At 44.0% G+C, this 67,514-nt stretch overlaps 5 protein-coding genes across 22 annotated transcripts; all 5 read right to left on the bottom strand.

Annotated features, from left to right (window-relative positions):
- Positions 1–8,390: 8,390 nt before the first annotated feature.
- abi2b (abl-interactor 2b) lies at positions 8,391–23,612 on the bottom strand. Of its 11 annotated transcripts, none has more exons than XM_063877661.1 (11): positions 23,424–23,612; positions 19,589–19,756; positions 19,291–19,467; positions 18,677–18,694; positions 17,991–18,094; positions 15,991–16,137; positions 13,081–13,202; positions 11,942–12,106; positions 11,466–11,552; positions 10,633–10,824; positions 8,391–10,535 (listed from the first exon to the last, which is right to left on the bottom strand). In XM_063877661.1, exons 1-11 carry the CDS (start codon positions 23,538–23,540, stop codon positions 10,360–10,362), a joined length of 1,473 nt encoding a protein of 490 aa, XP_063733731.1. In that variant the 5' UTR covers positions 23,541–23,612; the 3' UTR covers positions 8,391–10,359. The 11 variants fall into 11 exon arrangements, with proteins under 11 accessions (XP_063733731.1, XP_063733730.1, XP_063733737.1 ...); XM_063877660.1 differs by having other exon boundaries at positions 13,081–13,205; positions 23,424–23,611; XM_063877667.1 differs by lacking the exon at positions 15,991–16,137 and having other exon boundaries at positions 13,081–13,205; positions 23,424–23,611.
- Positions 23,613–24,401: 789 nt separating this feature from the next.
- Positions 24,402–33,983, bottom strand: LOC134861008 (cytochrome P450 20A1). Its single transcript, XM_063877964.1, has 13 exons — positions 33,703–33,983; positions 33,121–33,170; positions 32,810–32,976; positions 32,505–32,650; positions 32,148–32,315; positions 31,939–32,017; positions 30,866–30,978; positions 30,706–30,760; positions 30,146–30,266; positions 29,894–30,005; positions 26,100–26,164; positions 25,777–25,866; positions 24,402–25,097 (listed from the first exon to the last, which is right to left on the bottom strand). The coding sequence occupies exons 1-13, from the start codon at positions 33,772–33,774 to the stop codon at positions 24,947–24,949; spliced, it is 1,389 nt and encodes a 462-aa protein (XP_063734034.1). The 5' UTR covers positions 33,775–33,983; the 3' UTR covers positions 24,402–24,946.
- A 258-nt stretch (positions 33,984–34,241) lies between these two features.
- Positions 34,242–39,116, bottom strand: LOC134861009 (transmembrane protein 237B-like). 2 transcript variants are annotated; one of them, XM_063877966.1, is made up of 14 exons: positions 38,873–39,116; positions 38,383–38,418; positions 37,559–37,590; positions 37,434–37,447; positions 37,240–37,314; positions 36,688–36,816; positions 36,451–36,544; positions 35,920–36,077; positions 35,714–35,846; positions 35,316–35,507; positions 35,077–35,150; positions 34,842–34,929; positions 34,634–34,755; positions 34,242–34,546 (listed from the first exon to the last, which is right to left on the bottom strand). In XM_063877966.1, exons 2-14 carry the CDS (start codon positions 38,413–38,415, stop codon positions 34,482–34,484), a joined length of 1,209 nt encoding a protein of 402 aa, XP_063734036.1. In that variant the 5' UTR covers positions 38,416–38,418; positions 38,873–39,116; the 3' UTR covers positions 34,242–34,481. The 2 variants fall into 2 exon arrangements, with proteins under 2 accessions (XP_063734036.1, XP_063734035.1); XM_063877965.1 differs by having other exon boundaries at positions 38,697–39,095.
- A 396-nt stretch (positions 39,117–39,512) lies between these two features.
- Positions 39,513–48,400, bottom strand: mpp4b (MAGUK p55 scaffold protein 4b). Of its 3 annotated transcripts, XM_063877382.1 has the most exons (20): positions 48,110–48,296; positions 47,217–47,339; positions 46,812–46,930; positions 46,296–46,373; positions 46,122–46,205; positions 45,889–46,020; positions 43,563–43,644; positions 43,115–43,200; positions 42,938–43,012; positions 42,673–42,869; positions 42,534–42,592; positions 42,425–42,442; positions 42,306–42,347; positions 41,864–41,905; positions 41,601–41,774; positions 41,082–41,162; positions 40,905–40,998; positions 40,592–40,700; positions 40,388–40,522; positions 39,513–40,207 (listed from the first exon to the last, which is right to left on the bottom strand). In XM_063877382.1, the coding sequence occupies exons 2-20, from the start codon at positions 47,272–47,274 to the stop codon at positions 40,019–40,021; spliced, it is 1,854 nt and encodes a 617-aa protein (XP_063733452.1). In that variant the 5' UTR covers positions 47,275–47,339; positions 48,110–48,296; the 3' UTR covers positions 39,513–40,018. The 3 variants fall into 3 exon arrangements, 2 of the variants coding, with proteins under 2 accessions (XP_063733452.1, XP_063733453.1); XM_063877383.1 differs by lacking the exons at positions 46,812–46,930; positions 47,217–47,339; positions 48,110–48,296 and adding an exon at positions 46,560–46,800; XR_010165259.1 differs by lacking the exons at positions 39,513–40,207; positions 40,388–40,522; positions 40,592–40,700; ... (7 more) ...; positions 42,673–42,869; positions 42,938–43,012 and adding exons at positions 44,073–44,955; positions 45,089–45,470 and having other exon boundaries at positions 48,110–48,400.
- A 1,038-nt stretch (positions 48,401–49,438) lies between these two features.
- Positions 49,439–67,297, bottom strand: als2b (alsin Rho guanine nucleotide exchange factor ALS2 b). 5 transcript variants are annotated; one of them, XM_063877833.1, is made up of 35 exons: positions 67,180–67,297; positions 66,761–66,809; positions 65,892–66,037; positions 64,762–65,675; positions 64,210–64,570; positions 62,290–62,464; positions 62,085–62,181; positions 61,841–61,918; positions 61,524–61,754; positions 61,162–61,333; positions 60,809–60,998; positions 60,382–60,447; positions 60,125–60,287; positions 59,797–59,928; positions 59,581–59,709; positions 59,439–59,462; positions 57,812–57,882; positions 57,601–57,667; positions 57,259–57,461; positions 56,640–56,705; positions 56,451–56,549; positions 56,130–56,294; positions 55,748–55,859; positions 55,474–55,551; positions 54,271–54,404; positions 54,029–54,193; positions 53,814–53,931; positions 53,501–53,658; positions 53,158–53,274; positions 52,893–53,069; positions 52,759–52,816; positions 52,620–52,681; positions 52,391–52,540; positions 52,067–52,163; positions 49,439–51,894 (listed from the first exon to the last, which is right to left on the bottom strand). In XM_063877833.1, exons 2-35 carry the CDS (start codon positions 66,772–66,774, stop codon positions 51,856–51,858), a joined length of 5,028 nt encoding a protein of 1,675 aa, XP_063733903.1. In that variant the 5' UTR covers positions 66,775–66,809; positions 67,180–67,297; the 3' UTR covers positions 49,439–51,855. The 5 variants fall into 5 exon arrangements, 4 of the variants coding, with proteins under 4 accessions (XP_063733903.1, XP_063733905.1, XP_063733904.1 ...); XM_063877835.1 differs by having other exon boundaries at positions 64,255–64,570; XM_063877834.1 differs by lacking the exon at positions 59,439–59,462.
- Positions 67,298–67,514: the final 217 nt, after the last annotated feature.

The following is a 67,514-nucleotide window of genomic DNA, read 5'->3' as shown; positions in this document are numbered from 1 at the left end:
TCATCCCTTTTCAGCCCCTGGAAGCCAGCATTCTGCAGCTGGGAAAACATCACATTCCCTGTTAACAGCGGAAAGGTCCCGTTCAGATGGCAGATTGTTTGGGAAGATGGAAAGCAAAACATCCTCTATGGGATCATACACGCGAACACTTCCACTGTCAACCTTACAGAGGCAGGTAGAGGCTTAGTGGAAAATAAACACAACTTACAATATATTTTTATCCAAAATCAAAGACAACATCTCAAAGCACTATATCTATATATTGCCTTATGTATTTGAACCTGTGGTATTTCTACTTTTACACAAGTATTACGTCTCGAGACCAAACAGAAAGTCTTCCCTACAGCACACCATGACGTACAGTAATAACCTGCTTTGTTTTTACCCAAATAAATATCTGTTGTGCCACCAATCGGTCTTACAAAACAGTGATTCAAATAAGATCTGGCTAATGATCAACAGCCAATTGTGGGAAAACCAGCAGTTGTGCAGGAAATAGGGCTATCATGTTATAAGTTAGTGTATAAAAGCTCTGAAGTTATTTTGTTCAACAAACAATGCAAAACTCAAACATGTTACATTTCTAATTCTGATACAGAAAAGGCAGTTTTGAGAGGCACACAATCATTGGGTGGATTGTTCTTTTAAAGGATCAATTTGGTCGTCTTGTACTAAATGATTGATCTACACGGTTTTTAAATGCTAGTTTAATAACTGTGTGCCAAACATGCTTCTTTATAAATAAAATGCCGTCTTTTCTAATACAAATAAATACAGACGAGTGAGAAATGTCTCATTAATGGAAATCGGCCTCAAGTTCAGACAGACTGAACCAGATGTGCATCCAGGAGAGAAATAGTCATTATCGGATGTAATTATCCCCTGTATTACAATCCTTTGACATCCTGTATCACACCATGCAGGTATGGGAACAGAGTCTAATTCTGTACATAGGTTTCGTTAACATTTGTCGTCTGTTCTGATAAAGCATAGCGTCATATATCAGGGACCACCCAGGGGGACCGTCTACTGCCTGTTCCAGCATACTTTGGTTAGTGCTTACATGTGATGTAAACACAGTAAATCTGAGTTAAATCTGCTTAGCATGGAGAAAGAAAACAAAGACGCTGTTGTAAACTCAGATTTGAGGCTTCTAGGAGAAATAAATCACCGTAAATGATCTTTATGAAGCTCAGTGAGGCTATTTCCACTTTCTCACAACCAAGTTCATATTCTTCTACTTCACTCATTCATTTCCTACAATTCCCAGAAAACCAGATGCAGTTATGCTTATATCGGATGGAACAATCACTGAAATAGCTTCTACTTCTGCACAGTAAATATCCTACACACGTCAAGTTGTAAAAATGGTAATAAATATACAATAAGAGCCATTTACATAAACCCAAGAGGGATTAGTACTTTTCATTTTTCACACAAGCCTGAATTCTTGTGTGAAGTGTGTCAGAGTTCCTGCTCTGTGTCTCTACATGAATGAGTGGGCATGCCCGAATGTCAGTGTAATGTGTGTGTGTGTGTGTGTGTGTGTGTGTGTGTGTGTGTGTGTGTGTGTGTGTGTGTGTGTGTGTGTGTGTGTGTGTGTGAGTGTGAAATTATGATATGAAGATGAAGTGTGTCTGTTTCTCTGCGAGTGACTGAAGAGCCCTGAAGGAGGGAAAATCTGAAAAAACCGCAAATTACCCCCCCTCTACACACATACACACACACACACACACACACACACACACACACACACACACACACACACACACACACACACACACACACACACACACACACTTAGTGTACTGTACTGCAACACAATGGAAAGACATTCCTCCCCTGTTAGAGCTGTAGTTCTTAACTCTTTGACTAGATCTAGCTCCAGGGGGTTCTTGGGCCAAAGCCTGTTGAGTATTAACATTTCTGGCTGAAAAGTTAAGTCATTTCGGAACACAACTCAACACAAAAGCAGTTAAAAAAAAGACCAGAAAGAGTGTCAAGCTACAAAAAAAACAATGAAAGACTTTCCAAATGCCAAAAGAGACACAAATGAATGAATAACAAAAGGCAGATAAATCAACAATTGACCCAAACACAAAATGAAAACAGATGCAAAATAACCAAAAAAGACACAAAATGACAAAGAGGCACGCAAGAATGAACAGAAAGTCACACAAAATATCCCAAAATAACCACAAAGACGCACAAAACAGCATAGAAACACACTAATTATGTGCACAACTACAAAAAAGAAGCCCAAACAACCACAAAAAGATGACAATCAACCTCTTAAATGTGCATTATTGGCAGACTGGCTATAGAGAAGATAAGGTGGCCTTCAAATGTCTGTGCCCAGGGGCCCATTGACTCATAATCTTCATGCTCAAATGGTGCAAAAGCTAACAGGCTTAGCAAAAGAATCCTGAAGCTCAGCAGAATAAAATCAACTAATACAAAAAACCGAATACAAAATCACCAAATCCGAAATAGTCCCTGTTAGAGGAGAGGCGCAGGTCTGTGCATGATGTGATGAATGAGAGGTTAAATCCTTGACTCTACACAAACCAAACAAAGGCTACTGACAGTGAGGCACATTGGAGGAGATGCTATTCATAAATCCCCAAAAGAGACAAGTCCAGACAATCTCATCAACCACAACCTCATTCCTGCCTGAGAGGAGACCAAGCTTTCAGTGTCAGCACACAGCCATGCTCGTTCTTCACAGAAAGGCAGCAGGATTGAAGGATAATCTCTGAAATGAATTACAAATGAGAAAGTATGGAGGTTTTCTCTGTTGTGGAGTAAAACGTTTTTTGCACTTTTTCAACAATATTCTAGTATTTGTCAAATCTTTGCCGAGTTAATACAGGTATATCGACATTCATAAGAAAAACAGTACATTACAGCAGGACTTTACCTGTTCGCTGAGCTTGTATCTCTCTGACCAGCAGCAGCAGGAGGAGGATGCAGATCTGGAAAGTCCACATCCAGCACCTGTCCCCTGAACGCATCCTTTAAGTGGTTTTATTGTTTAGTTTTTTTGACAACAATAAAATGAAATTCTTTCAGAGGTTCATTTCCAGCAACTCGTAGGGGAAAGTAAATCTCTGAGAGTTTCACAGCCTCTTGTCTACCTATGGAGGCTGCGCGTGCACCTTGACGCACAGCAGCGGGAAAATGAGCTCAGCGTCAAACTGGAGGGCACTTCCTGGGTGGACTTTTCAAAATAAAAGCTCCTCTAATGGACGTTTTCTACAGCAACAGATTGGACAGGGTGATTGTGGCTTGTTCAGTAGTCAGCAAGGATAAAATTGTCTCAACAAAGCTATAAAAAATAAAAATGACATGATATCTAATCTAATCGTATGTAATCTAATTTATAATATTTAATAGACAATGTGCAATAATGTGTTAAACTGGAGGGAACTTCCTGCATGGGTTTTCTTATAAAGTAAAAGCACTAGAGATCAGCACAGAGTTGACATTGGATAAAGAAAGTAACAACAAAAATATCAGATTGCATCGATTATCAATGGCATTTCCCTTTACAGTATGTTTAATTAAAAAAGATATAAAATATAATAGGAAATACTAAATCAGTCCAGATTTTCCCACTGATTTTATTCAAAAGAAGACTCCTCCTGTGACTTGGGAACTTTATCTGCCATTACAGTTTGCAGTGAACCTTTTAATGCCTCAAAATCAACTGACTTTATGGAGTTTTAAAAACTTTCCCTGAGGCTCTAAAGCTGCTAAACTCACCAGTGAGCAACATAGCTGCAGCTGACAGAAATATAAAGTAGAGTTTTCTCTCGAGTTTAACATTGGTGCTTCAATTACATTTGGGTGAGCAGTGAAGAGTCTTAAATGAACCTCTCACTGACCTGATCAACTTTAGAAAATATGAGTGCACTTTGTTGATTTTACATAAATAAAGCAGCATTTTCAAAGCAGGGTTTGATGGTGTTTACTGCTTGGTATTAATACACTTACTTAAATGAAATAAACCTGCTTAAGAAATCTCACATAATCCAGCCCTGCAAACAGCTACTAAATGCACATGTGGTGAGATATTCAAAACTTATCTGAAGTACAAATTGAGCATTGCTCCATGCATCACAGAGCGAGGCTGATGTAAGTTTTCTATGAGTTTAATTCTCTGTTCAGACATGTTGGCCTGCAGTGTGGCACCTGTCTGTGGCCTGGACTGAAAAATACATTCCTTAAAGAGAGAAAGGCTTCTCATGATGACAGACGCTGCGAAACTACCCTCCTCCAACACTCACACACACACAAATCCACTTTTTCATAAAGAGCAGCATGACATTTCTGCGGTTTATGCAACAAACGTTTGAGTTTTAGTCGTGGGACTATGTGACGATAGGCCGCTGGGCACAGACATTCAGAAGGCCCCACCACTCCTCACACACAGGAGCAAGATGCACTTTATTATTTGTAATCCTCTCTCAGTGCTGATTTGTGTCTCTTTTAAGCTATTTTGACCCTTTTCATAGTCATTGTGAGTATATTAAAGGTTGTTTTGCTTCTCTTTGCAGCTGTTTCAAATCTCTGCAGTCTCTACTTGTCTCTTGGTGTCTGGTCCTTTTGTGTCTCTCTGTTGTTGTTTTTGGTCTTTTTGGTCACTTTGTGAGTCTTTGTTACTGTTTTGGATCTTTCTGTAGTCATCAAGAGCCTGTTTGTGGTAGTTTGTGTCTCTTTTTGACAAAATAAGACAAGCCTTCTGTAATCCCTGTAGGGAAATAAGGTGTCATTGCAGCAACAGCAATTAGACGGTTGTGGTTAAGTGTCTCTTCATAATGATCTTTTGTAGTTATTTTTGGTCTTCTCTACCCCTATTTGTGGTTGTTTTGCATCTTTCATTGTCTTTTTTGGTCATTTTCTGTCTCTTGAAGCTTTTTTGCATCGTTTCATAAATCTTTTTGTATTCATTTTGAGTCTCTTTCTGCTCGTCTCTGAGTTATATCATGTCGGTGAAGGTTGAGGTGGCCCCTGATGCTTTGGGCCCTTCTCTTCATCCATGGTTTTATGCATAAGGACTCCCACTCAATAACAAGAAGCAGCTTTTTCTTTGTGTCTCATCGCTCAGTAGGCATGAGGAGAGTGTGATAGGGGTTGTCAGAACATGCCCTCCCCAACACTTGAACCAAACATTGGAACAGCAAAAAATACCTTTGACACTTCTGGATCCCCGGCTCTTCTTCTCACTGTTAATCCTGTGTGCACACGTAAAAGATAAGTCCACTTTTCGCCACCGGCATGTGTCCTCACACTTCAAATTTAAATTCCATTCATCTTGACTCTTTGCTCTCAGCTGTCAGCGCTCAGGAAGAAACATCCTGAACGCAGCACTTAGGTTGTAATAAAGGCAGCAATCACAAAAGCCTGTCGGGTTTTTTTTTGACAGTGGATATTGTTCTGTCAGGTGAAGTAAACTTTTCCATTTGTAAGCAGGAAGGTGAGTTAGAAATGTCACAAACATCCTGATCCATCAAGAAAGGCTGTGACTACTCAAGCTATACAAAACCACAGGAAGTAACCTCCTTATGGATGTAAACCACAATGAAGATGCTCTTTGTCTTCTTTTAAATCATAAAATGTCCAACTTACCCGTTCTGCATGTTGTGGACAGCCCACTAGATTGACGAAAACATTCATTTAGTAATATGTGTGATCTTTAAAAGCACTTACAACAAAGACAGTGCAGATCTGAGAAAATGGGGGACTAACATTGTTTAAAACAGCCTCTGAATCGGACATTTTAAAAGATGCATTTTCGAAACAGAGACTTTAAAACATCTGAAATTAATTCTGGAGATATTTCCTACACAATGAAGTTTGAATATAGAAGGTAGAACTTGAGAAAAGACCCTCTATTTTAACCAGCTGCTTCAAAGAACATACATGATGGTATGACATGATAAAAGGGGCTTTCACAGTATGCCAGTGTGAACAGACACTATTGTTATCCATGGCCGTGCTGTCATCTGATATTCTACTGAGTGACGCGGTGACAATGGGCCGTGAAGCACCTGTAGTGAAGGTGGGGTCACTTTGTCAAACCCACCTGGGAGTATGGTTTTATTCCTGTTAACCCTTAGATGCATAAGTGGGTCAAAAATGACCCGGTGAGGTTGTTTTCTTGAAATATCTTCGTAATGAAAAATTGTTATCATTTCATATTCCAGGTATTCCTCAAAAAACATGTTTTTGATATAATTACATTTACATTTTTAACTTTCCTTTAATACATTTTAAGAAATTGTAATTTTTGTATTGCTACCCCAAGCTTCCATAAGTGGGTCAAAAATGACCCGCATGCATTTTCTATGGAATCCAATGGGAACCTTTGATTCTTATCAACTGTGGCTGTCAGGAATACATTAACTGTGGACCACACAGACTATATCAGAAGTGTCACCCCTCAGGAAGATTATTTTACACAGCAAGAGCTGATACGTGTAAGTATTATCTTCATATAATATTGTGTGTGTGTTTCATGACTGTTGTTATTATTATGTATCAACAAATTAGCCTACTTTATAACTAGCTAACACTAGCTAGCTAACTAAGATAGCTAACATTACTATATGTATTGTGTTTGCATGTGTGTGTGTGTGTGTGTGTGTGTGTGTGTGTGTGTGAGTGTATTCATTTATATAGCTACATATTGATCTATTGAAAACATTACTCTTATGTTTCCTCATCCAAGGTGTCATGGCTGCTAGATACACAGCTGAAATGGTCCTACAGATGCTGGATGATGGAGAGGCAGTAACAGGGGTTGGACTCCGAGTCTGAAATTTCTGATGATGAGGACCCAGACTATTGTCCAGGTGGCAGTGGCAGTCGTCCACCTGGAAATCCAACTGAACAGGATCAATCTGACTCAGAAGATTCCTCTTCTGTGTCTTCTGAAGAAGAAAGTGTCCAAATCATGTCCAACAGAATGAGTCGGAAGGGCTCTTACTGGAGCGAGTTACCTCCCACCCAGGGCAGAACACAGAGCCACAATATACTCAGAAGTCGGTCAGGGCCTGCACAAGGGCTTAGCACCACTGTCTCACCAAAAGATGCATGGGAGCTCTTTATCACTGATGATATAATACAAGAGGTGATGAAGTGCACAAACTTGGAAGGACGGAGAGTAGCAACAGCTAGAGGAAAAGAATGGAAAAATGTCACCAAAGATGAATTCATGGCCTTCATTGGATTGACCCTGCTTGCAGGGAGTGAGAAGAACTGGGATGTATCAGTCCGTGAGCTGTTTGGGAGTCCTCTACATAATCCCATGTACAAGGCCACTATGGCTGTTGGAAGATTTGAAGACATTCGCCGTACCTTGCGCTTCGATGATAAGAGGACCAGCACCCAGAATTCAAGAGCGGAATCACCAATGCACGACGGCTCTTCCTCAAAGAGCTGTCAAAGGAGCTTGTCCCACCACACATGAGGAGTCGACTGGAAGGCTGCCCCCAACGGCAAACCCCGATTATTGAAACAATGGAAAGGTGTGGGGTGACAAAACCACAACCCAGCCACAGGAAAGATGCAGACAGGGCCAACCAAAGAGAAAGAGGTGTCAGATCTGCCCAAGTAACAAAGATCGCAAAATCAACAATAGGTGTGGGAAATGCAATGTACCTGTGTGCAATGATCACAGCCAGAAACAGGTAGTTTGTCTGAACTGCATACAGTGATGAGATAAGAAGGCAAAACAGGGAAAAGAGAGAGGAACTGTCAATGACTGGACAGTTACACACATACATACACACAAACACACACACATACATACACACAAACAAACACACACACACACACACACAGAAACACACACACACACACACACACACACACAAACACACACAATGGATGTTGACATTTTTCTATTGCTGTTCTGGGTAATATTGTTTTTCAAAAATGTTAAAAAGTGAAAAATAAAGATATTTCAAACATGAAATCATTCTTGTGTGGTCCTAAATATAATACTAAATATTATACAAGTGATTATTCTTAACCAAATTGACAAAAAAGGCATAAAAACACATTGATTCTAATATGGGTCATTTTTGACCCACTTATGGAAGAGTGTAGGGTCCAGTCACTCGTGCATCTAAGGGTTAATAAAGGAATGCAACATGTTTAAAGACAGTCAGCTTGTTGTCAATGCACACATGAAGTTAACTCACATGTTGACAGCAGCTGGACGAGGCCCTCTGGTGGACATAAGGAATTAAACATGGGATAACCAAATTGATATCATAAATAACCTGATGTTGTCAAATGAATGGAGTGATGGAGTAATGTTGCCCAAAAGCCAGACCTTCTAATAGATAAATAAAAACAAGAACCAAGCATTACTACAGCGATAAATCTCAATAACTTTATTGTCTTTGTTCTCATGATTTTACAAATATGATACTTCTGCAATTCAACTTTTAACTGTGCAACACAATGGCATTATGGACTGTTAAACCGGACATCCCGGGGGGTGACTCCAGGGAGCTGTGAATCCTGCAGACCCACCGCCGTGGTATTTCTTTATCTGAATGTTTTTAGTGTCAGGGAGAGTTACAGGAGTCGATCCGGAGTGTTACATTAGCGTTGTCCGCAGGATTCACTAGCAGCTTAAAAACAAGATTTTTCACCAGTCAGAGGGTGGGGGGAGGAAGTCGCGTCCCTCCACTCCCCTCCCTCCCGCTTCAGCATGATTTTAGTTGTACAGTCTCTTTGGATGAGGCTGGTGTTTCCGGGTCTGAGATGCTTGTCTTTTTAAACAATGGGTGATCTCGCCACGTAGGTTTTTGGGACACCAGTACAGATACAATGGCATGCAAGACTCACATACAGACCCACTTGTTATTATTTGTTGTTTTTTTAATAGAAAATAAAGATTCTGACATAAGTACAAGCACTGAGCCCTCGCAAACACCCAACTTTACGCATAAACTGACGGCGTAGAGGGGGCTTAAAACCATTTCAACACAACGGCTGGCATCTTTTCATATTCAATAAGTCCTGTTTTTGAGGACGCAATACATCTCACATATATATTATTTCTTCTGCTATACCTGTTCACTACAAATGTATGTGCTTTTGATTTAAAACAACTCGGAGGGGAAAACGGAAGAGAGAAAATAAGATTTGTAGTTCCACCCTAGCTGGCCAAGTTTATTGCGAATGAAGTGATGAACAGCGACACGCACTTCAATATGGCACAAGCATCTGAGAAATGACCTAAATGCATCGTGGGTGAAATATCAAAAAACCAAACCACACCATATCTAAAAATATTAAGACATTAATCAGAGCAGAAAAGAAAGGACTTTTTTTTCCTCCTCGTGGAAACATGCAGTCTGCCGCTCTGCAAGCAAAGTCTGGACCCCGGTAAAAACGGCTAAAAGAATGGCTTCCTCTCAAATGCACATGAACACTGCAAATGACTAGCCTCGTCCGTCGCTGATAAACGTTTTCACAACTGGAGCTGCAGAGTAAGACTTCTAAATTCAGGACGTCGTGCAAATCTCATCTGAGGGCCGGATGACCGTTCCTTCTCTTAGAAAATGCACGCGGGCCGACCTCGGAGCTAAACCTCGCAGTCATTTGACGCAGAATATCCAAATTAGGGTTAAAAAAAAGGGTTTAAAGCACTCTTGGGGCTTCCCGACGTCTTTTTTTCACTTTAATCTCAAGACATATGATGTGCTTTTCCTAATGAATGTCAGCTTTGGCACGCTCTGCGTAGAGGTACCTCAAGAACAGAAACTACAGTTCTCCCCCCACCGAGGATATCGTTGTTGCGTTATACCTATCTATAGAGTATAGATCCTAAAAAGGTCTCTGGAGTGTTAAGGAGAAAAATCTACACATGAAGGCATTCTCCTCCAGCCCTTAGTCTGAGGCTGCGGCGCCCCACTAAACCCCTCTCTACCTGCTCACCGTATATCCCACTACAAAATCCAAATAAATATACTTTAAAATAAGGGCAAAATGGTAAACGGAGAAAAAAGAGAAGCAAAATCAATGTTGTGAGTGGCTTCGTAATGTAAAGCAAAACTCTCACGGCGTCCAGTCGTTATTTAGTGAAGTAAAATAAAGTAATATGACGGGGAGGGTATCTCTAGAGTTGTTTTACAATGCGCCTATGAGAATGACGGTCAGTTCGTCATGTTCTTTAAAAAACGCGTCTCGGTTCCTCTTCTCGTCCGGAGGTGATCATGCTCTGTCTGTTCAAAGTCTTTGACCTTTAACCCACGTCTCCCCTCCCTCCCCCTTCCCTTCCCATTCCCACGCTCTACCCGCTCCTCCTCTTGCACCTTGATAGAGGGGGGGGACTGTTCAGTCGGCGTAGTGCATGATGGACTCGACGTAGTTGCCGGGGAAGAGGCCCGTGGTGCCGTTCATCACGCCCTCGTACCAGCCGTCGTCGTTCTTCTTGATCACGTAGATGATGGCGCCCTCCTGGAACGACAGCTCATCTTCTTTGTCTCGGGCGTAGTCGTAGATGGCCACCACTGCGGGGGAAATCAGAGGGGGGGAATTCATATTAAAACATCATGGTGTAGGTGTGAATGCCGATTTCTCTCTTGGTATTGGGTGGTGTTCGCAGACCTTTCTCCTGGTAGGTGCGCGGGGCCCATGGCGGGTCCTCCTCGGCGTACGGGTCGCTGTACTCCACCACCGCCGACTCCTCCTCATCCTCCTCCTCGTCGTCTTCGTATTCCTCCGGAGGTGGAGGAGGAGGAGTGGGCTCTTCAAACACCGGCTCCTCTGCAGGTGGAGGTGGAGGCGGCACGTCTGCGACTAGAAATCGTTTTCAGGCAGGTGGGGAGAATAAAAAGGGAGAGTTAGAGGGGGGGAAGCACACAGGAAGTCAGGGATCATCCACAGGCCATGCTCGATGCAGCTTTTACAGGAGGGAGTGTTTACTTGTACTGAATGTCAGGAGCAAACACACACTGGATCAACGTGCACATGAAGGAAATCAAAAAGGGATTCCCACGAGAAATCAGAGACAAGGCGCACACAACATATGCACTGAAGTTCAATCATGCTCATGAACCAGCTTCACATCTGTGGCTAACCACCAACATCGACTGCCAAAGACACAGGAAGTTACCCCTGTGTCTTTGTATAAGTCCATTTCAACATCTTTATCAAAAAACTTCCTAAAAACTAGATCTTTTTATCTAATTATTAAAATCAATCGAATAGAATCATAAACAGGAGGTGGCCAGGTGTCCAATATCCCAAAAGGAGAAACATGGACACCTACATGTAGTGGCAGCAGATGATGTTGGAGGTTGATCACTGCTTTACATTTATAAGAAAACTTCCCTCCCCCCCAAAAAAGGACAAACCATTGACTGACTTTTTAGGACACGATTTAAACTAAATGGTGGTCATGCAAGGGGGGGCGGGTTGAGAGACTCAGAGCCACTTACTGGTCTCCTGTACACGGGCCACAAAGCCCATCAGAGGCAGCTGGGGGGTGATCTGCATGGAGGGGGGAGGGGGTGCGAGTGGGCCTGCTATCACCAGACAGTGTCAGTACACAGAGAAGAAGAAGAGGAAGACAGACAGAAGCAAAGACATGAGGAGCACAGAAGAGGAACAGGAACAAATGCAACATGTATGGTGATTTTTAGAGTTGAGTAATCCATCATTATTTATGTTTCTTCCCACCTGTGGAAGTATTAAAAAACAGAGAGGCAGAGTGACGACTGGAGGACAACAGACAGAGACAAAGAGAAGAGTGTGGAGGTGCGTGTTGTAATGAGCTATTATTTCAAAATGCTTTGGAAAATATTCCTCATGTAGGAGATTTAAAGGTCTTTTATTTTGAAAACCCTACATCAGAACGTCCTGTTATTGTTGGATGTATAACCTCTCTTCTTGTGCACACTCATGTAAGCGGTACCTTGGTTCTGGGCGAAGTGTGGCCCTCCGTTGAGCTGGCTCTGGAACATGTTGGGCTGCCCGGTGACGGAGGAAGGGCGGCGGTATGGCAGAGACCCCCCCACCTGTGAGTTCTGCTGCTGGGGGGGCTGCACAGGGCGGTTCATGCTGTAGAACTGAGGAGCACCTGAGAGGAGGAGAGGTTTCAGGAGAGATCCAAAAAATTAATAATTATAAATATTAGGAAAAATATATTTTTGAAAATATTAAAAAATGAAATGAAAATAATATTGACCAAATCAGATGGGAAGGAATGAGGAATGAATACATCAAATTAGCCATTTCTGCATGATTTGCTTCCCTGTACAGCAGCACTGCACAATGATGGATCACAACAACATCCAGCCACACATGAACAACAAAAGAGGAAATGAAAACACGGACGAAGAGTCGAGGCGTCTCAGCACACAGCTCATGCGTCATGGATGTGGGGTGGGAAGCAGCAGACCCGAGGTAACACTCACCTGGTGCGGGGTTGCCGAAAGTAGCAGGGCCCGTGTTGGGGGGCGCCGCAGAGGCAGGGAGCTGGGGAGGGGGCGGGGGGACAGGCGGGGTCTCTACAGGTGGGTTAGGGGCCTGTGGGGGGCCGTCTAGGGCGGTAGTGGGGGGTCCGGGGGTGGTGGCAGTGTTGGGGGGAGGTTTGGCCGGGTTAGATTGGACGGGGGCTGAAGCGAGAGGTTGAAGGAAGGAGAGAAGAGAGGTGGGGCGGGTCAACAGCAGATCAGAGTGAGAAGGGAGGAAAGGAGTCCTACAGATCCTCATGTTATCATAGTCGTCACACACCAGAGTGATGCAGGGACGGGGGGGTTTCAGGACCACCCGGAAGTTCCCTCCACAAAAATGAACGGGATTCCTTCTTTTAAAAGGTTGGAATATTGCAACCACGTTTAAGGACTCATTCCTGCACCACTCTATCCTGGACACACACACACACACACACACACACACACACACACACACACACACACACACACACACACACACACACACACACACACACACACACACACACACACACACACACACACACACACACACACACACACACACACACACACACACACACACACACACACAGTGGAGACGGGACGTGTGCGTTACCTGGGAAGGCATTGGGCGGGGCTGGGGTCGGCACGGCGATGGGCAGGCCCACGCTGCCGCTGCCACTGTTCTCCCGGCTGCTGCTGCGGCTGCTGCTGGGGTGGCTGCCTCCACTGCTCCCACTGCTGTGTGGGGGGGGGGGGCACAACAAACACTCTGAAACACCGTCACACACTCACACTGCCGTGAACGCTCCGTGAGCAGATTGTGCTCACCCATTCTTTTGGAAAAGTTCCTAATGGTAACGTGCAGACTCTGTTGAAATGCAGCTGTGTGAAATGTTACTCTACATCTGTGAATCCCCGATAAAAACCTCTATATTGTTCATGTTTTCCCTTGTACCAGGTTGAAACCTTCCCAATAACGCACATTATTAATGTGGCACCCTCAAGAGCATCGATGCGTTAGTACAAGCTGTAATGCCTTTGAAATGGCTATGTCACAGTGATAAAAAAAGAAGCCTCGCCAAGGACACAAGACACAGAGAGCGACACGAGACAGAAGATATGACACGCTGAGAGAGGAGGAAGCGTGGAGACACACAGGAATGATTCTTTGTGGCTGACGGATGAAGAAAAGGAGCAGGGCGGATAAAGAGGACAGCTGGGGAAATGTAGCTACCAACAGAAGGGGCGCAAATGACGTACGTTTCCATGTTGATTTTAAATCCAAACTCATGAGTTGTGACTTGGGTTTTGGGTTGAAAGAGTCTTGGGAGATGAGCTGACATTGGTTTGACAGGACTGTGGGGGCGACGCTGCCTATTTAACGACTATACTATTAGCCACGCTAACATTTTTTAATACTGCATAAAATAAAATCTGTAGCTAACAGGTTTACTTTGCACTTACCTAAATGTCTTTTTACATACAGTGGGGCAAAAAAGTATTTAGTCTGCCACCAATTGTGCAAGTTCTCCCATTTCAAAAGATGAGAGAGGCCTGTAATTTTCATCATAGGTACACTTCAACTATGAGAGACAGAATGGGGGAAACAATCCAGGAAATCACATTGTAGGATTTTTAAAGAATTCATTATAAATTCCTCTGTAAAATAAGTATTGGGTCACCTACAAACAAGCAAGATTTCTGGCTCTCACAGACCTGTAACTTCTTCTTTAAGAGGCTCCTCTGTCCTCCACTCGTTACCTGTATTAATGGCACCTTTTTGAACTGGTTATCAGTATAAAAGACACCTGTCCACAACCTCAAACAGTCATACTCCAAACTCCACTATGGCCAAGACCAAAGAGCTGTCAAAGGAGACCAGAGACTAAATTGTAGACCTGCACCAGGCTGGGAAAACTGAATGTGCAATAGGTAAGCAGCTTGGTGTGAAGAAATCAACTGTGGGAGCAATTATTAGAAACTGGAAGACATAGAAGACCAATGCTAATCTCCCTCCATCTGGGGCTCCACGCAAGATCTCACCCCGTGGGGTCAACATGATCACAAGAACCGTGAGCAAAAATCCCAGAACCACACGGGGGGACCTAGTGAATGACCTGCAGAGAGCTGGGACCAAAGTAACAGAGGCTACCATCAGTAACACACTACGCCGCCAGGGACTTCAATCCTGCAGTTCCAGACGTGTCCCCCTGCTTAAGCCAGTACATGTCCAGGCCCGTCTGAAGTTTGCTAGAGGGCATTTGGATGATCCAGAAGAGGATTGGGAGAATGTCATATGGTCAGATGAAACCAAAATAGAACTTTTTGGTAAAAACTCAACTGGTCGTGTTTGGAGGAGAAAGAGTGCAGAGTTGCCTCCAAAGAACACCATACCTACTGTGAAGCATGGGGGTGGAAACATCATGCTTTGGGGCTGTTCTTCTGCAAAGGGACCAGGACGACTGATCCGTGTAAAGGAAAGAATGAATGGGGCCATGTATCGTGAGATTTTGAGTGAAAACCTCCTTCCATCAGCAAGGGCACTGAAGATGAAGCGTGGCTGGGTCTTTCAGCATGACAGTGATCCCAAACACACCGCCAGGGCAACGAAGGAGTGGCTTCGTAAGAAACATTTCAAGGTCCTGGAGTGGCCTAGCCAGTCTCCAGATCTCAACCCCATAGAAAATCTTTGGAGGGAGTTGAAAGTCTGTGTTGCCCAGCGACAGCCCCAAAGCATCACTGCTTTAGAGGAGATCTGCATGGAGGAATGGGCCAAAACACCAGCACCAGTGTGGAAACCTTGTGAAGACTTACAGAAAACCTTTGACCTCTGTCATTGCCAACAAAGGGTATATAACAAAGTATTGAGATGAACTTTTGTTATTGACCAAATACTTATTTTCCACAATTATTTAAAATAAATTCATTAAAATCCTACAATGTGATTTCCTGGATTGTTTCCCCCATTCTGTCTCTCATAGTTGAAGTGTACCTATGATGAAAATTACAGGCCTCTCTCATCTTTTTAAATGGGAGAACTTGCACAATTGGTGGCTGACTAAATACTTTTTTGCCCCACTGTATGTATATATATATTATCACCACTTTCTGAAGCGTAAATGTAGAAGAAGTAAAAAAGCTCAGTTAGGGCTATGAATGAGTCACATGGCTACGTCGCTAAGCTAAAGGCTAATGTTAGTCTTAGTAGTCTTATTGAGTCGCTTGTTATCTACTGTCTTTATGACACAGTGGTAGGGGGTAAATTCTAACTCATTTCCACATTTAAGGACTCATTCCTGCACCACTCTGTGTGGGCCATCCCTTGCAGCAGTAGTTCTTGTGGAAAAAGTTGGTAAAACTTTGTAAAATAAAGAAGGGAGTAGAAGTGATTTGAGATTACGAGAAGGGGAAGGCTGGCACTTTGAGTGTAGCAGAGGAGAGAAGGAAAAGGGGAGGAGTTAGAGGAAAACTGGGTGTGTTTAAGAAGTGTAGAGAGGCATGCTGGCAAGTGGGAGGGGGGTACCTGTACGTGCGGTTCCTCTGATTAACGGATGCAGTGCGTGCAGGGCTCTGCAGGGGGGGCGCCATGTTGCGCGTCGGGCTTGAGACGTAGTCGTTAGGGACAACGGGTGGACGCACCGGCTCGAGCGTCCTATAGGGCGAGTGGCGCCTGCGAGAGGGTCAGGAGGACAGGAGGCGAGGGAGAGGGGGGGGCGTCCACAGAGAAATGTGGGGGAGGAGGAGGAGGGGGGAGGAGAGCAAGAAAAAAAAAAAAGTGCAAACTTAAAAAACGGGGTATGACAGGTGATCATCGGAGCGGTGGGGGTGAATCCAGAAGTGGAGCAGGGGGGAGGAAACACTGGCACTGCTGTCGGATCAAATCTGTCATAGAAATTGAATAATAGATTATTGTGCTACAAAATCGCACCTGGAACTATTTCAAGAAGTGCATAAAAAGCATTTGGTTACTTTAAATTTGGACTGAGTTGATTTGTTTTGGCAAACTTCAGCGAGATCACATTTAAGGGATTTAACTGGCTTTAAGGGCGTGGTGTTATAAGAAGGGTTAACACCTCACTGCTGTTTTTAAATGTGATAATAATTGTAGTTTTATCGTCACAATTATGGGTTGAAGTGCTGTCCTCTTCTCATGCAATACCTATACCCAAAATAAATTCTGAAGTATTTGTGTAGAGCTTATGTAGTCCTAACTTCAGTAATTTTGATGACTTCGAACCCCTGCCTATGTTCTGAGCAGACAAATGAAATAAAAACACAGAAAGTGTTTTAACCCGACAGCAGCGATGTCTGAGGAAGTCCTCAGCCCCACAGGGTGAGACAAAAACACAACCCTGAGAGCTATTGATCTGGATCTTGCCATGTCGACCGGTGACCCATCTCTGAACACTGTTGCTATGGCAAAAACGCTGCTATGAGGAATATGGGGCAGCACAGAGTGGGCGGGCTGGGTCACACACAGAAAGTCAATTTGAAAAATAAACAAAAGTAAGATGTCTGCATCATGGAGCTGTGGTGGATCGGCATGCCTCTTGAAGGGATGGACACACACACCTCTCTGAAGGTGAACAGCAAGAGTTGGACACACTCAAACACCCAAAAGATAGACAGACAGAAACACAAACAGCACCCAGGAAGGTCCTGAGGGTGATGCCAACACAACATGTATGTGCGGCGTGATCAGAGGCCCTGAGGGACATGAGACACCTTCAACAGTCAGACACAGAAAGAGACTCCTGGACCATGAGCTTTCACACACATTATTCATACTTATTTGTGTCTTGGTCTAAAACAGTGTTTGATTGTATACAAATATTGCTTTAAAAGTCCTTTTAGCCGGAAAGAACGACTAAAGCTAAACTGTTAGCATAGCTGCATTGTCTCTGAACGGCAGGGTCTATACATTCCTAAAAATAAGGTGAACATTTGTTGTTTTGTTGTGCAAAAACAGCCATCATTTAGAAGATTGAAACAACAACTAGAAATTCTCTTCAACTCTCTTTCCTTTGTCTTGGAATCTTAAGCTTTTTTAATCTTTGGTTTTTTAGAGGCTAGCATTGAGCAAACACATCTTCCCTTTCCAGCCGTCTGCTGCTCCAAAAGTAAAGCATAAAGTAAATAAGTCCGATCTATGGTGGCTTTCTATGCTTCAAGGGTTAGGGTTAGGGATTTTTGCATGCAGGAAACCCTAAAAGATCAAAATAAGCATGCTGTCTGATGTGAATATCCATCCTTTATGTGGAGAGAAAGGGAGAACAAATTAGGCTGAGACGCTTCTTAAAAAGAGAGACCTTCTTTACCAGCAGAGGAAAAACTGGAATAAAGAAAACCACTGCGCTGAGATCAACCACTGGTGTTTCAAACCACCCAAAAGACACTAATTAAACAAGAAGTGGTCTAATGATGAAACTGGGAGCAACCCGGCCTGGTGAGGGTGGGGGTTAACTTCCGGAGGCTACAGCCGGACACAACTCTCTACGTACGTCCATCGCCAGCGTTACATACCCGAGGGTCCCTTTCCCCGACAGTGGCGGACTGGGGGGCTTCTGTGTGGGGGGGTTTGTGCGAGGGAGTACCCCGCCTCCTGCCTTCATGTTCTGAGCACTGGCCTAAAGGAGGGGAACAGAGTGGAAGGTTAACCCCAGCGGACTTCAGGGACAGGGCACGATTAAAACAGACAAAGAAAAACCATCACAACATCTTCCAAAGAGAGTTTGACTTTTTCAGATTTAAATTTATTTAGAGGAGAATATTTGAAACCATGCTTGTAAATGTTAGCTTATCATAAAGACTGTTAAAAGTGCTAAGATCCACCAATTAGCAACTCTAAAACTCACCAATTAACACTATTTTCTTTTTTAATGAATAAAAACAAATCTGTTGAATTCAACCTGTCGCCACAGTATTATATCAAATGGTACAGATAAAAAGATATCTTAGTTAGCGAGCTTTAGAGGTGCTACCTTTTGAAAGACCCAGGCTAGCTGTTTCGAGTCTGTATGCTTAAATATCTCCCTCTCAACAAAAAAGCATCTCAGCATATTCCCAAAATATCAAAGTTATCCCTTAATAGCAAACAAACTCTTTGAAAAACCAAAATAAAAAGGAAAAACTGCCACAGCAATTCAATAAGAAGCAAACATATCAAGCAAAGTCTCCTGCGTTTGAGGCTCTCACTTTGAAAGTCTTACCTTAAACCTTTGCAACCACTACAGTTGATTAAAAGAAAAATTAGGCAAGCAGGAAGAGAGAGAGAGAAGAAGAAATCAGAGGATTAGTGAGTGCAGCAGGAGGGGAAACAAGTATTCATGCATGTGGCACATAAAGCCAGGCTGGTAGACCCAGGCAACAATGGATCAGTGTGAGAATCTGAGGAATTTCTTCTTCTTTAGACCTTTGTAGGGTCCAAGCTGAGGGTTTGATTTTCTGGAAGACAAACTTGTCTTTGTTCAGAAAGTCAGTGGCTTTCCAAAGTCAGCCAACATTATCAAATAAAAAGATCAGCAGTGGCAGGTGACAGATTTGCAGTTGATTTAGCTGAATTCATGTCCTCCCCGACGTGCATTTCCAGCCCTGATGAAAGGTTTGTCTAACATTACTTGGCTCCAAAACCCAATCGTGTTTGCTGGCCTTTAAAAGTCCTCTGTTAGATTTCCAGCTGTAAATAACCCCAGTTATCGCACAACACAAACATAACCCCGTTTCTGAATCCACAACAGAGCTTAATTAAGACCTTTCCATTCCATTAGCAGCAATTCATTCACACAATTACGTCTATTTGATCAAATTGGTGGAAAATAAGCACCTTGACTCCATGGCCCATGTCGTCCAGGAAGCTGTAGTCGATGGGCTTGCGGATATAGCGTACGGGTCTCTCGGGGTTGGCGGGGGCGATGATCTTGTGGGTGCGGGACGTGTTCTTGTTGGTGGTGAGGATGCCGATCTCTCGTCGGGCCACCTTCTCTTTGTGGATGTCCACCGTCTGAGTGGCAGAGGAAGGGAGACTAATGTTTAAACATATAAGGCCTAGTGCCTCACCTCAAAGCCTAAATGTGGAGTCGTCTTTTGTGCTGGCCGGTGCGATGATGCTATCAGTGACGTACCTGTGAGATGTGGTTGATGGAGGACTCCATGCGGCGCAGCTGCGAGGCCTGGATGTCTAGCATCTGCAGCACATTGTTGGCCAGCGTGTTGATCAGGTAGGCGACGCTGGCCAGAGACTGGGTGGTGTAGTTCTTGGTTTCCTCCAGCGCCCTCTGCTTGTCTGGAGACTGAAGGAGAGAAAGGAGAGAGGCATTTTATAATATGCAAAAGACACCGATACATCACAGGGTTTAATTTGATTTAGAATACCTAAAATAACTTTGTAGCACAGACTCGGAGCAGATACAGTTAAATAGCTGGCAGATGAAAACACGGGAACCACGATGCAATTTGTGGCAACGGGAAGGGAACAGCGAGTAAAGGAGCTGCAGTCAGTGCGGAGAGACTTCTGAGGCAGCGTGGGCACACCAACAGGAGCATCAAAGTGCCGAGCGATACTCTAATGTGGCTGTAGCGCAGCAAGGAAGGCTGAGAATACAGAATAGTACTTACTACTATTTTCTATGGATTGCAAAAAAGTAGGTGGATGGTTCACGCCTTGGAAATGGGAGGATTCTGCAGCATTCATTTGTTTTATAGTTATCTTTTTTCTTATCTTATTTTATAGCCAAAATGATAAATCCATCATTTATTTATTTAAACAACTTGTTTAGGAATTGAATGGTATACTGACCTTCATAGTTTTACAAATTAAACCATTTTAAATTATCTTAGAAATAAGTTAAGAGCAAATCATTTCATTTGATAAATACTTTCTCAAGATAAACGTTGTCATTATTTCTGACGTCTTAATTGTTTATTCCAAACAACAGCTTAATTGATGATGAAAATCAGAAGGGGACAGGTCATTTCTAAACCTGTGTGCACAGAACAGCAGTCGATTGATTACAACTCAATACGCCAGGTCACAGCGGCCTCTGTGATTGGATATTGATGTATTGATTGATTTTAGTGTGTGTTTTTCAATTTATAATTACAAATTTACTGCGAGTGACATCTCTCAGGAAATGGGAAGGATCTGTTCACGTCTGTCAATCACAGTAGAGGCAATCCAGTAAGAAAAATGGGCGATTAAATCGTTATGAAACTGAATAAAGAGGCAGCAGAATAAATCCAAGCTGAGCCGTCGCTTCTCTTTCATGTGTGCAATATACATTTGCAATCGAATCCAACCAATCATCAGTGTGCATACAAACAGATCTATAGGAATGTGCAGGGCGCAGCGCAGTATGAAGACAAACGGGTTATGTGGCAAAAGTCAGGAGCGTAGCCGCCGCTGCTACCTGTGAGCACAGAAGGTAAACTGATAAACTGGCCACACACGCTAATAGACTGCTGATAGGATTCCTGGAAGGAGAGGAGGGATGCATGCACCAGCACCCTGCTAGCCACAGTGGAAGTGTAAATGCCTGAGGTTAGTGGTGGAAGCTAAAGGAAGATTAACCCCTCTCACAGTGTCATCTGTGATTAATTGCATTTCTGGGGGCCATTTTTCTCTTCATTGCAATACATCCAACTAGGGCCATTGCGAATTAACGATCCTATAAAAAGGGCAGTCTTTTTCAATGATTTAAACTGTGCATCACACGATGGAACTCCCTTATGAAAGGGATTGCTGTGACACATAAAACTGAAATCCTGAGTGATATCCAATCGAAGAAAATCCATCAGGGTATTTCATGTCACTTGGTCACCTCTGGCTGATAACAGACACTCCTAATAGGATCCACTGATCATGTCATTCTCATTACATTTATTTTTTGGATTAAAGGCCAGGGTTTTTTGAAAAAAAGGATAAATAAATAAAGACAACAAAACCAAATGAATACATAAAGTAAATGTAGCTAAACATATGTGATAGCTGTTTAAAAAGGACTCAAATCCACGATTGAGGAGGAATATATGCATTATTATGTATTTCAACAAAAGGGGAGCATCTCTCTTACTGTATCGTAGAAGTCAAATTCAGTTTATTTTCCCAAAATGTGTGTGTAATTAACAAACAAGTATGATATAATATCATATTAATGCCACTGTCGAAAGTGACCGGGAACTAAGCCACAGACCGAGATCCTTTTAAGGTGATGTGTGTTTGTTGTGACTCACCGCTGGTCTGTTTTTTATTCTGTTATTCCGTGAGCCTGAGACAGATTTCCAGCCTGTCTGACAATAAACATGTATTGTATTGCATATGGATGCTCCGAGGGGGTTTGTGATGACTTTGGGAGGAAATCCAGCCACAGATGTGTTGTCTCCCAGTGGTTGAAAATGGTCCAGGGTGCAATGCATCCTAACAACCTTTCTCACATGATTACTGTCCCTATACACATCCCAAATCTGTATCAAACGTCACCGTCCTGCTCAGGCGGCTGTTAAAAATGCAACATGACATCTTTGTATCCTGGCCACAACGCTTTTTATTATGAAAACCAACAACAAATGCAACAAGTATCCATTACAACCTGACCTCTGAGCATCACGTTCATTTGAATACTGTCAGTCCTGCACAACCCTCTGAATTCTGCACATAGTACACAAAGCAACCTCTTTCAATATCTGCACAGCTTTCCACTTTTCATACCAATACCCCCCATATTTTATTTTATAATATCTTTACGAGTATTTTGTCACCTTATGCTGTACGTAGTTTTTTGTTATATTTATATTTCATGTAAATATGGCTCTACTAAAATTGTAGGGACAGTGTTTAACTGAGTTTATGTAGGCACCATCAGGCACATTCCTCTTAACCTACTTTTCTGATTGCAAGAAACCTGGTTCTACAAACATGTCAGGACCAAGATGGGAATTAGAAGTGAATTATTCCCTGAATTATCCCTCGGACAAATACTTCTGTGCATCTACAAGTGGTAATTCCCATCTGACAGCCGAGGTGAGATAAATCCAGGGCAGACTGCCAGACAGCAGGCTGCCAGCATCCTAGGGCCTTCACAGGTCAACCTGTCAGACCTGATCAGCCCTGTTCATCAAGGATGTCAAATTCAGTATCACACCTTGTCAACACCTCTCCCTGCTAACACTGTGGTCCCAAATATCACTCCCTGTGATCACACGCCTGTTAAGTATGGGATGACTCAAAGCTCAGGTGACCAAAACTGCACCCACCTGCAGGATACTACACATCCAAAAGCTGTGAATGGGAGTGATCACACTCACAAGCCAAAATACAACATTACACTGTGTTCCCAAAGTGAAGACGAGACATAATAGCAGTGTAGGCTTTGGATTCAGCATTTCCAGGCGTTGAAAGCCATACATTATGCATCTGTAAGAGCAACTCACAGCCCAACATCATAAATCAGTGGTTGTTGGTAATATTGTCACGGCGGTTAATCTTCTGTCAAACCACAGCTCATGTCACATTAATCTAGCTTGATATCACGTCCTGCATCTCCCATTATATCTCTGATCAGCTGGCACCTGTTGTGGCACTAACTGACCCCGCATTGAGCGGATACTTTGATTTTCACGGTGCCTGTTTGGTTATATAGACCATTGTGATGCCGAGCAGCTGCTAGCAAGCTATGGCTAACGGGATAGCACACGATGGATGTTCAAGCCATACACACAGTAATATTGAAATAAATATTATCCTATAATTAACAATAAAGCTACTTGACGTGGATCTAGCAAGGGGGAGAAACAATGACGTTTTAAAATGCCTTGACATAAGGGTTGTTTTTGCTTTAGCAGAGGCTATGGAGCTAACATCATATCGGCAGCGTTAGCAACAGCTAGCCTAGCAGCAGTTCGCCCCATGGTGATGGACGCTAAACTACATAATAAAACAGCACCTTTTCTTCCTCAGCTCACCTGGACATAGTTGCTTTCGCAGTACTCCGCGACTCTTTCCAAATTGGTGAAACTGTCTAGTAGTGCGCTTCGTCCTGCTGGAATCTCCTCTTCCAGAAGCATTTGTAGCTCCGCCATTTTCACATCTTTAGCGGAGCAGTGTGTGTGTATGTGGCCGGCTCTCTGGCGCCTCCCTCGGCGGCTGTGCAGGGCTCTCCCCGCAGCCGGTGGAGACTCGAGCAGGGGGTCCCGAAATGAATAATGTCATTAATAATGTCTAAATATGAAATGCATTAAAGCAGACTCCTTAGTGCCAAATATACTTATGTAGTTTTCAAAATAGGTTTAATTATGTCATATTTTGTATTAGCTTACAGTTGAGTCAATATATATTTGTTTTAACCTAAACTGTGCAATAATGGAACTCTTCAAATGAATGACATTTGAGATCATTATTTTGTATTATATTATTGTTACTTAAACTGTACATTTGGAGCAATAACCTGTTTTATTACCTTTAAACCACTGTATCTATTATACACATTTACATACAGTATTCTCGTATTGTTATTCTATTTTATTTGTATGTCTTTATAGCACATTTTATATAAAGCATATTTATGTTTATATAGATATTTTTATTCTATTTAGTTTCCTTTAATTTCATGCATAATAGAGCAATAGCCATGAAAACTGTTTCCCCCCAGGATAACTAAAGTATTCTGATTATGAATTTGGTTGGATTGAATAATTGTTATTTCCCCAGTGATCCTTTTTTTATTCCTTTTTCACTCCCTCTCCATATAATTGGTTTCAGAGCAGCAGGACTGTATCGTGTGAGGAAACACACTCTTGCCAGAAACGGCGTCTGAAATAATTCATCCATTAAAACATTTCCATATGCAGCCTGAAACCGATTTATAATGAGTGACACTCCCATTCTTCACTGGTGCAAATTTAAGGCAAAATACAATGAAAGGAATCACTCAAACACTTCAAAACCTTTACACATATTTAATAATATTCAAGTTGCATTTGTGTCTAAAAAGAAAAGAAATGTGTAAGTGCCATATGGGCCATATCCAAACACGCCCCATGTTATTGGGGATTTTGACTCAAGGCATGATTAGGAATTATAGAAAAACTTTTGGAAGAACAAGTTGTTTTTCTCTGTATTGTAGAGTATTAAATCATCAAGCTTCCCCTACTTTAACACATCTTAACAAGTGCAAATTTGACCTGTGAATACACAAGGTACTAATGTGCTTAAGGCCTCAGACAGAATGCTGTAAAAAAAGAAGAGCACCGGAGTATGGAAATGCAAGGGTAGTGCAACTATGACTTTATATCAAACAATTCTGGCAGGTTAGGAAAAAGCCTGCAGTCATTATTGTAAAGAAGGCTTTAATTCAATAAGTGTAAACTACCATGATATCTAAAAAGACATACGTAAGTAGCAGACTAGATCTGCAGCATTCAAGAAATACTTAGCTGTACTACTTTTTACAAATAGGACTTTTCAGCTTTTCTTTCAGAGATTATTTCTAGTTTCTTCTGCTGACGGTGATCCAGGTTTCCTCTTTAGGCGTGGACACCAGCTCAGATCGCACCTCCATCACCTGTCCCTTCAGCGGGTGAAGCTTCAGCTGCCGCACCAACGTGCTGAGCAGGACAGTAGCGACCGTGTAGGCAAACCTGAGATTAAATAATCAATTGTGGAAATGTTATTGATGACACTTTTTTCACTTCTACTCACTGTCAATATTCTGTCCTGGCTGACAGATTGCGAACCAATAAAAAGAGACCCAGTAGCTTTGGTTGAGGTTGATTTACTGAATCTTCTCAGCAACACAGATGAACACACATATTACAGTACAGATACATGAAATACCCTCATTACATTCCAGTAAACACACACCATATCACATAAATGCACCCACAGGAAAGTAATTAAAATATAAAAGGCAGCAATAAAATGCAAATTCACTCATTCACCACAAATGAAGCTCAACAATGAACTAAATTAGCCATAGCAACTTAACTAGCCTCTTGCTAACTGTTAGCGTAAATAAATGCCTCAACATCACCTTAAAGATCACAGTGCCATAAAACAACTGAAATAAACCAAGTGCATCTCTACTTACTGTTAGTTCCACTCCAAGGCTCAGACAACCAACTCTGTGGTGGAGCACTCTCTATGCATGAACACTGAACACTGAAGGTCCTGGTAATTAAAGCTGCAATAACTCAGAAACACCACCAGGGGGAGACTTACTTTTTGCAGTCACTGACAGGAGTCAGAACAGTCAATCCTCTCAGAATTAGCTCAGAGGGATGATAATGTTTGAATACATGTTTTAATTATAGTTTTTACCTGAGTTCTGGACATGTTTGATTCCCTGAGAATCCAAGCAGACAGAAGCTCTTCCTCACTGATTCCTCCTCAAATCGATCCGGGTCAAACCTGAGGGATGTCACAGTAATCAGAAATAGGACAAAAAAACATTCGAAGCCTGAAAGATAAACCCCACTATGTGATGCTGTCATACCATCTAAACAATTTGGCCCCAAAAAATAATATGTTGGGAGAAATCCCATAAATCTTGACAAAACACCACAAAAACATTATTCATGAATTGAGCAGCCGTGCAGTTACTTATGGAGAGCCATTGTTAAAGGTAAATGTGAATGTTGAACCTGTATGGCGTGCTCCAGGTCTCAGAGTCCTGCAGGACGACTCCTAAAGCGTAGATGACCAAAGTCTGAAAGCACAGCATTTTTATTCCATTTACAATTAATCTTTCACCTGCGTTATTATTGTTCCATTTCTTTAGCCCTTTCCCGCTTCCCAATTTTCCCCTCCTTGACTCCTCGACTCACGTCTTAGTCCCACCCAAAGTAGATGCGAGGAGTAGAGGAGGGGAAAACTGAGAAATGAGAAAGGGCTTTCATTTCTCTCCACATTTTACTGTCTGGTTTCCTGGCTGTATTTATTTGGTCATGAGCAGAAGAGGATGAACAGATAGAACCACAGACAAAGCCACAGATAGAGCCACAGATAGAGCCACAGATAGAGCCACAGATAGAGCCACAGACAGAGCCACAGACAGAGCCACAGACAGAGCCACAGATAGAGCCACAGATAAAGCCACAGACAGAGCCACAGACAGAGCCACAGATAGAGCCACAGACAGAGCCACAGACAGAGCCACAGATAAAGCCACAGATAGAGCCACAGATAAAGCCACAGATAGAGCCACAGATAAAGCCACATATAGAGCCACAGACAGAGCCACAGATAGAGCCACAGATAGAGCCACAGATAGAGCCACAGACAGAGCCACAGACAGAGCCACAGATAAAGCCACAGATAGAGCCACAGATAGAGCCACAGATAGAGCCACAGATAGAGCCATAGACAGAGCCACAGATAGAGCCATAGACAGAGCCACAGACAGAGCCACAGACAGAGCCATAGACAGAGCCATAGACAGAGCCACAGGCAGAGCCATAGACAGAGCCAGAGATAGAGCCACAGATAGAGCCACAGAGAGAGCCACAGAGAGAGCCACAGACAGAGCCACAGATAGAGCCAGAGACAGAGCCACAGACAGAGCCATAGACAGAGCCACAGATAGAGCCACAGACAGAGCCACAGACAAAGCCACAGAGAGAGCCATAGACAAAGCCACAGACAGAGCCACAGGCAGAGCCACGCATAGAGCCACAGATAGAGCCACAGACAGAGCCACAGACCGAGCCATAGATAAAGCCACAGACAGAGCCACAGATAGAGCCACAGACAGAGCCACAGATAGAGCCACAGATAGAGCCACAGACAGAGCCACAGACAGAGCCACAGCTAGAGCCATAGACAGAGCCATAGACAGAGCCACAGACAGAGCCACAGGCAGAGCCATAGACAGAGCCATAGACAGAGCCACAGATAGAGCCACAGACAGAGCCACAGGCAGAGCCACAGACAGAGCCATAGACAGAGCCACAGACAGAGCCACAGGCAGAGCCACAGGCAGAGCCACAGACAGAGCCACAGGCAGAGCCACAGACAGAGCCACAGGCAGAGCCACAGACAGAGCCATAGACAGAGCCACAGGCAGAGCCACAGACAGAGCCACAGGCAGAGCCACAGACAGAGCCACAGACAGAGCCACAGGCAGAGCCACAGGCAGAGCCATAGTCAGAGCCATAGACAGAGCCACAGGCAGAGCCACAGACAGAGCCACAGGCAGAGCCACAGACAGAGCCACAGGCAGAGCCACAGACAGAGCCATAGACAGAGCCACAGGCAGAGCCACAGACAGAGCCACAGGCAGAGCCACAGACAGAGCCACAGGCAGAGCCACAGACAGAGCCATAGACAGAGCCACAGGCAGAGCCACAGACAGAGCCACAGGCAGAGCCACAGACAGAGCCACAGGCAGAGCCACAGGCAGAGCCATAGTCAGAGCCACAGGCAGAGCCACAGAGAGAGCCGAAGATAGAGCCACAGACAGAACTAAAGAGCCACAGACAGAGTCACAGACAGAGCCACAGGCAAAGCCACAGAGCCACACACAGAGCCACAGACAGAGCCACAGACAGAGCCACATAGCCACGGACAGAGCCGAAGAAAGAGCCACATAGCCACAGACAGAGCCACGCATAGAGCCACAGATAGAGCCATAGACAGAGCCACAGATAGAGCCATAGACAAAGCCACAGATAGAGCCACAGATAGAGCCACAGATAGAGCCACAGACAGAGCCACAGACAGAGCCACAAATAGAGCCATAAACAGAGCCACAGACAGAGCCATAGACACAGCCACAGATAGAGCCATAGACAGAGCCACAGATAGAGCCAGAGACAGCGCCACAGACAGAGCCACAGAGAGAGCCACAGACAGAGCCACAGAGAGAGCCACAGACAGAGCCACAGATAGAGCCACAGACAGAGCCACATGCAGAGCCACAGATAGAGCCACAGATAGAGCCACAGATAGAGCCACAGACAGAGCCATAGACAGAGCCACAGATAGAGCCACAGGCAGAGCCACAGACAGAGCCACAGGCAGAGCCACAGACAGAGCCATAGACAGAGCCACAGGCAGAGCCACAGACAGAGCCACAGGCAGAGCCACAGACAGAGCCACAGGCAGAGCCACAGGCAGAGCCATAGTCAGAGCCACAGGCAGAGCCACAGAGAGAGCCGAAGATAGAGCCACAGACAGAACTAAAGAGCCACAGACAGAGTCACAGACAGAGCCACAGGCAAAGCCACAGAGCCACAGACAGAGCCACAGACAGAGCCACAGACAGAGCCACATAGCCACGGACAGAGCCGAAGAAAGAGCCACATAGCCACAGACAGAGCCACGCATAGAGCCACAGACAGAGCCACGCATAGAGCCATAGACAGAGCCACAGATAGAGCCACAGACAGGGCCACAGACAGAGCCATAGACAGAGCCACAGACAGAGCCACAGACAGAACCATAGACAGAGCCATAGACAGAGCCACATACATAGCCAGAGACAGAGCCACAGACAGAGCCACAGACAGAGCCACAGACAGAGCCACAGATAGAGTCACAGACAGAGTCACAGGCAGACCCACAGACAGAACCATAGACAGAGCCACAGACAGAGCCACAGACAGAGCCACAGACAGAGCCACAGACAGAGCCACAGATAGAGTCACAGACAGAGTCACAGGCAGACCCACAGACAGAACCATAGACAGAGCCACAGATAGAACCACAGGCAGAGCCAGAGAGAGCCATAGACAGAGCCACAGATAGAACCACAGACAGAGCCACAGACAGAGCCATAGACAGAGCCACAGACAGAGCCACAGGCAAAGCCATAGAGCCACAGACAGACCCACAGACAGAGCCACATAGCCACAGACAGAGCCACATAGCCACAGACAGAGCCACACACAAAGCCGAAGATAGAGCAACAGACAGAGCCATAGACAGAGCCACAGACAGAGCCATAGACAGAGCCACAGACAGAGCCATAGACAGAGCCACAGATAGAGCCATAGACAGAACTAAAGAGCCACAGACAGAGCCACAGGCAAAGCCACAGAGCCACAGACAGACCCACAGACAGAGCCACATAGCCACAGACAGAGCCACATAGCCACAGACAGAGTCACAGACAGAGCCACAGACAGAGCCGAAGATAGAGCAACAGACAGAGCCACAGACAGAGCCACAGAGCCACAGACAGAGCCACAGAAAGAGCCACGGACAGAGCCACATAGCCACGGACAGAGCCGAAGAAAGAGCCACATAGCCACAGACAGAGCCACAGCCAGAGCCACAGACAGAGCCGAAGATAGAGCCACAGGCAGAGCCACGGACAGAGCCACAGAGCCACAGACAGAGCCACAGACAGAGCCTAAGGCAGAGCCATAGACAAAGCCACAGGCAGAGCCACAGACAGAGCCACAGGCAGAGCCACAGGCAGCAGGAAAGCAGATACCTCTTTGGGGATGACATGTTGATCCACCTTGCCCTCCACTGCCTGCAGCCGCGCAGCGACGGGGGTCAGCTTGGCGGTCCTCACCGTCTCGTTCAGGACCTGTTGGCAGTATCTTTCAGAGACAGGAATGTGATCAGATTAATAGACAAGACAGCAACATCAGCTGGATGTGCCTTGAATTAAATCGGTGCAATATCTCTCTACTTCACTCAAATTGGACCAATGCCATAAACTGAGGTCCAAAGGTCTTACCTGAGCTGAGGGATTTTGTCTAATGAAATCGGGTCCGAACCCAAAACCTGGTCCAGCTCCTGGTACAGTTTGTCCTGAACATCCTCTGAGGTGGACAGGAAGTGAAGTGCCCAGATACACACTGCAGAAACACAACATTTTACATTTAAACTTTATTTTTATTTCGTTTTTGTTCCTGAGATGCTATTGCTGGACATAGAGTGGCTTCATAATACCCCACATTTTCCTGACATGTGAAGGAAACTTGTTGTTTTTAGTAACTCATACACAATATTGTTGTCATTCTCTATTCCATATTTATGTTCTTGATTTTCTACCTGCACTGTAATTTGTAAAATATATTTTTCATTTTAGAAACCAAAAACCGTAGCGAAGCCCTTGTAATAAAATCTACTTACAGATAAACTATATTTAGATTTTTGAACTACCAACTGTATTAACGTACAACCTGACAATAGTGTGACATTTTGCAGATTAATTAAAATAATGGACATGTTTATAAGTTGTTAATTGCAGCCCTTAATAAGCAATCTGTCAGAGGAGTGATTTTTGTCACTTACAGTTGGCAGTGATGACACACCCGGCCAAAGTGAAAACCATGCATTCCTCCATGATCTGGAAAAAAATGGAGTTATTTCAGCTCATTTTGGGGAACTGCGACAATCTCTAAGTTACCTTTTTGGAATTTAAACCAGAGTCTGTGGCTTCATCAGTATTCACCTGTCGCTCTGTGAGGCTGGACTGAAGCAGAGCGTCCACAAATGCCGCCTGCTTCCCCTGAGCCTTCCTCTCCTTCGCCACTGACAGCAGCACGGACTGCATCTCTGACAGAGCTGAGCACACAGGAAGAGGAAGTTACCTTTTAACATGATTACTGGGTTTTAAAGTTAAAAACACTGAATTTCGAGCATCCATCTTTCTCTCCAGCCCTTTAGACAGCATCCATAATTAACTCCAGCCAGAGCCAAGTCCCTGTAAACTGTCCTTGGCACATAAATCAATGAAGGTCCCCTAAAACGACAGTAGCTGTTCCCTGATAACACTGAAGAGGTTGGTTGTGCAGTCTTTGTCTGCTTCAAGCTGTGTGTGGAGCGGCTCTACACACACGGATCACGTGTGAGCCTCTGCAAACTTTCCCTCCTGTTCCTCCACAGCACAATAACAGAGGAAAACACAACGCTGCTCACACATGAACACACACATATACACAATCCCGAGACTAAAACCAGACTCAAAGAATAACATAAGGGAGTTTCCATAAATCCTCAAGAGAATTAGAGGTTTAATCCATTTTTTATTATGATTTTGGCTCCTAGCCATTATGAAAACAAGCTAATTGAGATAATACGCTGCTCTCTTTTGTCTTAATGTGGTATAAATTCAACACACACTGCCTTTCCTTTGCAGCACTTGACACTTTTGACATTTTTCTGCTGAGTTACTGAGTGGTATAAGGGGAAAAAGTTTAGTACAATGTGTATTCATTAGTAGTAGCTCTCAGTAAGTTGTGGAAGTATACTACAACATATTTGATCTTTATTTGGACATATGTATTTGTATATATTATTTTATGTTCTGAAAATTAACTGCTTATTATGTAAGAAGATTTTTGGTATTAGTATGACATATTTGCATTTATTTAAATGTTTATGTACATATATAGTTGGGTATTAAATGATCGTGATCTGAATATTGACCAAAATAATAGCTATTATGATCTTTGCCATAATTGAGCAGCCCTTTTTCAACAATTCAACATATATTACGTTTGGTTTTAATAAAGCCTCACTCACCCTTCTCATAATGTGCTTTTCTGCTGGAGCTTTTCTCAAGGGAGCCGTCCAAGTAGCCTTTACCAATTTCTGACCAGATCTGGAGAGCAGGAAGAAGAAAAAAACATTTATTCAGCCATTCCAGCAGGACTGTAGCATCCCATATTATAGCTTTAACTAAAATGAGACAAATATCTAAGGAGACGAGGTGCACTGCACTGTCTTCTCACCGCGTCGTGGTTCTTGCGGAAAGAGAGGACCTCGGAGTCGTCCGTGAAGCTCTCGCCCAGAGCCAGTTGGGTGACGGTCTTCATGGCCAGACCCAGCAGGTGGGCACACAGAGGGGTGTGCTGAGACTCTGGGGTGGACTTCCACTTTCCCACTAGCTCCTCCACCAGCTATAAAAAGAAAGTATATTAGGGGTATAGGTCTAAAACGCCTGTCTTCAACTCAATTTTTGACAAGCCCAAAGTAAAAGTCAGGATTAAAATACCAAGGTTACCTCTTTTGCTCAGGGATGGAAGTCTTATGGTAAAGGTGTAAACGATGAGCAGTAGTAAGTAGGTCCTCACATGAGAGATACAAACCTTTAGCACCAGGGGGAAGTTTTTCTCCACCGTGTTGTTGATGGCACTCTCGTAAACCTTTTTCCTTATCACGCTCTCTGTGGCCCCGCCTCCCGTTCCTGACTGGTAACCCAACAGAGACTTCAGCATCGTTTCAAAGGAGTCAGCTGAGAAGAAAATTAAATAAAACGTTTTCTTTATTCTTTATCCATCCATCCATTTTCTATCACTTTCATTTTACCAGCTGTTCATATTAACTCTGATTGCAGATCAGTATATGACATTTTTTTCAAATCTTTCAAGACATGATCCAACCCCTGACTTACTGGTGTGGTTGGGGTTGATGTGTTGCCGGAGCTGGTGCACGGAGCCCAGGCTGACCACCGGCCGACCCCCGAACCAGAACGAGGCCACAGAGCCAAACCGCTGATGAAGGCTGACCAGGAACTCATGCAGACTGCCTCTGTTCACAATGTCCTGCAGGTTCCCATCCCTGAGAGAGAAGACAGCAGGGATGTGAGTATAAAGTGAATATCCATTTTGCATCATACTATTTTATTTGTTTGGATGGATGGATGGAAATTACTCTTTGCAACATCCTGTTATTGAATAAAGAGAATACAATATGGTAACTTACTTCTCATCTGTAGGATTGAGACCTGGGATACCAGAGGCCCTTCTGGATGACTGAAAACATGAATAGAAATGACATTTATTCATACATTTACTGTTTACCTCATATGAGTTAGTTATATATATTAGTTATTCATAATTTCTAGGTCAAATACTGTTCAGTTAACCTGTAATGAATCCCATTATGAAAAACAGGCCAATTCAATTCTTACTAAATAGGCAAACTTAGGCAGTGTATGAAACTATTATTTAATCTGACTAATTAATAAGGTCTTCGGGAAAATCAGCAAAGAAATAGAGAACTTGACAACATCGATTTCTTTAAAGATGTTACTTTAACGTAAACGTTACCGCCCACTGTAATTAATTACATATGAATTTCACTGAATTAGGTACATGATAAGTGTGTTGTATGTAAGCCGAAATGGGTAAACAATTATAACAATTCTTCCAAGGTCTTCATTTATGTTGTGTGAGGTGGTCCCGATCAGCAGTGGCCCAACAAACATTCAGTCCTCACTTTTTAACGAGGGTTCTGGTCATAACGGAAAGCTAACTAAAGCTAACTTCAAACTTGCAGACTTACCGGGTACAAATAGAGAACAGCACCAACCAAAATGATGACAAACGTGACAGCAAATATGGCAAAGTCAAGCATGACTTTTCGCTTTTAGTGGCACAGTTTTGCCAACTTCTCCTCATGAATATCTGGAGAATTCCCACACAAACTGATAGTTACCACGTCAACAGAAAGAACGGGCAGGTCGCAGTTCTGTGTTTGATTTTTACGGTCTGAATGACAGGCAAAGCAAACTAATCGGCCTCAGAAAGATCGATCAGCGAGATCGCTACAAGTGACAAATAAAAAGTGACTAAAACATCTTAAGTTAATTATTGACATATTTTACAAAGATCGTTTGCATTATCTTCAGAATAAGTTATATTTGTATTCTTTACTTATGGGTTTTAAAGTTTTGCCTCAAAGATTTAGAACTATAGATAAAAACTACTAATCTTTACCAACAAAAAAAGCCACAAAAACTGTGAGTATGTAAAACCCAAACATGATCTTATCAGTTTTGGGTTTTAAAGTTTCCCCCCTTGGCATGCTGGCTTGAACTTGTTTCTTATTTCCCCTTTGAATCAACAGGTTTTATGCATAATAAACAGCTATTTCATTGCAAATGTAATAAAGAGACATTTTTTGGGGGATAAATATTTTAAAGACATAAGCACAGTCACATTTTTAAAATACAAAAAAGTATCTACAACACATTTCAAATTCACTAGCAAAGTACAGTGCAAAAATATGTGCAAAATGGCAACAAAGCCGAACCATACACCCCAGATGAAATGTACAGAATCTCAGGCGGTCATTTCAGATTTGTCCTCTTGTTTTGGAGTCTCAATCCTCATGGCGTCCAGATAATCTGAGGAGGGACAAACATATATATGACGTATTTCTTTCTGTTTCAACCCTTGTGTCTCACCAAAAAGTTTCTCTAACGTTCTCTCACCGTGAGTGTAGTCTGTTTCTGGTCGTGTGGCAATGAAGATCCAGGCCAGCCCCACCAGCAGAGCCACCACCAGGTTCACTGTCACCCACGGGTGCAGAATCTGTTGCTCCAACCCTGGTGGCCTAGAAAGGGAAAAGGGAAACTGTGTTGTATCATACCTGGGCTTTTAAAGGAGGATTAAAACATGAAATATTTCCAACACGCTGACCATAGAGTAGTGTTGAAGGCTGGGTACAGGTTGATGCGGTCGCTGGTCATCTGCTGGCTCAGAGAGAGGATCAGCGCAGAGAAATACACTGCAGGAACAAGCAACAAGGAGTGTCAGATGAAACAAAACCCCTTTTCTTTAAATTTGAAACTGCATCAGAATGTCTGATGGGGGAAACTGAGAAATGAGAGAGGACTCATATGGCAGTTTGCGATAGTAAACGTTGTGTACTCACAGAAAGAGGCGAGGGCGACGGGGTTCAGTGTGATGAACTCCTGCAGAGCCACAGAGCCTTTGGTCAGGTTCACTCTGGGAAGAAGAGGTCATCAGTTACAGTCATTGACACACAGACGAGAATACACCTGATGTGCAATATACCCTAGTGCAGTTTAAGCTTTACTTGTCTTTCAATGTATTTGCATGTGCCTACTTTTTGTACATAATATGCAAGTCTCTTGTTGAGATTTGATTTACCTGTCGAAGGCAGCCACGGTGCTGACGGCCAGCAGCAGGTAGAGCAAGGACTGCGCGGGGTAGGCCAGGCTGTGGTACTGGTGCAGCAGGTTGGACAGAGCGGTGAGCTGCTTCCCCGCCAACATGTACACCACCACCATGTTCCACAGGGCGCAGCCCGCCAGAAGGCCATTACAGTACAGACCGAACACCCTGCAGCACAGACAGGGCAGAGACATGAAGGGTTAGGCTTATTATTTAGTAATAATAAATAGTGGCTCATAGTCAAAATGACTTGGATATTGAAAACAAAATCTGATTTGTGCACCCTTTTTATTATTATTATAAATTCAGAACTATTATGACACTATGCACATACTTCAACATGCTTTGCTTCGTGCATGTCAGTTATAGCTCACCTGAAGCCGCTGTGCACTCTCAGGGAAACGTCTCTGGTGGTGCAGAGCGGCTGCCTGTTGTGGAAGTCCGTCATGTTCTCCGTCTTGACGCTCGTCTTCCTCCAGTCGGAGCGCTCCGCCGCCTGGAAACGCTCTGAACAGGAACATATATTAGACTTCCGTTTAATTTCACACCAGCGACCACATCTGTTCTTTTGGTTACTCACTGTTCCTCTCCACAAACACCTTCCCCACCGGCTTGCTCTGACCCTGCGGGGCCGAGAACAGGGGATGCTGGGAGATGGGAGGGGGGGTGTCGGAGATGATGTCGTTCTCTTCTACGTCGAACTCATCCGGTAACTGCGACTCGACCACTTTTGACTTCCTAAAGATCACAAGAATAAAAGTTAGAGGGCAAAATGTACCATAAATAAAACATCTTGCAGTGACTTCTTTTCTAAATGTTCTCTCCAATGATCTCTTTATTGTTTGACTTGCTTTTCTTATTATCAATTTGTGATTTCAGTATGCAGATGACACTTTTTTTCAAAACATTTTGTCAGAATTGCTTTGGCTTTGTTTACTTGTTTAAAACAAACTACACTTGGACATATCATATACTTCGAAAAACGCAAACATTTCAAACAAAATAAATAAATGAATATCATCTTAAGCTATTTTCTATATTAAATGATCCAGGAATAAACCTTCAATGAATCTGACATTAGGAAATGAATTATTAAACTGTTGCTTTTTACTTTTTCTTTCTGGATTTTTTCACCACTTCCTCTCCATCTGTGGTCTGATCTGCTGCATCTCTGTTCACCAGGTCTGCTTGGTCATCATCCTGATCTGAAACCATGAATTGACACTTTAATTGTTGATTGATCTTTTGAGGGAAACTGCTTTCTTAGGATAAGTGAAAGCTGCTAACACTGGGAATTCATCATTTATATAAAGAGGAACACGTCCCGAAGATAAGTAGATCTTAGCACCTATAGTAGGACTCTTCTTTCTCTTCTTCCTCCTCTGGGGGGCTGTGTCTGTCGTCGCTTCAAAGTTGAGATGTTCTCCATTCTCAGATTCCCTCCCGCTGCCCACACCACCCATCTCCATCCCATGATCTAAACAGGAAACAGCAGAAGCAATAAAGGATCCATTACAATGGAAATGACTTACTGGCAGTGCTTCAGGTTCTTGGGGTAATTCTTGTGCTTTCTACCAGTTAGTCTGTTTTTGTTCCAAATCAAGCAGACTGAAGGTTGTTGTTTTTTTAAATAAAAGTCACGTACATAGGAAAACCTTTTTACAACGCACCCTTTTTTTTTTACTGAGAAGTTGTTGAAAACCTCATTTTTTGGATCCTGTGTCTACAAACTGATCGTGGTGCAAGATACGCTACTTTTATCCATTCCTAATAAAATGTGTTTATTCAATTAAAGGGGCAGCATGAAACTATTCTCCTGATTCTCTTTCTGCAGGAAAGACAATATCCAGGTTAGTGAAACAGTTTAGGTTTGTGAGTGATGCAGTTATGTGTAACGTACCGTCACTATCATCGACTCCATTCGTCTCCTTTTTCCCTTTCTTCTTCTTCCTACGCTTCTGTGCTGGTGCTTCCTCTGTGCAAGGAAATAGATACATAAAGAAAAGTTTAATTAAATCAAGAGCTTTAGTTAAAAACAGGAGGCGTATTCATGAAATATATCCAAATACTTTTATATTTCAAATCCCGACTCACCAGCTGTGTCTTGACTTCATGTTTCCGAATGTTCAATAAAAGAGAGAAGGAGTTTAGATTGATAGTTCAATGTAAATACTGCAGATTTAAATGATATATCACAGTATAAAAACATATTCACTTACCTCGGCATTGTGGGAAGCGCTCGTGGTCCTCGCTTAGAGACAAATATAGAAAATAAGTCACTAATGTTTCAGACAATTTCACTACATCTGATCTACACCAGAACAACATTCATTTAAATTCTATGTGAAATGCCTATGTTTTATATAAAAGGGCAGGTTAAGATAGAACAACATAAAAAGACCTCGCCGTTGTTTTTCTGTGCATTCCGGCCCAGAATCAACCAAGAGTGGAGATAACACATAACATCCTGGCTGACAATTAAACCCTCACTAAATCTGTGTACGACAGGACGGGGGATTACTCAGGGCAGAGGTCAGAAGACTCAGATCTGTGTAAACTCTGCTTTAATCTTCCTGAAGATGCTTGTTATGAAGTGTATACTCTGCCTTATCATCCCTACACACACCGGACAGGTTAGATTAAGCCTTTATATTACACTCCAGTGACAATATACCATATAAAAGTTATATTTCTTCACACGAGACATGTTTTAAATCAGATTTTCCTGCCCTACCTTGTGAGCATCATTGAGGAAATCAAATCATTTTGAAAGGGGAACGTTTTATTTTCTTCAAATCTATATTTGTCACACATTTTCAGAGTTTTCAAAGGCCTGCATGGCTTCATCGGTTATTCTTATGAGTATTAATTGTATTGTCTGCATATTTTCCTGAATACTAAATGATCTGGTTAATTACCTCTTTATTAAGTATAATGATCAAACTCCTGATGTTCACAGTTAAACAGATGTTTATCTAACACTCATTTTATATTAATTGAGCATGATGCACTGCAGGGAAATGAACATAACTTATTTACAAACCTGTGGAAGAGGGGGGAGCTCTCTGGACCGCATTCTCTTTAATAAAAAAAACATAAATTATTAGCAATTCTTCCAAGAATGCTAACTAGCTTTCTTTCATTGTCCCAACATTGAAATCAAACTTATATTAAGTATATAGACAGGGTATGTTGGTTAACAGTCAGCACAAATGGTATTGTTTTACACAAGGGCAAAAGGCATTCAACGTTAACAGTCATCAAAAGTAGAAGATAGCATTTACTGCTAGCGAAACAGCTAACGGAAAGCCTCCTCTACAGCGCAAAGGAGTTTCCGTTATTTAGGGAATAAGTTACCTTTGAGCCGCCTGTGTCCATATTTTTCAACTCTCAAAGAAATACGACTAAATATAAACATACCGTGACATAACCTTTAGTTTAATTAAGGACTACAGCCGTTAAAACTTAGATAAACCGCTACTTGTTATGATTCTTTACTGTGTGTATGCTCTGCATGAGAAGAGAGCCGTTACCCGGATGCATTTGCGCGTAGGACTCAAGACTTCCGTTCCTTCAAAATAAAGGCTCCCATACAAAAGCCCTAATTTTTCGATGTTCGCCTCCTAGACTCCTTGACAACCGGAAATCGATTTCAGCACGCCATGTTAAAGGACATCTAATTTCTCCAAATGCACATCGAGGATCGAGCATCCAGGAGGCTCTCTGGAGGAGCTATAACCGAAAACACACTGACGTATCCTCCAGGGATTGTGTTTCCGGCAACAGTGATGTTTAACAGGCGTGACGCACGCTGGACTTATCTGAACCAATGACAGCTCTGCAAACTGTTCCCGTTGTGATTACAAGTTATTTAAGAGGATCAAATGCGCATGAAACGTTCTGCCCTTCACCGTTTGTTACTCACTAATCACACCCCCTGGATGTTAGGCTACTTGTGTTTTTAATCAAACTGCTTTAATCGTGACGCGATGTTTACAGTGAGACTGCTGAGGTCCGTGCAGAAACAGAGCAGTGTGTCTAATAGATTTCCCTCAGGAACATATATAACAGACCTACATTACACTCTGTAGACCAGAAATATGTTTTATAAATCTCAAAACAGAGAAATGAGAAAGGGCTAAAGCTAAAGATCAGATCAAATGAATTATAGCATTACTATCATACGTGGTTTATTAATGAAACAAATAGGGACAAATAATACAACATCATTGCTTTTGCTTTTATATTTTCATATCAGTTTGATTAAATAACGTCACACCAGTGTATGTGCTGTTCCAAACAGCTTTTCTGGTTATGTTTAATGAAAGTTTTCTTGACACATTTGAGCAAAAGCCAAAAGATGACACACATTTAAAAAGAAAAACACAATAAACAACAAAACCAGTTGCTTAGTAGTAAACATCAAATCACATATTTTCGCGGGTTTGTGTAAAAGAGTGAAGAGAAGGGCAAGTAGGCCTATGCTGCCTGTAATAAGAATCACCATGGTGATAAAAGACACGGGCCTTGATCCTCTGCTCACTTCAGAAATCGGTCATCTCTGTTGCTTTTAGATTTAAATTCATTTATTTCGATCGCCCCACTCTCCGTAAAATTGTTGCCATGATAATCGGTGTTCACGTTTCTCTGGTCCCACTTGTCTCCGCTTCTGTCCACTCTTACGTGCTGGTGGCTCGTATCCAGTTGGCAGGGACCCACTGTGGCTCGTCCTGCGCCTTCCTCACCGCGGTCAGCATCTGGACGCACGAGTCCTGCAGCTCGTCGTTGACGATCACGTGGTCAAAGAACTGGCAGAACTGGGACTCGATCTTACGGGCGGACTCTTCAATCTCCTGGAAGTCTTCATCCTGTTGGAGGACGCAATGATCAGAAGTGATTCTTATATCTCATAACCCATACGTCAAAACTCAATTCTCATACCCAAAAGCAGGGCCACTAGTGCTCCTCTGCTTTTGTAAGAATAGAGATAGATTTTTTTGTAATGCCACAACTGAGATTTGACTTCTCATTGGAGACCAAATACTTACTTTGAACGGCCGGTTGACGTAGTAGTTGGTGGTGATGTGCGCCCCCCGTCTGGTCTCCTTGAGGCGCTCGTCCTTGGGAGGCTTCACGTAGATGACGTAGGCCTTCAGCTCGTGGGTCCTCACTGCCGGGATAGCCTGGATGGAGAAATGAAACCTTCAATAAAGCAGTTGGAAGAACAAAACGAAGAGCGTAGTAAATCTTACATTTGGCTCGATGTCCATGACGCAGATCCTCCCGCTGTTTAAGACTTCCCTCACAGAATCCACGCTGGTGCCGTACAGACTGCCTTTGTACTCGCCGTACTCCAGAAACCTGCAGGACATAGTCAGATTTTTAACACACACACATAGCTTTATAGCAATGTTGACAGCTTTGTTACATGCATACCGATTTCACAAAATCTCAGTGGATGCAGAAGCTCGCATGAAATAAAAACCAGTCGAAACAGCATGAATATATGTTTCGGTACTCGTGGCGCTACATTCATTATTAACGGCTTCACAGAGGCCGTTGTACCTGTTGTTCTGAATCATGTTGTCGAAGACTGCTCGGCTGATGAAATGATATTCTCTGCCAGACTCTTCGTATCCTCTGGGTGCTCGTGTGGTGTCTTGGGAAAAAAAGAGAATAAAAACAAGATCAGTTTTCAGAGTTGTAATTGTGATATTTAAATGTGTATCTGAAAGCACGTACGAGGTACCGCTCCCTGGAAGATGTTCGGGTTGATTTCAATCAAGCGCCTCCGAAGTTCATTCACACCCACACCAGACGGACCTGAGAGAAGAAGACTTTATCATGTAATCACATCAAGTTTGATATTTTAGACCTTTTTAACAGACGACCAAATTAAACACATTGGATAAAATTACAGATTTCTCAGGTTTAAAAAATAGTTGGAAACATTTCATATAACGTAAGGACTCAATTAGAATTATATATATAACATATTATATATATTATATATAATATATATAATATATATATATATATTATATATAATATATATATATATATTATATATATTATATATATATATATAATATATTATATATATAATATATATATATAATATATTATATATATATATATATATTTATTTTGTCTTAAAGTTAAAACCGGCCCTTTGAGTGCAACCATAATGCTAATGTGGCCCGCGATGAAATTGAGTTTGACCCCCTGCTCTAAAGGCAGCGTTAAGAAGCCATGTTGTACCTAACAGTGCGATGAGGCGGTGTGCGTCCTGCGGGTGGCGTTGGTAGCGCACCACCTCCTCGTACGGGCTACTGAGTGCGCTGCAGCAGCTGTTGGGACAGCGGGGGTGGCAGGAAGAGGAGGCGGTGCTGTGACTGCGCCGCCGACACAGACGCATGCTGCGCCTGAAGCCCACTGGCAGGAAAAGAAAAGGTGATGTTAGTGAGAAATTACAATGCTCATGCAAACCCTTGACCCTTAATGCTCAGAGATTTCAGACTGACCTAAGAAAAGCCCTTCAGCGCTGCTGCTGAAATCATCCTCCTCTGGAAGAAGCAGAAAGGAGAATGCAAATGAAGGTGAGGGAGATTTGAAATAAATGCAGAAACTGAAAAATATTCAGCCTCTAAACCATCTTTAATGACAATAAGCAGGAACAAGTAGTGAATCTATTCAGATGAACTGAATCTCAAGTTTTCTCACCTTCTCTGAGCTCCTCTGACATTTTCCCGACAGACAGAAGGAGGATTTATAAAACAAACAATACCAAATGTCTCAGATGAAGGACAAGTTATTCAGAATCCAGAGTCAGTTCAAATGAACTAAACTTACCTACCAGATTCAAATGCCTCCTCATCTGATGCAATTAAAATAAGACACAGAGGGGAATTAATCTAAAATGTGTGTAGAAACAAGCCAGTAATGAAACATCAGGTGGAGCTTTACCTGCTTCTACACATTTGTCATCGATGGCCATCATGTCTTCCTCTGTGGGAGCAAAAAGGAAATCATACTTGGTTGCAACACATTTCAATCTTTTTTGTCTAAAGCTGTAATCTGCTTACCTTCCTCTACAGGGCTCACTTCAGGAAGCATGGAGTGAAACACACTGACAGGTTGAACAGAGGCTGAGAAACTTGTATTTGAAGTGTGATAACACTTAAATGAACTCACAGGTGTGTATGCAGGCGTTTGGCTGATAAGGCTGAGACCACCAGAACTCCCTCTGCTTCCTGTCACAACACCAGATTTAGGGTTTGAATACAGCGTAGTAATCATAGTTGGGCCTCTCAGTACATAAGTAATCCCTGACCGTTTGAGCAGGTTGGTGGAGGGGATGAGCCCGGCGCAGGCGGAGCTGCCGGGCAGTTTCTTGGCCTGCCACCAGAGGGCGTCCGTCTGGTCCACCACCTCCAGCATGTCTCCCTTCTTGAAGCTCATCCCGGCATCTGCGCAGGGGATGGCCGAGTCCTGCTCCGGGCTGTAGTCCACCATCGCCCGCACGTAGAGCTGACACCAGAGCAGGGAGGGTTAATATGATGATGTGTGTGTGGTTTCATGTGTGTGTGTAGATTTACCATGGTCTGGTTGTGGACCGGCCTCTCAGTGATGGGCACCACTTTAAACACGATGGTGCCCTGCGCCCTCACTTGCTGATTGGTTGTAGAGAAACAGGGATTAGTTAGTACATGTTAATAGCACCTTGAATTATTACACATTGAGATACAGTTAGTATCTATGCAAAAATGACATACCACAACTTGGATGACTTGCTCTGGCTCCATCCCATCCACAGGAAAACCGTTCACCTCTATGATCCTGTCCCCTGCATGCAGCAACCCTACCAACACACAGAACACAAACTCAAATCAGGCTTAAACTTTCATTTCCTATTACCCTGTGTCTCTGAAGTCACTAAGCTTACTAAACAGACTTATTTTTAATTGTTTGATATAACAGTTCCTGCCTTGAAGAAGGTCTCTGACTAAATGCTTGCTAATTAAAAACACGTTCACATATTTGAGTGTGCACCTGCTTTCCTTATTATATATTTGACCTTATTTAAATTAGGCAAGAGTATAATAAGCATTTATAAAAAAAGACAATCTTAATAAATGGAGCATTCAGGTTTGTTCTTGACCGTTGGAAATGAAATGAATGTAAATCAAATTAAAGACAGATATTTGAGAGACAAAAGCTCACCACTGCGATCAGCCAGGCCTCCATGAATCACCCGGGCAACAAAGATCTGCCCCGTGTTCTCGTTTCTCTTTATAGTCGCTCCCTGGAACAGAGAAGAGGAGAACAGAGGATGAATGAAGCGGCTCTAATGCGATAGAGAGCTCAAATCGTATCGAAACAAATAAAAGGGATGAAGTCTTGGGAAAGCTTGGACAGGATGTGGAGGTTCAAAGGATTGAATCGGGACAGTTTAGGAACAAACACAAACTGAAGGCTGATGAAGTTCCTGAAATGAGACATGATTGGTGAGAAGAAAGTAGCAGAGGTGATAAAGTAGTAGTTGAAAAACCACAATAAATACAAGGAGTTTTCAATAGTTTTTTGAGAACAAGTTATTTTAATGTAGCCAGCTCCTAAGTTTATTCAACCGTCAAGTCCCGAGTGGTGATGTGAACGAATGGAATGATCCACGACACGACGGAAGGAAATAAAGAAAAATGGAACAAAAAGTAGGGAATAAACGTCAGCTACCACTTTGTTCACTTGCAGGTCGGCCCCTCAGTCAGACGGCTTGAAAGGACCCTTAAAGCCCACTTATGGAATCTCTTCTGCCTCCCTCACGTCGCCTTCCTCCTCCTCCTCTTCCTCTGGTTGGAGCGTCCTCCTCTCACAGTGGGCGACGTCCTCCTGTCCACCTGCAGGCCGTTGGTGAGGGGCTTCTTGGACACTTGCATCTTGTTCTTCTGTGGTGAATAGGCGCTCTTCAGGGTGGTGCGGGGGGACCCGCTGCAGGACACGGAGAGGCAGCTGGTCCGCTGAGAGGTGGAGGGAGCTTCCAGGAAGCTGCTGAGGGAGCTGGAGGAGGAGGAAGGAAGAGAGGGGAATCTGGATGGATGCTGCTGCGCTCGGTTCTTCTTGGGGGAGCCTTCTTGCTCTGATGGAGTCCTGGGGGGGGCGAGGAGGGTCTGCAGCCGGTCCACCACCTGAGAGAGCAGCAGCAGGGCCTGGGAGTTGTCCTGCACCGTCTCTGACATGCGCTCGGTGGCGGCGGCCATCTTTTCCCCGAGCAGCTTGATGTCCTTGGTGCTGCTCTCCATGGAGCAGGCGGCCAGCTGCACCGTGGTCCTCAGCTCGTCCAGGCTCTCCTGTTTGGCCAGCTCCACGGGGGGCACCGGGGGCAGGTTGACTAAACGGCGAGGGCGCATGGGGCTCGGGGGAGCAGTGCGGATGCGAGGGGTTCGGCCGCGGAGATGGGGAGGCAGGCCTGGCTGGAGGTAGTGGTCCGCGTTGGCGTAGTACGGCACGGTGAAGCACGGGGGAGATAAGGTCCAGCGGCGCGCTGTGGGAGGTGAGGAGGGGGCGGTACTGGAATCTCCTGCTTCATCGCCACTGTCCAAATCTTCCATGATGTTGTCTCCAACGGAAACACAGACATTATTAATCCATAGGGCCTCACATAAAAGAACATTACTTATGATATATTGGATTTTGGAGCCCTGAGGAGAATCCATGACTTTCTGAGATGAAGGATGGATGATGAATCTTACCGATCAGCACAGAGCTGTAGACGGAGGGCGCAGAGCGGTGCACACTTGGCTGCCAGAGCAGGTGGGAGTAACAGACTCTACACGGGCTCAGCGGCTGGCTACAGCACTTCTGATATTTACACGTTGTGTGATAGCGAGGAGGAGCGTAATGCCGCACTGCAGCTGCGGGACACAGCGCCCCGGACGGAGGGAAGCTGCCCCTGCGAGCTCTACACAACAACGAGGTGTTAACGGTTCCTGCAGCAGGGCTTTGGACCCTGAATGCACCGCTTTTCAGCAGGCTCTGCTGGGTCACACGTCTCAGGGTGTCCCAGTGACTGCGGACCCTCTCTTTGCATCTTTTGGCACACGGGGAGGATGCACCGAGTCTGTGGTGTTGGAGCTGAGAGACAACACAATCATTCAAAGGTAGAGAGAAATGTTCAAGACTGGGGAAAGAAAATAGATTTTAAAGATGGAAAATCTGGGACCGAAGCTAAATGGGTCATCTCAAAATCATATACTTCCAAACTATTTTGTCTTTAATATCCTCATTTTCCCAGAGGTTTCTGCGAGCTGGAATCTGTAGCATCAGCAGACAATTACTAAAATGACAGATTATAAAATTCAAACATCTGGCCTCTGTTGGATGCAGTCCGCTGATTTAAATGTGGCTCAAATAAAAAGCCTACATACAGTATTAAAATGTCTGTGAGCGTCCGCTTTGATGCTCACGTGGTCTACAGACAAATAAAATGCAAATAGCTCAAACTAAACCATTTGAGATGATGAACCGAGGAGACTGCAGTTGTGTCGCTCACCAGAGGCTGCTTGTTCTTCACCAGGCAGACGATCCTGGTGGCCTCCTCTTCCTCCGGCAGCTCGTCCGGCATCGGAGGCAGCACCGGCTCATAGTCCTTCTGGGCCACAGTGTCATGAGCCGAGAGAAGAGCCTGCGACAGACACCAGCGTACCTGCTTTTCTCAGCTTGACTATCAATAATATATGCTAAGTATATCCATTGATAAAAAGACCAAACATCCAGAGTTCCTACCTGCAGGTGAGGCTGTCTCAGGAGGCGGTACAGCTCTTTGGCTTCTTCAGAGCAGCCCGGCAATGATCTGATGTCAATCAGCAGCTGCACAAACCAGAAGGCAACGTTTATAATAAAAAACAACAGGAATGATCAGGAATGTGAGTTGTGGCTAAAACATAAATCTAGAGTCACCTGGAGGGAGAGTCCTGACGCGTAGTCCAGAGCCGGAGCTGGGGAATCCCTCAGGAACGTTTGGAGACACTCATAAACCTGGAAACAACAAAAAGGATTAATAACAGAACAGCAACAACATTTAAGAAGTCTGAAGCTTAGAATGTAGCTTGATCTTTAACATGCTGTTAAATGATCGGTTTCCCACATTTAGAGAGTCATTTGTGTTCACATCCCATTCTAGGACAACAGATGTAATGTCAAATTAAAGTAGAATTTGCTCACAAAAGAGGAATTTGATAAGGAAACATGTTGTAATATAAAGACCCAGCAGATTGGATTTCTACATTTCACAGCCATCAAACACCATTGCAGCATCAGCCAGTCTATGTCCCTTTCTCATGATCTGTTTTATGTCCATTTGTATTGCCTGTGGAGGTTGTAAAAATGCATTAAAAACATTCAAATGTATATGAGAAAGTAACAGACTGATCACTAATAGTAAAGGCTATAATCCTGAAGAGTGGATTTTCAGACCTTGATCAGCGATAGCAGCCAGGGGGCTTTCAGACTGTGGAGGATCTCCGCTCCATCGATGTCGTGATTCACAGACTTCCTCACCTCCTCGATCACATCCGTCAGGATCTGACGCAGGCCTGCAGCGCACACACACACACACACACACACACACACACACACACACACACACACACACACACACACACACACACACACACACACACACACACACACACACACACACACACACACACACACACACACACACACACACACACACACACACACACACACACACACACACACACACACACACACACACACACACACACACACACACACACACACACACACACACACACAGGGGGATTATAAAGACACAGAAAGCCGTGGTGGTATATGAAATGTCCCCGTTATACTGACCGTGTTCTCCTAGCTCACAGTGGGGGTTTAACACCTGAGCCTCCACAGCCTGCCTCATGGTCACTGGACCCCCAACCTTTGACCCACAACCACCTGCTGACTGCTTAGGAGGCGCAGAAAAACCTGGGGAAGGGAAGGAAACACAACAGTGTTTTTAGTGTGAGCAGGAGTTTCATCATGAGACATTACAGGAGAAAAAGATATTCCAGCCTGAGTTTCTTAGAAGGTGGTGATGTGGTTTTAAAACAGAACTTGATTGCAAAATAGTTCTTGTACCCAATGCACCCTGGTAGTGGTTAATGCCGCCTTTCTCAGGAATGAGGATATATTGCTTTATTTTCATTGTCCTTAAACTCTAACTGCTCTATTATTACTTTGAAATGTTGTAAATATGGTCCCAGCCTTTATTTTGAGTCAGATAAAATAAGAATAGATGAACCTTTATTCGTCCCCATCAGCAAACGTAGGTGTGAAAGCAGCAATAAAATAAGTAAGGACTGTATGAATGAAGTGTTTTAGTCTCCTCTGGGTGGTAATCCAGCCTCGAGCATGGAGAGGGATCAGGTGGCCACAACTTCATCAGAGGTTAGTGTGTTGGGGGTCAGGGGTTAATGGCACACTTCACGGCAGCTCGTATGTGAGAAACGCAATGTAAATACGGAGCAGATCCTAATCTCTGGCTGGAGGACCATCAGGAGAAGGCTGGGATATTTGTTTCATTTGACAGTATTGAAGACAAAAACAGACTTTAAAAAGTCAATTAAGGCAGATTTCACCACTTCTTGTACCTCATCTTGACTGGAAATGAATTTAGGAAATACACACAATGTATTCAAACACAGCTGTAGTGAAAACAGTGACTCGAGATACGTAGAGCAAAACAAAAACCCTACCTTTATGTCTGAATTCTCAGGGATGCCCAAGCTTTTATCCTCCAGCTCCTGCAAGTTTATAGCAGCAATTCCGGTGCAGGAAAATGTATATATGCTGGGAAATGATTCCCCCGGAGACTGGACTATACTTTCATCGAGCTGCAGGGAATGAGAGGCAGAGAGAGGGAGGGCTGTAATCTCTCCCGATCCCACTTAATCCCAGGCAAGTGAGCCGCCTGCCTCTGGCCACCGGAAGCCAAGTCCTCCCTCACCGGCTGGCTTGTTTGCTGCGGAGCTGCCAAATCTTCTTAACTCTTTCAGCTTTTAGCAGCACGCAGGAGGAGCCGTGTGAAGAGGTCCTGACCGAGGAGAGAATGGAGGTGTCAGGAGAAACACCACAAAGATCCGACTTCTAGTTCCTCGAAAGGGTCAGAATTAGAGATGTGTAATTTAGAGGTTAAAGAAAAAAGCCTTTTGTCCGTAATTAAAAGATCTGCTAATCTGCCCCTACAGCTGGACTTAATGGAGAGTAGAGAGCAGATAAAGTATTGTATTATAAACTTTTAGTCTACTTATTATGGCCCAATCTGTCAGGAATGGGGGTAATCTCCTGATTGGTGATCTTATAAAAAAATCTGCCCTCCCTCCATCTGAACAGAGCCAAGATGCCTGGTAGTACCCTGGACACTGAGATGATCTCTTTGCAATTGCACTACACACAGCTTTGTTGACAGATTCTCACGCTCAGGCCTCTCAAAGTGGAACGCTGAAAGGATTATTAGCATAAAAGAAACATTTGCCAAAAAAAGTTCACATTTTCCCTCATTGTTCCCTTAATGTCCTTCAGTTATGGAGGCCAAAAACTGACTTTTTTTTTAGCTGTATTCTGCTTAAACTCTATAATATTGAATATGTTCTCACCTGAAAGACAAATCTTTACCTAGTTTACATGTGTAACCTCTCGTCGCACCACTACTAGAGCCCTGAAACTGACAAAATGTAGACAAAGTTATAAGAGGAGTCGACAAATAATTAAACAATCATTTCAAAAATGATCTTTAGGAACCAGCCAATTGATACAAATAGTTTGAAACATCAAATAAAAATTCCCTCTTTCACCTCTGCAACGTTTCCCATATTTTTAAAGTAAGGAAAACAATTATTATAAAGGAAAATGATTAAGATATTTAGTGATATTTGCTGCAAATCATCTACATTTGTACACTTTTGAACTGAGAATAATTATCTATGATAGTTTAAACTTTAAGTCGACAACATTTTCAGTTTACATTCAGAAACAGCTGGAAGCAGAAAAGACTTCCTGCCTGTAGGAAGAAAACTGAGAGCAGATTAGGACGCAACATCCATCAAATGAGTTTATTGCCCTCTGTAGTTATTTACAGGTACAATACATTGTACCAGACAAACAGGGTGGGGGTCACGTCAGCCAGCTCAAACACAAAATGTCAACTAGTAAACAGCATGGAGAAAACAGTGGCTTTAACACAGAGTGGGGAAGAGGAGAACATTACACCTGTGTGAGTAAACATGTGTTGAGGACATGAACCCAACACATATATTGGGCTAAAAGTAACACTTCATCTATTTGAGTCAGTTAACCATTTCAATAATGTGCAGTTTTGTATGCGTGGTGAAAGTCAGTTAGTACGTCAATTGAAAACATTTGTATCACAAATGAAGACAAAATACTGAACAGGAAGTCATTTCTCTCAGTCAAATAATGAGCTTTCACATCATAGCAAAGTCTCTGGTTGGCAGAATCATTTATCATAGAGGAATGTTTTTCTTTGTAGCATTGTGGAAATGAAATCCTCAGTGTGAGAAGATATTGCGTCAGGCACATACGGTCTCAGAGCTCAAACCAGGAGGAGAGCGTCTTCATCATGTCCTAACAGTTCGAAGCTCTGTTTGAACGTCCCCAAAAAACATATATCAGTTTAACAGCCGGAGATCTAAGTTTTAATGAAGGACATGAAGCTTCAAATCATTTTACGCCCGCTCTCTGTAGATATTAATAATCCTGCAGGGAAAGAGCAGCTTCACCTTCCTTTATCCCTTCAAAAAAGACCTCTGATCCACAGGATTTGCAATTGTTAAACCATGTGAGAAAACAAAAGCCATGATATTAAAGAGGAAAAAAGAGGCTGGGATCCCTCTGAATCCCCTCTTAAGCCCTTTCATAAACTCACGTGTGTGACGCATATCACAAATAAGCGAAATTGTCTGACAGAGCTGTAAATGGCTTAAAAAAGACAGTTAACATTAACAGATGGCGCGGAGAATCGGCTTTGAACATCACATACAGAAAAACCGTGTTTGCATTAAGCCGCCCGGCTTTAGTCCCACCCTACAGCAGGAGGAAATCTACATCTAAACCTTTTGCATTTGTTTGAAAGTTAAACGGGTGTGACGTTCAAATGGAGGTTGGTTCCATGACTAATGTGCCAATTCTTCTCACCGCCTGTAATGAACACCGTCACAAACACAGTTCCTACAAACGCTTATTATTCATTTTAGTCTCTCAAAAAAACACTTCTATTGGATCTTAGAGGGAATAAAGGGGCCTCCAGGTTGAGTAATATTAATCATGGCAATAATGCATCTCAATTTTTTTCTGGAAGAACAGCAACCCTGTTTCCAGCTTTACAAAGGATTATTTAGCGTCGTATAAAAGGAATACCTCGTAAAATGAATGTGCATGTTGCTTTAAGACTCACATGTGCTTTCAAGTCCTGGTGATGAACTGTCAGTGTTCGTGAAGACAAGAGTTTACTTTGGTAAATTGGAGTAGCTGGTTGCCTGCCAAAAAAAGGGATTTAGAGCCGGCTAACACAGCCACTAACGGTGTTCTGCTGCCACTTGCTGTAACAGGAGGATATCGGTGACATTTTGTCAGTTTATATTGATGATACAGTACCAAACCAGCCCCTTTCATTCCCAGACAGAAACCTCAGAGACGCTTGTAAAAAGATAAGCAGACCTGCGTTTGTTAAACCATCAAGTTAGTGTTCATCCTTGAGGCCCATTCTCCTGTAAAACCATTTGGGAACACTTGAGATAAAGCAGGAATGAACATGTATGAGTCACTTTGTCTTGGGTTAATATTGGAAATTGAGCTAGCTGTAAACATATTGATGTCCGGACGCTTAATAAAAGGTGTGTCAGTTCTTAAAGTGACGCGCTTCCAAGAGATCAGTTTCGTCATGAGGATGTCAGAGGGATTGTTCAGATTTAACTGCCTGAAACACTGGAGGCTAAAAATGAATCTGTGCCATAGAGTGTTGTTTCATGCTGAAAAATAGACTTATTTCCAAGGAGGAAAAGAGGTGCCATATGTCACAGTGTGAAGGGAAACTCAGCAGCAAACTTCGTCCATTGGCACTAAAAAGACAAATGTTTCACGGTTGAGTTTCCTCCCAGGTAACAACGTCCCGTCGTTTAGCTTGGGACCGTTTTAAAGTGGATGGCATGTAGTGGCTCAACACAGACAATATTCACATGAGTACCTTCATGATCCCTCAGAGGAGGAGAAGCTGGAAGGGGTAAATCAAATTAAAAAACGGAGACTGTGTGTGCCCGTCTCCAAGGCAGCAGAAGATGGAGCTGTGGGCAACCTGTTCATATGATCCTTCACTTCCCATTGGTTGGTGCGTGTTTGCATCGGTCATCCTGAAGCCTGGCTGATCCTGGCCCTCTGATTGGAGAGATTGTGGCTTGGGACGGCAGGAAGTTGACACCCAATCACACTAGGTGATCTTCTCATGCTGGATCTGGTAGTAACACGCCTGAAGGTGGAAAGGACACTTTTATTGTTGAGTATAAGAGCCTTTCAAAACATATATAATAACTACTGGAGAACAGAGAGAAAAAAGACAATTACCACGATAACATATTTGACTTACAATGGACCTATTAAATGAGAGGGTGTGTGTGTGTGTGTGTGTGTGTGTGTGGTACCTTGAGTGTGGTAAACATGATACCGTGCTCTCCATGCTGCACGCAGGGGTCCATCAGGTCTTCAATCAGGCTGACCTCTGACCCCAAATTTCGAATTCTTAGGACAAACATGATACATTTCGAAAGATTCAAGGACTTTAGAACAAACCACACTACACATAAAAGCTCCGTACCAATACAGATATATACATAAAGTATCAGATCTTCTTGTGAGAGCCATTTGTCTTTCTATAAACATTGACACGTAAAAAGACATCTCTTTGTTGTCTGATCTTCATAATGTGTGTGTATTACTGTGTGAATGGATGTGCTTTCTGGGCTGACCTTGCGCGCAGCACCACGTAGAGGAACACGGGGAAAAGGTCGTCCATGGACCACAGGAAGTCCTGCTTCAGCAGTGACTGCACCGCCTGAGTGATCTCTTCGAAGGTGAGCTGGATCACCTGCAGCTTGTCTGACGGGGTGAAGGTTGTGCTGCAAACAAACAAGGAAACTTGTAAAGAAAAACAATAACAACCCTTTAGATGGGATTAGTTTTGTAGTTGTTCTGTACCTGATCTGTTGTAGTGTTTCCACTGCAGAGGCAAAGCAGGAGTCCTTTGTGCTGGAAAGGACCTGAAGACCAGGAGAAACACCTTTTACATCCACTTACTCATGGTGGAAAAAGTACATTCAAGCAACATAAACCATACCTGCTGCTTCTCCGCCAGTGCAGGCATGGATGCGGGAATGGAAACAGGCCAGAACTTCCTGAGGACAGGAAGTAATTGTTTAGGGTTTACACGCATATCACTCTTTAAGGTATGCTTTCCAGATTGTGACGTACTGCTGGACCCCGAGGAATGCGAGTAGGGCGAGGTCGGGCTGCTTGTTGAGGCGGAGGACACACTCCCAGTACACGTCGTCCTCTCTCTCCTTGTCCAGAGCGTAGAGGGTGAAGAGGGGAGGGTAGAGGCGAGGAAGCAGGACGGGGAGCAGCAGACCCGAGCTGCTCACCACACGCCTGAGGAGGAAACACACAGGAGGGTTTAACAGAATCCTTATAGAGGCCTGGATAAGGAAATAAGGCCAGGGGTTTGCCCCGTCGTTACCCAGGTTTAGGTGACTCTAGGGAGGCGTCGCTGGAGCCTGGCTCCCTCTTGTCCTGGAGGTTGGTGGTCGGCTCTGGAATTAGACCGCCCTCTTCTGGCAGGTCTGGGAACAAAAACCTGCAGAGCACACATAAGCACACATTAATTACCACTAATAATTGATACAAATAACAAAGGTCATTGGGATAGAAAACTGCTGGAACCAATTGGGAGATTTAATTTCACAACAACAGAAAAAGTGGTTTGAATGCAGAAGTGTTTAATATTATACCTTTTTAGAAATGATATCCATGTTGAACATCAGGGCTTTTTGCAGTAGCTTGCTGTACTGAATGTTAATTACCTGACGATGACGAAGATGCGGTTGAGGTACGACTTGATCTCGTTGACTGCCTGAGGCAGCAGCCGACGATTCGCTCCGACGCCCACGTAGGTCATCCTGTACACCGCCACCAGTGTCTCCAGCAGCCGGCCCAGCGGGTGGAGGGGGGTGTCACACGCCTGGAGGAAGTGTTTACTGTTAATAGCCAAAATGGTTTCACTGCTAATCTGTTGAAAGAGACCCCTCTTCTTATTTCTGCATTTTATTTAGTGTTGTATATTTACATAAAAAAATCAGTTTGCACAATTTTTTCTTCTAATAGAGGGAGGCTCACCTTGACGAGGTAGAGTCGGATTGTGTGATATCTCTCCATGTTGATTGGTACTTCGTGCTGCGGGATCACCTCAAGACTCTCCAGGGTCCTGCTGTGGCTTCGAGACAAACCTTCCGGACTGCAACACAAACAAACAATCAATCCCCTGAAAGAATAATGTTTCCCACTGGTAATATGAAGCTACCCTCACATACATGTCAGGAGTGTGTGTGTACCTGTCCTGGATGTGTATCCGGCTGGTGGTGAGGGCCACGGCGATGTTCTCCCAGGCCTTCCGGTTCTCTCCTCGACCCGGGGCCTCGCAGCCCAGCTGCCTCCAGCACTCCTCAAACACCGCCTGCCACTTGTCCTCAGCGCACACACACAGACGCCCAAGCTTCCTGGGAAAGAGTATAATAGGGACCTTTAATCGTAAATAAATATAACATTGCACATTTAAGATACTGTGTGAGCTTACACAGCGTGGGTCTTGTCCTTGTCGATGTCGAACAGGTGAGGTTTGAAGTAGGAGCCCGTCACTTTGAGGCCGGAGCCCCACTCTCCGTTAAAGGAGCCCTCCAGGTAATCACCGTTTGGCATGGTGAGCACACCCTGAGAGGAGGGACAATTAGTACATCAAACCCCCCTGACACACATTTAACTGCTAGTATTTCATTAAGTTTGACTTTCTTTCATTGGGTTATTGCCCTTTTTTCCTGCTATGTTTAAAATGATTTGTATTTGTAATATTCAATCCAAAATGTATTTAGGAAAAAGGGCTGTTTGAGAAAATGAGATGGTGTTTTTTAAACAGACTACCCGTATTTTCCGGACTATAGGGCGCACTGGATTATAAGGCGCACTGTCAATGAATGGTCTATTTTCGAAATGTTTCATAAGGCGCACCGGACTATAAGGCGCATTAAGCGAAATGTTGTTACCTCCAGCGTTGTTATGCTCTATACCGTAGTGAAGAGCAGCTGGGTATGTGACACTCTCTGAGGAAAGAGGAGGGGGAAACAGCGGAGCTGGAGTAATCCTTTTTTATTGTCTTCGCCGACAACGCAGCCAACCTGGCAACAAGTTCACTTTCCCAAAACTACTTCTTCCGCACACACACGCCCACCCCGCATGTCGCTCTCCTACACACTCCTTTTCTACATGCCGTAAAACGGATACATATTATATAATTATTAATTATATAACAGCAACAAAACCGTCAGATAAGTCAGTAATAAGTTCAGTTATAACACGTAAAATACGTATCATTGATTCATTAATGTTGAATTCTCTCCCAGCTGCTCTATTCCCATGTTCTACTGCGTGACTGATAGCCTCGAGTTTGAAGTCCGCGTCGTAAGCGTGTCTCTTGACCGGTGCCATTTGGTGCAACTCCGCGACACTCCTGACTATGGTAGCCGTAATGCTGCAAGCGGTGCGGCTTTGTAGTTTACCAAAGTCGTACTAAAACATTTTGACAGAGCGCCGTGAGAGCTGTGTACCACACAAAATCACTTCGAGGTCAGTAAGCACAACCAGAATTACCGTAATCCATATATAAGGCGCACTGGATTATAAGACGCACTGTTGTTTTTTGAGAAAATGTAAGGCTTTTAAGTGCGCCTTATAGTCCGGAAAATACGGTAATTGTTTAATATACAGACTATTTTGGAATTGTCACCTTTCCGTTGAGGGTCCAGTCATCAGAGAATTCACCCTCGTATGTGGTGTCGTCCTCGGACAGCAGAATCCCGGTGCCCTAAAACAGAAAAAAGCCTTCTTTCAGTTTTCTCTCTCTCTCTGTATTTAATGACACAAAGAAAAAGACTCTACAGGTAGCAGCTACAGATGAGATGTTGGAGAACACAGTGCTAGAAAGAAGGAGGTTTTCTTTAGCGTTGGTCTCCTAAACTTCCAAGCACCAAATGTGACTGGAATCAACGAGAGTAGCTCACCATCATCTTGTTTTCTTTGAAGGCTCCTTCGTAATAAAGGCCGAACTGAGTGACCACGACCCCGATGCCCTGCCGCTGGTGATCCTGCCACATGCCCATGTACTTCTCGCCTCTGGAAGAAACAAAACGTTCTTGCACTTACACTGACAAATATAAAAACGATGAACACCTAAAAATAAACACTTTGATAAGCGTGTCAGACAGCCTTTCACGGCATTTCCTCCCCCTTTCTAGGAAATACAACAAAAACCCAGACGCACGTGAGCTCTCTTTCCCTGCCGTTTCAATCTTGTGTGTGCTGCAGTGTTCTGTTACCATGACTACGTTAAGGTCATTTATCCTACATTTCTTCTAGCATAAAACGGACTGTGGATGAGCGTACTTTGTGATATCATCAAAGACTCCATAGCCAGTCTTCTTGTCCTGCAGCCACTGTCCGATGAAGACGCTGGGGGAGGAGGTGTTGAGCTTCCCGCTGCGCAGCATGCCGTGTCCTTGTCGCATGCTGTCCTGGAAGCAGCCTTCGTAAACCTCGCCGCTGGCATACCTGCAGACCCAGGGGAGGACGTTTATTGTCTTCTGACAACCAATCAGCAGCTTTGTGTACAGCTCGCACTTTTCCCCTTAAGGGGGAAGCGGTTACAAGTGTATTAAACATCATATTGTTGTCCTCAATGTCCTCACTGTTTGGGGACACACTCACCTGTATGTCCCGAGGCCGTGCATCTTTCCGTCCTTCCAGTGACCTTGATATTGATCGTTCTTGTTGAGCGTCTTGTTGTTAGACACAAATTCCCCAAAGCTACAAAAAGCAACCCAAGAAACAGAAGCTAAAAACCAGCTGGCTCATATGAGAAGGAGACATAAGGCTCAGAGGAATGTGTGCACTCACCCATCTTCCAGTCCGTTCGTGAACGTCCCTGTGTAAATCCTCCCATCAGGCCATTTCAACACGCCCCTGAAAACATCCAGAGCATCCATACATATCAATATCACTTGAAAAGCTACATGAATTGTATTCATTTTGTTAAGTCAGTAGACAACAATGCCCCATTACTAAAGCAGCTATAAAATTACCCAACAAATGAATCATATTTTCCACTTTGAACGTGTTTAATCATTTAACCACAATTAGTCCTGATGATTCTGACCAAATATTCATTCATATTCTGATTTATTTTCCCTTGAAATGCCACAGCAATATCCCCGGAAAAACACACAAATAGCATGTACAGTAAATAGTGAAAAGTACAAATTGAAGGGGCTCTTGAGGTAGAGCCTGATATGATGCATAATGTTCTGCTGTAATGTCCGTTGGATCAAAACGTGTTTTAAATGGGTAAAAACTAAATTGGGTTTTAATGGGTTACCCACACTTTGCTGCCTGTCACGCTTTGAGGTTTAACTTGAAAGACCGCACTAAAATGTATTTCATAGGTATTACAACAGCCAACGATACGAAAGACTCAAAAGCCAAAAAGTCAGAAATGTTTCCAGTTGTAGTGTCCCACCTGCCGTTGGGCTTCCCTGAGAGCCAGCACCCTTTATACGTCGCCTCTTTCAGCCGCCCGTCCTTATAGAACGTGTAAGAGGCGGCCCTGGAAGCAGGAGGCTCCATCTTCTGACTCGACCCAGAGCCGATGGATGCCGTGTCCTGCCCCGCCCCGCTCAGCGCCTGCTCCACCGCCTGGTTGATAGAGCGCAGCCACTTGGCCTACGAACGGATACAAGCAGAGTGGTACAGGTCATATGGAGAATGGAGACAGAGTTACACTTAGGATTCATTTTATAACAACCAAAGTTAACGTAAAAACAAGAAGTTAGAAAGCTGAGAGTCGAGTTAGAGGACTCACCTTCTCCGTGGGAGAGGACGCGAGCAGGGCAAACGTCTCCTCCGGTGTGATCACCTTTAATCCATACCTACACACACACACACACACACACACACACAGTTGGAAACAATAACAGTCTCACTAAACACTATAAATAGATAACCCAAGCAACACATTAGCAGAGCAGAATATAAGATGTACACAGGAGGAACAAAACAATAATGAGGCTCACAGGCCGCTGTTCTCCTCTGGGATCGGCTCCACCCAAAGTGTGGCCAAGGGGAAGACATGATGGGTGGAGAACTGCAGGAGGAACAGGCGTGGAGAGTGAAAAAGAAGGAGAGAACAAGGAAAGGGAATGAGGAAAGAGGGGAGAAGTAAGTGTTAAGAAAGGGAGATAAACATAATTAACAGTATATTTAAAGGGTGTGGATCTCACACACAATCAAGTAACTACAGCATTCTCTATAAGCATGTCATAATTGAGAGGAGGCAGAAAAATACCTCTGACATTTACCCTTGATATATCCTATTGATATAGTTGAGACTAAGAGAACACATGGCTAAATACCACCTAATTATACTTGTGGAGAATAACATGATAGATTTGAAGCATCCTGTTTAAGATTAGCCTGAGGGATGTCATGCAAAACAACATGTGTGTTCACATGTTCAACAAGGAACTTAAGTATTGTGCATTCATGCAACGTTTTCACTGCAACGACATCACAAGACACGCAGAGCAATCACAGTCTGCTTCTTTCTCAGCCTCAGATCTACAACCTGCTCCAGGAATTTAAACACACACTTAACATTTTCAGAGGATTTAATCTTTACAGACATTTTTGAGTCACACAGTCAAGAAGTATCGGGACAACCACAGGAGGGGAAGAGAAAGAGGGGGGATGCTCGGAGGAAAAAAGAGACAAACGAGAGAAGGAAGGAAATGCTTTGGAGAAGTGAACCAGAAACTGTAGATCAATCGTTCAGTAACTGTAATTCAACAGGAACGTCATACTGTTTTACAGTTTCAGATTCCAAGCTGGAAGTGTTGCAAAGTGGCAAAAGTTTAGCAACAAATAATGTATGGGAACGAAACGTAATCTCATCAAAGAACAACATGGTTTGTTCATTTTCCCATGCAGGTAGAGAGCCGGCGGAAGAGGAAGGCGGGAATAGGGCTGCGTCTCACAGGACATCTTGAATTAGTGCTTTGGGTGTTAGCTCCTATTTCTCATGTCAGAATCAGGGGGGAATAATTAGAGCGATTCATATACTTTTGAACCTTCATGTGAGCACTGGATTCGTGGTAACTTTAAACCTTTAAAATGCTCACCTTGAAAGTCCTTTCATTTGATGAATAAGCCAAAAACAGACAGATTCATCTTTAAACACTTTTAAAGATCTGATTTCTGCAAGTGCACAAAATAAGTGTGTTTTAGCGAGGGAGTCCGACCTCGTTCATATATTTGGAGCCAAATTGACGCTCAGATGTTTATCTGTGTGTTTGTCATGTGTTTTAGGGCTGAATCGTATGACACAGAGCCCCGAGCCCTACACACACACACACACACACACACACACACACACACACACACACACACACACACACACACACACACACACACACACACACACACACACACACACACACACACACACACACACACACACACACACACACACACACACACACACACACACACACACACACACACACACACACACACACACACACACACACACACACACACACACACACACACACACACACACACACACACACACACACACGAAAAGGGTACGGGGGGGGGGGTAAAGGTCGCTGGGCTGACATTTGCGTCTGTCTGCATACTTACAAGATTTTTACAAGGCGCCACGCCCTGACAGCACGGAGGCAAGCACACGCAGACGCGTAAAACAAACCGAGTTACAGAGCCCAAATATGACGGCTTCACACAGGTAAGAGGACATGATGAAAAGTGTGTGTGCGGGGCTCACCTGCGCGTGGACCAGAGCGTCGTTGAAGACGATGAACCAGTTGACGGAGAACCTGCCGGCGTTCTGCAGCGTCAGTGCTTTGTTGCTGCTCTCACAGATGAGCCGGCGGTGGGGCTTCCTCAGAGAGTCCTGACGGGAAAACAACGGCTCCATTCAGCAAAATGTGACATCATGTTCCAGGAGTCATTAAGAAGGACACACACTCTGGGAGTTTACCGTCATTTTGCCGGGGAAGCTCTTCCAGAAGTGGAAGGTGTATTCGGCGTCCTTCCTCTTCCTCTTCAGTCTGAGAGCCAAAGCTTCGAACTTAGAGCAGCTGTCCTGCAGCCTCTGGTAGTCATCGGAGCTCTGAACAAACACACAGAGATACTGAATGAAGAATGAGCTAACAGGAGTGTGGCGATTATGCTAATAGAGATATATGCACAGGATCTATTAAGGTAGATATAAAAATACTCGTCTTCCATAATTATAGTAAAATAACATTTCAAACATGAGAGCCATACTAACAGAGGTACTGCATGCTTGTGTTTGTCTGACCCACCACTTCGAAGCACGTGGCCAGTTTTAGCAGCAGTCGGCCGTACTCGTGCAGGTGGCGCGTCGGGAGGTAGAAGAGCGCCCCCAGCAGGTCGGCCATAGTGGGATTCTCCTCGCTGCACTCAGACAGCCTCTTCAGCAGCTCGGGACTCTTCCCAAAGAAGTCTCTACAAAGGAAATCATCAAGCCGTAGTGTTGATCATGTTTATCCAGCATTTACAGTAGTATTTTGTGTGTGTGTGTGTGTGTGTGTGTGCTCACATTGAGGGTTTGGTCAGGGCCTGGAAACCCCCCATCACTTGCAAGTTGCCCACAGCGCTGCAGTACCTTTCATTTTAACAACATTAATTCATTTTATTTAGAAAAATACATTTTTAACTGTTTGAAGTGCTTCACAAAGATATTAAAAACGAACAAGCCATAAAGTCAAAAAGAAACCGTAGTTCAGAAAAAGGGAAGCATTTTAAAAAGAAATAAAATATGGAAAATGAAATTCATGTAAATCAGGAAAGGCTCTTTGAATCACGTATGAATCGGAAAGGAAACACATTGTTTTTAAAGGATCAACATGACACCAGCTGAATATGTCTGCATGCAGTGGAAAGATAAATAAAAGCTCTGGAAAGGTGTTTTTCCTGCTTGATACGTGACATGCAATTCAATCTATTTTTGAAACCTGAAAGCTTACTCGCTGTAAGAGTCGAGGAAGAGGTCGGCGTGTTCGAGGACGAGCAGGCTCTTCACGTCACGGACGCGCCGCAGGTGTCCTGTGAGGCTGGCGGCGTGCTGCCCCGTCAGGTGACACAAGAGGCTGAACTTCCCCGTCACAGTCTGCAGGAGCCCGAGGGCCACTGGACCCAGGGCCGCACTCAGAGACTCTGGAGAAAGACAGGCAAGAAGATATTCAACCAAAGCAGAAAACATTCAAGAAACTCATTCATTTTCAAAGCTGGGTAAAATGCACCCCATAGATTTGTCAATAATAGGCCCTTTCACAATGCCCAGTGCTAATCAACTAGCGACTTCTGAGAACTCTAGTACCTAGCTCCAGCAGGGGGCGTATTATCTGCGTCTTGATGTTGCTCAGCTTGCAGTAGCACTTCCTCTCTGCGGAGGCGAGCTCGTGGAGGCTGGCAATGAAGCCCATCACGTTCCTGTCCAGCAGCGCCACGCAGCGCTGACCGCCTGCGAACACATTGCTCACATAGCCGAGCTGCAACACACGAGAGACACTTTACATCAAGTGCAATCCTAACTGATTTCATACGTTTGTCTTCAGATGTCTGATTAGGAACCGTGGCTATTATAATTTGATCAGACTTGTGCCTGATTCAAACGACAATCTGCTCAAATGACTGAACAGCAGCAGCTGGTGATTTCAAAACCAGCAACTTTGTGCTTACGTCAATGCAGAAAGGGAGCAGTACAGGCTGCCGGGTGTAGCCCCCCACCCGCTCCTCCTCCTCCTCCCCCTCTTCCTGTTGACCCTTCTCCTTGGCGTGGCTCTCCTCCGCCCCCTCCTTCACCTGCTGCCCACTGTAGTAGATGATTGGCCGGTAGCAGTCTCCGTCTGCGAGCAGCAGGGTGTGTTTCTCTCCGGCGCTCACGTCCCAGACCCGGATCCCTTCTGACAGCTGTGGGGGGGAAAGAGATTAAAGTGTAAGCATTTTTCTCTTTCTTTATACGTGTTTTTTTAATGTAAAGGAAATGTCTTTCTGACCTTTGCAAGCCGGGGGATCGTGCTGGGTGACTCTGTGTGTCCCAGCTGCCCGGAAGTGTTACTCCCCCAGGAAAAAACCTAAAAGATTTGGCTTTATTTTATACTGAGGTGCATTTCAAAGTGTTGGTTAAACAGCTGACTGACAAGCTGAAAATAAGTTTGGACTGTAGAAAGAAAACTGTTGCAGACTAGTGCAAAGACCAAATATCATTTAAACTTTTTTATATAGAGCTCCCTGCCTCACCTGAGACGGAGCAGTGAGAGCGAGGGAATGATGAGCACCAGCCTCCACCCGCACCACCTCCTTATTGTTCAGACTCTTGATGCACCGCGGCTGTAACCTGCACACACACACACACATCACACTACTGTCAGAAACACAGGCCGTAGTTTGCACACCCCTGACGTAGGGCAATCCTGTTCTGCAGTGACAAGAGACTTCCTCCAACCTGGCCACATTGTCTCCATGACCCAGCTGTCCGTCCTCGCCCTGGCCCCAGCTCCACACCTCTGTCTGTAGGGTGGGGAACACCTCCTGCGCCTCAGGGAACACCGCACCCAGAGGGGTGAGGTCCACTGCACGCATCCTGGGGCGTCCGGCTTTCCTCAGCAGCCGCGGGGACACTGTGAGAGCACAAAGAACACCGGTTCCTAAATGTCTTTCCTTTTCCGCAATATATTTAATCTGCTTTAGGCTGAGGGACATGTCTACACACAAAACAGGACTGACAGTCTGTAGGAAGTGAGATGTTTCTATGGACAGTGGTTAATAAGACCAGGAAGGGAATTAAAAACTGTAGTTGGAAAGATACTCAAGTTATAAATGGAGTGAAGTCAAAAGTACAATATATGTCAAATAGTGAATGTGAAGTATAAAGGAGCATAACAGAGAAATACTCTCCGGTTTAATCTAAATCATGATGATGATTGAAAGCAACTTCACTGGATTCATCTCAGTTGCAAAGTTCAGAAGAAGAAATCGATGTTGGTTATCAAAACATGGCCGCACAGAAACATCAGTGACGCTCAGAACATCAGCAAGGTCACATCAAAGGTCAAACAGCAGACAAACAGTGAGAGGCAGCCCGCAGAACAAACACTGAAGCACGATTAAAACTACAGTGGAGGTACGGAGACGTCTCTGCTGATACTTTGAATCAAACAGTTACAAGTCAAATCCCAATGTGTTGAAACTGAGGGGCTGATGACTCATTTCCTGTACAAACAAAAAGCATGCACTTTTACTGTAACACTGGGCTTCATCAACTTTTTCAAAAATATATGCATATAACCGTTTGTCCAGGCTGTCATTTATTTCCTAGATGTGAGCATTTTGGTTGCTATGTCTCTGCCTGTTTTTAAGTAGTTTTTACTTTAGAGTCTTCAGAAAATGTCCTCATTAAATTCCATCTTTTAGCCTTAAAAACTGACTTCAATACATCTGAGAATACAGCCCCAACACAGATGATGAAAGCCACAGCAAATCCTCTCTATCTAGGCTCTCTATGAGGAAAGAGAGATTTCCATCTTTTTATTTTCCATACCTTCTTATTCCTAAGGAGTCACAGAGAGGCTTTCCCATAATGCACCTGTTCTCTCTTCTAATCAACACTTCTGCTTCCTTGATCGTTGAAAATCCCTGTCAAGTCGGAGGCTAAGTATCAATCTGCATTCCTCAGTGTTTTAACCACACAAAGGAGACCATTCAGACCCCCGCTCAGACTGGACCCACAAATGAGACGCACTCACAAGCACAAAACAAAGTCCCGGGTCACAACTTTGTACCTTTGTTGGAGCCTTGTAAATATTGCATTTTGTCCATTTAGACCTCACCAGTTAAACAATAGAAATCCAAGAGTAATTAAAATAACTAACAGAACATTGTTTGATTCTTTGAAAACGTTTAGCTATATGACTATAGGAAAAATACAAAAAGAGTTCATATTACAAATATCTCAAAACTGAAACTAGACCAGAACAAAAAGTGAAACTTAACTAAATAAGAACTACATTAACTTGAACCTAAACCTATCTTAAAAAACAGACTCAAACTATAAAACACCTAAAAAAGCATGAATTAAAATTAAAAGCTAAAGCCAAACCATAACAACCAGAACACTCACAGCGATATGACCTTTTGGAAGCATTCATTACAAGAACTAAAGTGATTCAAACTACAGACATGGAGTTGAAGAACACATGTTTTGTACTTCCTATGACGTCCTGATTTAAAATGAGATGTAAACGACACACACAGAACTCAAAAAGACTCTAGACAAGCCTTCGCCGTGTTTACAAGCTGGATGAAGAAGCTCGAAGCAAACACACACACACACACACACACACCGACCTGCGCAAGCGGTACTTACGCAGCAGGGTATAGGAGTTGGATAAGACGTGAACAGCGTATCTACCCTGAGAGAGGAGTCCCGGCAGAGAGAGGCGGCGCCGCAGACCCTCCGCCTCCTCCTCGCGGATGTCCCCGGTGCTGGAGCTCTTCTTGGCCTGCGTGGAGTCTTCCAGACGGACGCGCTCCGCCGTGGTGTCAACGACCCCTGTTAACCCCGCAGGTACGCCAGACCTCGCCACTCCTGACGGGAGGTAGTTCATCATCTTCTTCAGCGACAGGGCCTCGTAGGTCGAAGCGACACGCTCCCCCACTGCAGAGGCGCAGGAGGCCACCAGGTTGTTGAGGGTGGAGCTGGAGGAGGTCAGAGCTCCTGCTGAGGGCTGGAAGACAAATGAAGCAGTGGGGATAAACACAGAGCAAATGTTAATATAAGAGATCCACAGTTATCGATAAAGCTAGCAAGGTCTTGACTTGTCATTTAATCTATAAAATGACAAACGCCTTATTTAAAAGCTCAGAAGAAGATCGCCCCGACAGTCTAACTCTGAGAGAGTGCTCCTCCAGCTGTTACCTTGGTGGCCTGCTCAGCCTCCGACAGCTTCTTCAGGTATTCTTTGACGGCCTGCTCATCTGGATACGGTGAACTCTTGACCCCCGAAACCCCTCCTTCTTTAGATTCAGCCGAGGGGTCAGAGCCTGAGGCTGGGGGCCCTCCATTTACGAGTGCTAACTCCTGTTTCTCAGAGTCCTGAGCGGGGTCAGAGAAGGGGTCAGCAGAAATTGAGGTGTGTGGGGGGAGGAGGGGATCTGACGGGGTTGTTTTGGGCCCTTGTGTAAGAGCAGGGGCCTCCCGCCGGCCCTCATCCTCTGTCAGCTCCACCCCGATGGGGCAGTAGTGCCCGTCAGAGATGATGACGTGGTCCTCTTTGTCCGTCATGGTGTACAGCAGCTGGTTACACTGTCTGCATTTGTCTACAGGGGGCCGGTGGAGGTCATGGGGGCCCAGGCAGCGCACCAGAGCCAGGCTGTGTGAGGCCCCGCAGGCCACCTGTAACACACACCTGCCCGCCAGGTGCTCCACCTTTTGGGGTTTCCAAACGGGGAAGACGGAGACGTTGAGGCCCAGCTGAGACCCGCTGCCCCACGCCCACACTTCCCGCTGCGCCGACAGAGCCAGGGTGTGCCGCTCCCCGCAGGCCAGCTCCAGCACCGGGACCGTCTGCGGGGGGGCGCTGTCTGAGTCCAGCAGAGCGACAGGAGTCGGGTTGGGGACGCTGCTGAGGCCCGACAGGCCGCACTGTCCCGAGCTGTTGTCCCCCCACATGTGGACGCCGCCGTCCTCCGTCACCGCCCCGCTGTGGAAGCTTCCGGCTGCAACGCTGACCACCCGCTGCCCACTGAGCGCGCTCTCCAGGGTAGGTTTCGCCGGCTCCGACACCTGACTCTGCTTCCATGTTAAATCCCCAAAACTGTACACCTGCCCTCCTGAATTTGAAACAACAGCAACAAATCAAAAGATGATAATAGAAGTGTTTCTTATCAACACGTTGATTTGATTTACGACTTTGTTTGCAATTTGAAAAAAGGAAATTTAAATACCAGTTCAAAGAACAAGGATTTATCTTAACTAATAGAGCCAAAATATTTGAAAAAAATATCAATACAACTACACTAGAAACTGAATTCAAACAATAACTTTACCTTCAACCAGCAGAACACCATGCCGTGTGCCCAGGGCGACCTGAAGGACCGGCCCAGGGAGGAGCAGCCTTTCTGGGGTGACACTGCAGGAGTAGCCCTTCCAGGTATGGAGCAGGCCTCGCTCTCCACCACTGTCATCCTCGGAGCTGAGAGAGCCATCAACAACAAAGAGAATTAGTAAAATCGAAATAAATAGAAAGCCTTTATGGTCATTGAAAAGATACACCCCTGATCAGTGCAGTTTAAAACCATATAAAAGTCCAATACTGCAAAAGCAAACAAACATAGCCAGACTTCGGACAGAGTAAATACAACATGTTGTAATATTGCAATATATTAAGAGTTAACTGTTGCACTTCACTAAATGTACTTTGTGCACTAGTTCAAACATACTAAATAAGCAAGAATACGTGTAATTTTGCACTTGTATTAATGTAGTTATTGCACATGGTCCTGTACATTTGACAACGAAAAGTAGAGAAAATATAGCATATGAAGCAGATTTTAAACCATTAGGTGCCAAAATGATGAAGGATCCTCCCAAACTGTTTGCTCAGTATCATCTTTTGTAAACGCTATGACAGGTAGAAGAGTACCCCTGAGGGCTGCCAAGAGAAATGTCACGAGAACATAATGTTCTTCATTTAACAAACCAGACAGCAAATACAGCAGTGTTGGGGCCGACACGAGAGAAAGTCCATAAAGCAGAACTCTATCCCCTCTCCTGTGCAGCACATCTTCTGAACAACAGATGTTTTGTGGGTGAAAGCAGAAGTGTGCTCCTGTAGGCGGTATCACATGGGGATCACACCAAGCCTGCCAGCAAGAACATGTGTTTACAGAATAATCCTTTCTTGGCATAGACATACCTCTTCCTCTCCATCAGTGGGGTTTATGTCTCCATCTCTGATGCTGCTGCTGTCGAACAAAACACACTGCATTAGCCGGAAACCGTCATGCTAGCTTTACTGCTCTGTCAATACATTCAAAAGTCAGTTTTCTGACTGATTTTGAAGGGAAAAACAACTACAAAAATAAGTCCAAAGAAAAGCAGTAATGGTTTCCTTTCACGTTTTTAAAATATTTGTACATGCTCGATTAACTCCCGAATGTTAGCATCCATTATTTGCTACCTGTAGCAGGTGTCACCATCTGTCACCAGCTGTTGTTTGCTAGATAACTGTCAATCTTGCTAGCTAAAGATAAGCTAATCAGCTTTGCTAACTAGCCAAATCTCTAGCTCAAACCACAGTTGTATTTTTTTCCTTAAAAACGTCCTGTTTCTTACCAGCTACATTCACAAGGCACTCCTTTATGTGCTCAGTCAAACTGAAAATAAAAGCACCGTTTTGAAGTTGTCCAGCAGCTAGCCGCGGCTGCTTGTGTTCATCTCAATGATGTTGACACTGCCAAAGATCGTCTATGAACAGAAAATCTCGGTCACAAGGGACGTATTTTCGGTTTCAAGCTATTACAGCCTTCCACCAAAACAGCAACAGAGTGAGACATCCTATTGTTTATCTACGCTTGGATTTTTCTTCTTTTTCTATGGCTTTAAAGCCAACTGGAATTACCCACTGACACCACCTAGTGGCGGAGGCCGTGCAGTACAGTCACACACTT

This window comes from Eleginops maclovinus, chromosome 24 (genome assembly GCF_036324505.1).
Source record: "Eleginops maclovinus isolate JMC-PN-2008 ecotype Puerto Natales chromosome 24, JC_Emac_rtc_rv5, whole genome shotgun sequence".
Lineage (NCBI taxonomy): Eukaryota > Metazoa > Chordata > Actinopteri > Perciformes > Eleginopidae > Eleginops > Eleginops maclovinus.
This window is presented reverse-complemented; position numbering and strand designations above follow the sequence as displayed.

Excerpts from the sequence above, each read along its gene's own strand:
- abi2b (XM_063877660.1), bottom strand. The coding sequence starts at position 23,540 with ATGGCGGAGCTACAAATGCTTCTGGAAGAGGAGATTCCAGCAGGACGA. Across the intron at positions 19,468-19,588 it reads CCATCAACCACATCTCACAG|ACGGTGGACATCCACAAAGA; the intron begins GTACGTCACTGA and ends TCTGCCACTCAG. Across the intron at positions 12,107-13,080 it reads CCCGCCCAATGCCTTCCCAG|GTGCTCCTCAGTTCTACAGC; the intron begins GTAACGCACACG and ends TCCTCCTCTCAG.
- mpp4b (XM_063877382.1), bottom strand. The coding sequence starts at position 47,274 with ATGAGGCAGGCTGTGGAGGCTCAGGTGTTAAACCCCCACTGTGAGCTA. Across the intron at positions 46,931-47,216 it reads CTGTGAGCTAGGAGAACACG|GCCTGCGTCAGATCCTGACG; the intron begins GTCAGTATAACG and ends TGTGCGCTGCAG. Across the intron at positions 41,906-42,305 it reads TGACAAATGTGTAGAAGCAG|AGGAGGATGATTTCAGCAGC; the intron begins GTAAAGCTCCAC and ends TGCTTCTTCCAG.
- LOC134861009 (XM_063877965.1), bottom strand. The coding sequence starts at position 38,717 with ATGGACACAGGCGGCTCAAAG. Across the intron at positions 36,817-37,239 it reads TGGAGTCGATGATAGTGACG|ATCATGGGATGGAGATGGGT; the intron begins GTACGTTACACA and ends TTTCCTGTTTAG. Across the intron at positions 34,930-35,076 it reads CGTCGCCCTCGCCTCTTTCT|TGTATTTCTCTGCGCTGATC; the intron begins GTGAGTACACAA and ends TTGTTCCTGCAG.
- als2b (XM_063877833.1), bottom strand. Across the intron at positions 64,571-64,761 it reads AGGCTGAGCAGGCCACCAAG|CCCTCAGCAGGAGCTCTGAC; the intron begins GTAACAGCTGGA and ends TTTGTCTTCCAG. Across the intron at positions 61,919-62,084 it reads CTCTCACTGCTCCGTCTCAG|GTTTTTTCCTGGGGGAGTAA; the intron begins GTGAGGCAGGGA and ends CAAATCTTTTAG.
- LOC134861008 (XM_063877964.1), bottom strand. The coding sequence starts at position 33,774 with ATGCTTGACTTTGCCATATTTGCTGTCACGTTTGTCATCATTTTGGTT. Across the intron at positions 32,018-32,147 it reads TCCGCAAGAACCACGACGCG|ATCTGGTCAGAAATTGGTAA; the intron begins GTGAGAAGACAG and ends CCTGCTCTCCAG. Across the intron at positions 30,006-30,145 it reads GACAAAATCCCTCAGCTCAG|ATACTGCCAACAGGTCCTGA; the intron begins GTAAGACCTTTG and ends TGTCTCTGAAAG.